We start from the raw sequence: 63,698 nt of genomic DNA, 5'->3' as shown, positions 1-63,698 counted from the left end.
GATGCATGGTGTTCGGTGTATACTGCAGATATATCAATCAAGTTTTTAACCAGAAAAATATTGATAGAGAGGTCACATTTTGTTTTCGAAAAGTGTTATTTTAAAGAGATATTCAGGTTTTTAATTGATCAATAATTCATCTTAATGTTTTGCTCAAACAAGAAGTCATTCTTAGATAAAACTCATGTAGAAGTCGCGAAAAAAGTGACAAGTCGTCAAATTAAAAATCGAACGATAAAGTTATGTGTATCTTAATTTACAGGGTTTCATAACTTACGAAAACTTCAAAAAAATACGTTGTATTTCATCTCAGACCTGGCAAAAGTAAGGCTAGGAGGCCTAGATAAATCTTATTCATGAACATAGGGTATAAATGTCAACTTTGTAAGATATGAAGTACTTATCTTTAATGTGGCTGCCTATGATATGAAAAGATAACGACTTGTTCATTAAGTTGAAATGTATCTGTCATGCTGCATTCACTTAATTAAAATAAATGGTAAGAGATAGATAGTTTGCAAAAATAAGTGATATGTCAGCTTAAATCAAACATTATTTTTCGTTATTTTCAGACTAAATCGCTTCTTGTATTAAGTGAAATGAAAGGTCTGCACTTATTTTTTGCAAGAATTAACGAAAACCACAAATCAAAACCTTTATACTTCGATATCTAATGAATATCCAAGAAGAAGCCAAGTTATGAGAACGCAGCCTAAAGGCAACTGGCATCAATCAACGCATATATGGTAGGGCAAACACGTACGCATACATGCACGTACACACACACAGTACGTAGACAAAACAAAAAAACATACAGAAAAAAATAAAAAATATAATCGAGCACATCGCAAAACGCCACTGAAAAGGTGTGTAGGAAGTTGGCTAGACAATCGACAATCGGCAATCGACATTCGCCGTTTATATAGGAAAAACCAATGTCGAGCTGGAATGTTCAGCCAGCTAGACATTCAGCCCGACATTCGTTTTAATATAGCGAAAACCAATGTCGACCTGGAATGTTTAGCAAGCTAGACATACAGCTCGACGTTTGCCATTTATATAGAAAAATCGAATGTCGAGTTGGAATGGTAATATTTTTCTGCTAACAAACTTGACTGATTCATTAAAACGTAGATTTTTCATAGTCAACTTTTGTTTTGGACACATTGTCTCGAATGTACGGGAATATAGTCACAATGCGACTCTTAAGGCATTTTTACGATAAAAAGACATATAAATAACTCAATAAAATGTGCATGTAACAAGCTGAAAACACTTACATCTCGTATTCGAGTATATTATGTGGCCTCTTGGTAATATGTTTCTGCTAACAAACTTGATTGATTCAACAAAATGTTAATGCAACTTAAAGCTCATTTAAACAGTATGTATATCAGCTTAAGCTCGAATGCGTCACATTTAATTGGCATGAATGCGCAGTTTTAGGCACATTCAAATAGTGTGTATAGTATATAACTGAAGTTCACAGAGACGCTACAACTTCTAACAAATTGGAATGTGTCCAAAACAAAAGCTGACTATGAAAAATATATAAAAAAAATGTTAGAATATCAGTTTATTCATAAAATTACAGTAGATCCATCATCCTTAATGTGCTCTTTTCCATTGACTTAATTAAAAATAATGAAGTAAGACCGATTCATTGCATAAACACATTAAATATGTGATAAATCTCCCTTTGCAAAAACTTCGAAATTTAAAGTCTTCAGCAACTTATGCGGTGGTCTAGGTGATAAGGTGTCGGTCGATAAGGTGTCGGTCGCTAAATCCAGGGGTCGTGGGTTCGAGCACCACTGGGTTACGACCGTGACTTCTCATATGACACCAGTACTGGTTTTTCCAGGAAGCGGACTTGAGAGTGGTTCCAATAAGATTGGAGCTTTCATCACAATCGAGCTAAAATAAATTAGTATAAACTAACTTATGCTCGTTTCTTAATGTTTATGTTTTGCCGTTGCTGTCTGCCTATTTCATTCCGTTTATTGTTTGTGTAACTCTCTATCTTGTACTCGTTGCTGTCTAGTCATTTGACTTCGTTTTTGTATTTTGAATAACTGTCTATCGGGAACTCGTTGCTGTCTATTCATTTGACTTCGTTTTTGTATTTTTGAATAACTGCCTATCGGGAACTCGTTGCTGTCTATTCATTTGACTTCGTTTTTGTATTTTTGAATAACTGCCTATAGGGAACTCGTTGCTGTCTATTCATTTGACTTCGTTTTCGTATTTTTGAATAACTGTATATCGGGAACTCGTTGCTGTCTATTCATTTAACTTCGTTTTTGTATTTTTGAATAACTGCCTATCGGGAACTCGTTGCTGTCTATTCATTTGACTTCGTGTCTGTATTTTTGAATAACTGCCTATAGGGAACTCGTTGCTATCTATTCATTTGACTTCGTTTTCGTATTTTTGAATAACTGCCTATAGGGAACTCGTTGCTGTCTATTTATTTGACTTCGTTTTTGTATTTTTAAATAACTGTATATCGGGAACGCGTTGCTGTCTATTCATTTGACTTCGTTTTCGTATTTTTTAATAACTGCCTATAGGGAACGCGTTGCTGTCTATTCATTTGACTTCGTTTTTGTATTTTTAAATAACTGTATATCGGGAACGCGTTGCTGTCTATTCATTTGACTTCGTTTTTGTATTTTTGAATAACTGTCAATCGGGAACTCGTTGCTGTCTATTCATTTGACTTCGTTTTTGTATTTTTGAATAACTGCCTATTGGGAACTCGTTGCTGTCTATTCATTCGACTTCGTTTTTGTATTTTTGAATAACTGCCTATCGGGAACTCGTTGCTGTCTATTCATTTGCCTTCGTTTTTGTATTTTTGAATAACTGCCTATCGGGAACTCGTTGATGTCTATTCATTTGACTTCGTTTTTGTCTTTTTGAATAACTGCCTATCGGGAACTCGTTGCGGTCTATTCATTTGACTTCGTTTTCGCATTTTTGAAGAACTGTCTATCGGGAACTCGTTGCTGTCTATTTATTTGACTTCGTTTTTGTATTTTTGAATAACTGTCTATCGGGAACTCGTTGCTGTCTATTTATTTGACTTCGTATTTGTATTTTTGAATAACTGTCTATAGGGAACTCGTTGCTGTCTATTCATTTGACTTCGTTTTTGTATTTTTGAATAACTGTCTATAGGGAACTCGTTGCTGTCTATTCATATGACTTCGTTTTTGTATTTTTGAATAACTGTCTATCGGGAACTCGTTGCTGTCTATTCATTTGACTTCGTTTTTGTATTTTTGAATAACTGCCTATAGGGAACTCGTTGCTGTACAATCATTTGACTTGGTTTTTGTATTTTTGAATAACTGCCTATAGGGAACTCGTTGCTGTCTATTCATTTGACTTGGTTTTAGTATTTTTAAATAACTGCCTATAGGGAACTCGTTGCTGTCTATTCATTTGACTTCGTTTTTGTATTTTTAAATAACTGCCTATCGGGAACTCGTTGCTGTCTATTCATTTGACTTCGTTTTTGTACTTTTGAATAACTGCCTATCGGGAACACGTTGCTGTCTATTCATTTGACTTCGTTTTTGTATTTTTGAAAAACTGCCTATAGGGAACTCGTTGCTGTCTATTCATTTGACTTCGTTTTTGTATTTTTGAAAAACTGCCTATCGGGAACACGTTGCTGTCTATTCATTTGACTTCGTTTTTGTATTTTTGAATAACTGTCTATAGGGAACACGTTGCTGTCTATTCATTTGACTTCGTTTTTGTATTTTTGAAAAACTGCCTATAGGGAACTCGTTCCTGTCTATTCATTTGACTTCGTTTTTGTATTTTTTAATAAATGCCTATCGGGAACACGTTGCTGTCTATTCATTTGACTTCGTTTTTGTATTTTTGAATAACTGTCTATCGGGAACTCGTTGCTGTCTAATCATTTGACTTCGTTTTTGTATTTTTGAAAAACTGCCTATAGGGAACTCGTTGCTGTCTATTCATTTGACTTCGTGTCTGTACTTTTGTATAACTGCCTATCGGGAACTCGTTGCTGTCTATTCATTTGACTTCGTGTCTGTATTTTTGAATAACTGTCTATAGGGAACTCGTTGCTGTCTATTCATTTGACTTCGTTTTTGTATTTTTGAATAACTGTCTATAGGGAACTCGTTGCGGTCTATTCATTTGACTTCCTTTTTGTATTTTTGAATAACTGTATATCGGGAACTCGTTGCTGTCTATTCATTTGACTTCGTTTTTGTATTTTTGAATAACTGTCTATCGGGAACTCGTTGCTGTCTATTCATTTGACTTCGTTTTTGTATTTTTGAATAACTGCCTATCGGGAACTCGTTGCTGTCTATTCATTTGACTTCGTTTTTGTATTTTTGAATAAATGTATATCAGGAACTCGTTGCTGTCTATTCATTTGACATGGTTTTTGTATTTTTGAATAACTGCCTATAGGGAACTCGTTGCTGTCTATTCATTTGACTTCGTTTTTGTATTTTTGAATAAATGTATATCGGGAACTCGTTGCTGTCTGTTCATTTGACTTCGTTTTTGTATTTTTGAATAAATGCCTATCGGGAACTCGTTGCTGTCTATTCATTTGACTTCGTTTTTGTATTTTTGAATAAATGCCTATCGGGAACACGTTGCGGTCTATTCATTCGACTTCGTTTTTGTATTTCTGAATAACTGTCTATCGGGAACTCGTTGCTGTCTATTCATTTGACTTCGTTTTTGTATTTTTGAATAACTGTCTATAGGGAACTCGGTGCGGTCTATTCATTTGGCTTCGTGTCTGTACTTTTGTATAACTGCCTATCGGGAACTCGTTGCTGTCCATTCATTTGACTTCGTGTCTATATTTTTGAATAACTGTCTATAGGGAACTCGTTGCTGTCTATTCATTTGACTTCGTTTTTGTATTTTTGAATAACTGCCTATCGGTAACTCGTTGCTGTCTAATCATTTGACTTCGTTTTTGTATTTTTGAATAAATGTATATCGGGAACTCGTTGCTGTCTATTCATTTGATTTCGTTTTTGTATTTTTGAATAAATGTATATCGGGAACTCGTTGCTGTCTATTCATTTGACTTCGTTTTTGTATTTTTAAATAAATGCCTATCGGGAACTCGTTGCGGTCTATTCATTTGACTTCGTTTTTGTATTTTTGAATAACTGTATATCGGGAACTCGTTGCGGTTTATTAAATTGACTTCGTTTTTGTATTTTTGAATAACTGCCTATCGGGAACTCGTTGTTGTCTATTCATTTGACTTCGTGTCTGTATTTTTGAATAACTGTCTATCGGGAACTCGTTGCTGTCTATTCATTTGACTTCGTTTTTGTATGTTTGAATAACTGTCTATTGGGAACACGTTGCTGTCAAATCATTTGACTTCGTTTTTGTATTTTTGTATAACTGCCTATCAGGAACTCGTTGCTGTCTATTCATTTGACTTCGTTTTTGTATTTTTGAATAACTGTCTATCGGGAACTCGTTGCTGTCTAATAATTTGACTTCGTTTTTGTATTTTTGAATAACTGCCTATCGGGAACTCGTTGCTGTCTATTCATTTGACTTTGTTTCTGTATTTTTGAATAACTGTCTATCGGGAACTCGTTGCTGTCTATTCATTTGACTTCGTTTCTGTATTTTTGAATAACTGTCTATCGGGAACTCGTTGCTGTCTATTCATTTGACTTCGTTTCTGTATTTTTGAATAACTGTCTATCGGGAACTCGTTGCTGTCTATTCATTTGACTTCCTTTTTGTATTTTTGAATAACTGTCTATAGGGAACTCGTTGCTGTCTATTCATTTGACTTCGTCTGTATATTTTTGAATAACTGTCTATAGGGAACTCGTTGCTGTCTATTCATTTGACTTCGTTTTTGTATTTTTGAATAACTGCCTATCGGTAACTCGTTGCTGTCTAATCATTTGACTTCGTTTTTGTATTTTTGAATACATGTATATCGGGAACTCGTTGCTGTCTATTCATTTGATTTCGTTTTTGTATTTTTGAATAAATGTATATCGGGAACTCGTTGCTGTCTATTCATTTGACTTCGTTTTTGTATTTTTGAATAAATGCCTATCGGGAACTCGTTGCGGTCTATTCATTTGACTTCGTTTTTGTATTTTTGAATAACTGTCTATCGGGAACTCGTTGCGGTTTATTAAATTGACTTCGTTTTTGTATTTTTGAATAACTGTCTATCGGGAACTCGTTGCTGTCTAATCATTTGACTTCGTTTTTGTATTTTTGAATAACTGCCTATCGGGAACTCGTTGCTGTCTATTCATTTGACTTCGTGTCTGTATTTTTGAATAACTGTCTATCGGGAACTCGTTGCTGTCTATTCATTTGACTTCGTTTTTGTATTTTTGAATAACTGTCTATCGGGAACACGTTGCTGTCTAATCATTTGACTTCGTTTTTGTATTTTTGTGTAACTGCCTATCGGGAACTCGTTGCTGTATATTCATTTGACTTCGTTTTTGTATTTTTGAATAACTGTCTATCGGGAACTCGTTGCTGTCTAATCATTTTACTTCGTTTTTGTATTTTTGAATAACTGCCTAACGGGAACTCGTTGCTGTCTATTCATTTGACTTTGTTTCTGTATTTTTGAAAAACTGTCTATCGGGAACTCGTTGCTGTCTATTCATTTGACTTCGTTTCTGTATTTTTGAATAACTGTCTATCGGGAACTCGTTGCTGTCTATTCATTTGACTTCGTTTTTGTATTTTTGAATAACTGTCTATCGGGAACTCGTTGCTGTCTATTCATTTGACTTCGTTTTTGTATTTTTGAATAACTGTTTATTTTTGAATAACTGTCTATAGGGAACTCGTTGCTGTCTATTCATTTGACTTCGTTTTGTATTTTTGAATAACTGCCTATCGGGAACACGTTGCTGTCTAATCATTTGACTTCGTTTTTGTATTTTTGAATAACTGCCTATCGGGAACTCGTTGCTGTCTTATCATTTGACTTCGTTTTTTGTATTTTTGAATAACTGCCTATCGGGAACTCGTTGCTGTCTATTCATTTGACTTCGTTTTTGTATTTTTGAATAACTGCCTATCGGGAACTCGTTGCTGTCTAATCATTTGACTTCGTTTTTGTATTTTTGAATAACTGCCTATCGGGAACTCGTTGCTGTCTATTCATTTGACTTCGTGTCTGTACTTTTGTATAACTGCCTATAGGGAACTCGTTGCTGTCTATTCATTTGACTTCGTTCTTGTATTTTTGAATAACTGTTTATCGGGAACACGTTGCTGTCTATTCATTTGACTTCGTTCCTGTACTTTTGAATAACTGTATATCGGGAACTCGTTGCTGTCTATTCATTTGACTTCGTGTCTGTACTTTTGTATAACTGCCTATCGGGAACTCGTTGCTGTCTATTCATTTGACTTCGTTTTGTATTTTTGAATAACTGTCTATCGGGAACTCGTAGCTGTCTCTTCATTTGACTTCGTTTTTGTATTTTTGAATAACTGTCTATAGGGAACTCGATGCTGTCTATTCATTTGACTTCGTGCCTGTACTTTTGTATAACTGCCTATCGGGAACTCGTTGCTGTCTATTCATTTAACTTCGTTTTTGTATTTTTGAATAACTGTCTATAGGGAACTCGTTGCTGTCTATTCATTTGACTTCGTTTTTGTATTTTTGAATAACTGTATATCGGAAACTCGTTGCTGTCTATTCATTTGACTTCGTTTTTGTATTTTTGAATAACTGTCTATAGGGAACTCGTTGCGGTCTATTCATTTGACTTCGTTTTTGTATTTTTGAATAACTGTCTATCGGGAACTCGTTGCTGTCTATTCATTTGACTTCGTTTTTGTATTTTTGAATAACTGCCTATCGGGAACTCGTTGCTGTCTATTCATTTGACTTCGTTTTTGTATTTTTGAATAACTGCCTATCGGGAACTCGTTGCTGTCTAATCATTTGACTTCGTTTTTGTATTTTTGAATAACTGCCTATCGGGAACACGTTGCTGTCTATTCATTTGACTTCGTTTCTGTACTTTTGTATAACTGCCTATAGGGAACTCGTTGCTGTCTATTCATTTGACTTCGTTTTTGTATTTTTGAATAACTGTCTATCGGGAACACGTTGCTGTCTATTCATTTGACTTCGTTCTTGTACTTTTGAATAACTGTATATCGGGAACTCGTTGCTGTCTATTCATTTGACTTCGTTTCTGTACTTTTGTATAACTGCCTATCGGGAACTCGTTGCTGTCTATTCATTTGACTTCGTTTTTGTATTTTTGAATAACTGTCTATCGGGAACTCGTTGCTGTCTAATCATTTGACTTCGTTTTTGTATTTTTGAATAACTGCCTATCGGGAACTCGTTGATGTCTATTCATTTGACTTCGTGTCTGTACTTTTGTATAACTGCCTATAGGGAACTCGTTGCTGTCTATTCATTTGACTTCGTTTTTGTATTTTTGAATAACTGTCTATCGGGAACACGTTGCTGTCTATTCATTTGACTTCGTTCTTGTACTTTTGAATAACTGTATATCGGGAACTCGTTGCTGTCTATTCATTTGACTTCGTTTCTGTACTTTTGTATAACTGCCTATCGGGAACTCGTTGCTGTCTATTCATTTGACTTCGTTTTTGTATTTTTGAATAACTGTCTATCGGGAACTCGTTGCTGTCTAATCATTTGACTTCGTTTTTGTATTTTTGAATAACTGCCTATCGGGAACTCGTTGATGTCTATTCATTTGACTTCGTGTCTGTACTTTTGTATAACTGCCTATAGGGAACTCGTTGCTGTCTATTCATTTGACTTCGTTTTTGTATTTTTGAATAACTGTCTATCGGGAACACGTTGCTGTCTATTCATTTGACTTCGTTCTTGTACTTTTGAATAACTGTATATCGGGAACTCGTTGCTGTCTATTCATTTGACTTCGTGTCTGTACTTTTGTATAACTGCCTATCGGGAACTCGTTGCTGTCTATTCATTTGACTTCGTTTTTGTATTTTTGAATAACTGTCTATCGGGAACTCGTAGCTGTCTCTTCATTTGACTTCGTTCTGTATTTTGAATAACTGTATACGGGAACTCGTTGCTGTGATTCATTGACTTCGTGTCTGTATTTTGTATAACTGTCCTATCGGGAACTCGTTGCTGTCTATTCATTTGACTTCGTTTTCTGTATTTTTGAATAACTGCTATCGGGAACTCGTTGCTGTCTATTCATTTGACTTCGTTTTTGTATTTTTGAATAACTGTCTATAGGGAACTCGTTGCTGTCTATTCATTTGACTTCGTTTTTGTATTTTTGAATAACTGTCTATCGGGAACTCGTTGCTGTCTATTCATTTGACTTCGTTTTTGTATTTTTGAATAACTGTCTATAGGGAACTCGTTGCTGTCTATTCATTTGACTTCGTTTTTGTATTTTTGAATAACTGTCTATCGGGAACTCGTTGCTGTCTATTCATTTGACTTCGTTTTTGTATTTTTGAATAACTGTCTATCGGGAACTCGTTGCTGTCTATTCATTTGACTTCGTTTTTGTATTTTGAATAACTGTCTATCGGGAACTCGTTGCTGTCTATTCATTTGACTTCGTTTTTGTATTTTTGAATAACTGCCTATCGGGAACTCGTTGCTGTCTATTCATTTGACTTCGTTTTTGTATTTTTGAATAACTGCCTATAGGGAACTCGTTGCTGTCTATTCATTTGACTTCGTTTTTGTATTTTTGAATAAATGTATATCGGGAACTCGTTGCTGTCTATTCATTTGACTTCGTTTTTGTTTTTGAATAATGCCTATCGGGAACTCGTTGCTGTCTATTCATTTGACTTCGTTTTGTATTTTTGTGAATAACTGTTATCGGGAACTCGTTGCTGTCTATTCATTTGACTTCGTTTTTGTATTTTTGAATAACTGTCTATGGGAACTCGTTGCTGTATATATCATTTGACTTGTTTATTGTATTTTTGAATATAACTGTCTATAGGGAACTGTTGCTGTCTATTCATTTGACTTCGTTTTGTATTTTGAATAACGTCTATCGGGAACTCGTTGCTGTGTATTCATTTGACTTCGTGTCTATATTTTTGAATAACTGTCTATAGGGAACTCGTTGCTGTCTATTCATTTGACTTCGTTTTTGTATTTTTGAATAACTGTCTATCGGGAACTCGTTGCTGTCTATTCATTTGACTTCGTTTTTGTATTTTTGAATAACTGTCTGTCGGGAACTCGTTGCTGTCTATTCATTTGACTTCGTTTTTGTATTTTTGAATAACTGTCTATCGGGAACTCGTTGCTGTCTATTCATTTGACTTCGTTTTTGTATTTTTGAATAACTGTCTGTCGGGAACTCGTTGCTGTCTATTCATTTGACTTCGTTTTTGTATTTTTGAATAACTGTCTATCGGGAACTCGTTGCTGTCTATTTATTTGACTTCGTTTTTGTATTTTTGAATAACTGCCTATCGGGAACTCGTTGCTGTCCATTCATTTTTCTTCGCTTCTGTATTTTTGAATAATCGTATATCGGGTACTCGTTGCTGTCTATTTTTTACTTCTTTTGTATTTGTATCTATCGACTCGTGTGTGCATTCATTTTCTTGTTCTGTATTTTTGTAAATGTCTATCGCGCTACTCGTTGCTGTCTTTTGTTCGTTGTTTTGATTCTTACTGTCTGTTTATTTAGTCTGTATTTTTGTGAAAATGTCAATCGTGTACTCGTTGTTGTCGTTGGTATCTATTCATTTTACTTCGTTTCTGTGTTTGTGTGTAACTATCTATCGCGCACTCGTCGCTGTGTATTCATTTTACTTCGTTTCTGTATTTTTGTGAAAATGTCTATCGTGTACTCGTTGTTGTCGTTGGTATCTATTCATTTTACTTCGTTTCTTTGTTTTTGTGTAACTGTGTATCGTGAACACGTTGCTGTCTATTTATTTTAATCCATGCATGAATTATTGTCTAAATGTCTATTGTGTTCTCGTTGCTGTCTATTTATTTTACGTATTTCATGAAAATGTCTATTGTGTTCTTATTGCTGTTATTATATTGCCTATATATAGATTTTATTATAGGATTTAACAAGAAACAGATTATTTTTTTTGTTCATTACAAAATATGTGGCAGCCGCACAACCGATATCCTACAAGTCATGTTTACATGACATATTGCATTATCAAAACAATTACGATTTGTAATAACTTCTGTTTGTTTGAAAAAATTTGCTGTATGCTACGAGTACGTGCGTAAACTACAAAAGTTGTTTTAAAATGAATTAAGATATATATACCGGCAAATTCGCATAACCTCGTCGCAGTATCACATAATTTGTTCAATTAGCGCACAATGTTGAGATATTTTTATTATTCATGTTGCGATGATTTTATTTAGTAAATAATTCCCGTGTTTACTAATAAACTTTGATAATGTTGCAGTTGACCTGAATACAATCGACACTGTTTATTGTCCAATACAGGTAAATCCAATAATTGCTTTGCAATAGATCTATGGCGGATTATCTTTGAACATCCCTGGACTAATTGGACTCAACTGCCACATTATCAAAGTTTATTAGTAGTTAACCCATAGCCTGCTGGCGGCAAAGTGATTCTGCCTTTGCGACCAGTGCAGACCAAGATCAGCCTGCACATCCGTGCAGTCTGATCATGGTCTGCACTGTTCGCTATTCAGTCAATAAATTTTCATTGAACACCCCTTTTAATATCAAATGGTATTGCCCAAATTGAATGATGGACCAGTCCATTTCAGAAATTTAGCAGTTAAAGGGTTAATGCCATCTGTAAAAGCGAGGTTTATGTTCAGAATATTGTAGTGAAACAATTTTGCTCCGACCACAAGTTGCACAAGAGGTTCAAGTCGAAATGTAGTTTGAGATTATGTGAAAATCTTGCGTCAGTTAACGTTTTACGGACAGACATTACAACCGAGCTGCGGTGACCTAATAGATAAGGCACCTGCCCCGCAATCGGGAGGTCAAAGGTCCGAGCCCGGTCAGAGGTAGGACTTGTTACTGAAGAGAGACCGGTTGGTGAGCCGCCAGCTATTTAAATAATGTTTACCGATTGTCTGCCTGCCTGGTGCCTGGCATTAAAAATAGGAATTGGGAAGTAATGCGGTTCAATGTATATAGGTGTCTCATAAGCTAACTTGGCTGACCCTTTCAGTAGGGGTGACACTATAATAAACAAACACTTTACTTATCTTTACTTTACTTTACTTTATACTAGCGCGTCGATCTAGACGTTTGTATCAAGTCTAACTGGTACTGTGACATTTTGTATTTCTCCCATCCCCAAGTCCCAAGGGGACTTTACTTTACTTTATACTAGCGCGTCGATCTAGACGTTTGTATCAAGTCTAACTGGTACTGTGACATTTTGTATTTCTCCCATCCCCAAGTCCGAAGGACGAGGATGATAAGAAAAGTAATAGAGCCAACGAAAGTAGTACATAAAACTGGTACATTTAGTGGAGGCACTAGGCTGGTGCGAGATCAGGAAACATCTTTTCGATGAGTGTACTAGTACTAACCTGTTCTCCGCAAGTAACTGCCAACTTCTCCGTATGTATATATAGTGAGTGGAGGACGAATGATTCAAGACGTAATGTTTTCTATCAAATCGTCACAGGGAATATACGCCTTGCCTGTGGAATCGAACTCTTAACCCTGCGATATGTACATCTGCTTTCTTCTTACTGGGCCGAGGGACAGACTTCCTTTGTTAACTTACATCGCAAAAACATAGAATTTGCAATCAGTTATAAACAATAATGCATAACATAATAACACTAATTCATAACTCATTCATTTTCATATAAACAATAATGCACTTTTAAAAAGATGAATAATTCATAACTGGATTCATATTTGAAATTAACTAAGCCTGGCCTACTGCACTGACTAAAATAGCAGAAATATAATATCTTCTGTGCCGTATTACATACGTTACGTTACAGTGTGTGTAGACTGTGAAAAACGTGCTTGCAATATCAAATTAGTAGGAAATGAATTAAGATACATACTAATTATAGGCATGTTAACATAAAAACATCTGTGATATTCTATGTTTATTCAGAACATTGTTTCCGAGTATACTGTAAAATCATTTAAATCTTTAGCCTGCTGGCGGCAAGTGTTTATGCCTTTTCGACCAGTGCAGACCAAGATCAGTCCGCACGTCCGTGCAAGCTGATCATGGTCTACACTGTTCGCTCTTCAATCAGTAAAATTTCAGTTAACACGTCTTTGATTAAGAAGAGGTACTGCCAAAATTAAATGATGGACCAGTCTGTTTAAAAAAAAAACACTAGCAAGGTAAAGGTTAATTTCGTGGGGACAAAGTTTCGTGGTTTTTGTCAAAACATAGATTTCTTTGGAATATGAATCTTGGATTCGTGGTTTTTGCAGATAAAATGAGAATTTGGATTTAATTTTTTCTATTGACGTAATCGCAAAAAGAAAACAAACAACGAAATTAGCCCCCCCCCCCCCCCCCCCGAAAACGTTATGACTTTATAGTATATTATATTAAGTGATTCAGCAAAGGTGTTGATAATGTTTTCATTTACATTCTTGTGGTTGTTAAAATATTACTAATTGGTAAACATGTTTAAAGTGATAGTATGGGTTAATAGAAATTATACTGTAACCGGAAATATATTTTATCAAGTTTGTTGATTTAAGAGAGTTATCTTTATTTGGTCGCATAATTATATCAACCTGTCAACCTGTCATCGATATAGTCATTGGAAAGATAGAAAATGTAAAGATGGTACCATAATGTTTGAAAGTCAGCAAGCTTGGAAAAATAAATGTCTTAGTCTTTCAACTTACCAAATATCTTTTCTATGTGAAAGTTCAAAATCGATTGTTATCGATTAAGGGCAGTTACAACCCTCTTGCAGTTCTGATTAACCATGTATTGGATTCATAAGAGATTTTTTCTTAAAAACATCTATTGACACCTAACACATACATACAGGTTGATATACTCGACTTCTACTGTCCCATGAAAACTTTACAGTACTGGGCAAATCTGTAGCTTTCCAACGTAAAAACAAACACAGTTTTCATATAAACTGTATCTTATTCAAAGTTGCCTTCGAACCTCGGACTTCTAAAAATCGTTTCGGTACAAATGAGAAAAATACTTTGTGACACTACTTGTACATAAATCGTTTGACAGAAATCTTTTTTTTTCGGACGAGTAATTTATCTTATACACGGCCTTTTTCGTATTGAAACTTTTGTAAAACAATATTTTTGCATCGTTAATGTGTTTGGTCGAGTAATTGCGTGAATTTTATTGATCAGATATGTACTCCAGGGTGACTGTGTATATATTTACTTTCTTTTTAAATCTCATTGTGTTTGGTGCATACTGTAGATATATCGATCAAGTTTTTAACCAGGAAAAAGATATTGATAGAGAGGTCACATTTTGTTTTCGAAAAGTGTTATTTAGAGAGATATTCGGGGTTTTAAATTGATCAATAGTTTATCTTAATGTCTTACTCAGAAAAGAAGTCATTTGTAAAAATATCTTGTAGAAGTTGCAAAACTATGTGACAAATCGTCTAATTAAAAACCTTACGATTTAGTTTTGTGTATGTAAGCTAAGAGGGTTTCATAACTTACGAAGACTTCAAATAGTAAATATGTACTTTGTATGCTGTAGAAATTTGCATTTTATATCAGACCTGGCCAACGTTAAGCAAGGAGGCCTTAATATAGCTTATTCATGAACATAAAGCATAAATGTCAACTTTGAAAAATAAGAACTTTTTATCTTTTATGTGGCTTCCCATGAAATAAAGAGATAACGACTTGTTCATTAAGTTATAATATATCTGTCATGCTGCACTCACTTAATTACAAGAAATTGAAAGAGATAGATAGTTTGCATAAATATATAAAATAAGTGATATTTCAGCTTAAATTAAACTTCATTTTTGTTGTTATTTTTATGCTAAATCGCTTCTTATATTTAAGTGCATCGAAGGGTCTGTACCTAATTTTTACAAGAATTAACGAAAACCACAAAACAAACCTATGTATTTCGGTATTTGATAAATATCCAAGAAGAAGCCTCGTTACGAGAATGTAGCCTGACATCAATCAACGCATGTATGGTAGTGCACACACGGAAGCACATATGCACAGTAAATAGACAAAGCAAAAACATTCAGCCGAAAACTTTCATTGTAAAGTAATTAATACTTTTCACTATTTTATGACATTTAAATGTGCCTAAAGTTGATATGTAGATATATACTATTTAAATGTGCCTAATACTGCATATACATATTGTTTAAATATGTCTAAAACTGCGTACATGCTTTTTAAATGTGCCTAAAGCTGACTTTACATACTACTTAAATGTGTCTTAAGTGCATATACATACTGTTTAAATGTATCTAAGGCTGGTATACATACTATCTAAATTTGCCTAAAGCCGCATTGTGACTATTTATCGCATACATTTGTGATTACGTGTCCAAAACAAAAGCCGACTATTAGAAATAATTACCTGTTACCAAGAGAACATTTTTCAAATGAGAATTTATTATTCTCAAGTACTTTGCGTTTTACAACCTGACCAGGAAAAGGTAAACCAAGACAGCATTAGGTTATCTGGGATCAAAAACTAGGTCACCAGATCAAATCAAAGGAAAATCTTGTTAACACTGTAGAGGCCACATTTATGACTGTATCTTCATGAAACTTAGTCAAAATGGTAATCATGATGATCTCAAAGCTCAGTTTGAATCTGGGTCATGTAGGGTCAAAACCTAGGTCACCAGATCAAATCAAAGGAAAAGCTTGTTAACACTGTAGAGGCCACATTTATGACTGTATCTTCATGAAACTTAGTCAAAATGGTAATCATGATGATCTCAAAGCTCAGTTTGAATCTGGGTCATGTAGGGTCAAAACCTAGGTCACCAGGTCAAATCAAAGGAAAAGCTAGTTAACACTCTAGAGGCCACATTTATGACCATATCTTAATGAAATGTCAGAATGTTAATCTTGATGATCTATAGGTCAAGTTCAAATCTGGGTCAGGGGGAGTGAAAAACTAGGTCACCAGGTCAAATCAAAGGAAAAGCTTGTTAACACTCTAGAGGCCACATTTATGACTGTATCTTCATGAAACTTAGTCAGAATGTTAATCTTGATGATCTTTAGGTCAAGTTCGAATCTGGGGCATGTGGGGTCAAAGACTAGGTAACTATTTCAAATCAAAGAAAAAGTTAGATAACACTTTAGAGGCCACATTTATGACCATATCGTAATGAAACTATCTTGATGATATTTAGGTCAATAGGTCAGGTGAGCGATACAGGGCCTTCATGGCCCTCCTGTTTTCTTAATGAAATTAGCTTTTTCAATTTAACCGTTGTTTTTTTCTTCGTATTTTTTTTGTACTGTGTTTCTTAATGTTTATGTTTGCCGTCGCGGTCTGCCTATTTTATTCCGTTTATTGTTTGTGTTACTGTCTATCGTGTTCTCGTTGCTGTCTATTTATTTTATATATTTTATGGAAATGTCTATTGTGTTCTCGTCGCCTTCTATTTATTTTACTTCGTTCATGTATTATTGTCTAAATGTCTATCGTGTTTTCGTTGCTGTCTATTTATTTTATATATTTTATGTAAATATCTATTGTGTTCTCGTCGCTTTCTATTTATTTTACTTCGTTCATGTACTTTTTGTAAATGTCTATCGTCTACTCATCGCTGTCTTTTTTTTTTTTTTTTACTTCGTTTCGGTATTTTTATGTAACTGTCTACAATATCGTGAACTCGTTCCTATCTATATATGAATTTTTTGTGTAACTGTCTATAGCGTACCAGTTGCTGTCTATTCGTTTTATTTCGTTTAAGTATTTTTGTGTTACTGTCTATAGTGTACTCGTTGCTTGTTATTTATTTTGCTTCGTTTAAGTATTTTTGTGTTACTGTCTATAGTGTACTCGTTGCTTGCCATTTATTTTGTTTCGTTTAAGTATTTTTTTGTTACTGTCTATAGTGTACTCGTTGCTTGCTATTTATTTTGCTTCGTTTAAATGTCTATTGCGTACTCGTTAATGTCTATTCATTTTACTTCGTTTATGAATTGTCGTGAAACTGTCTATAGTTTACTAATTGCTGTCTATTCATTTTACTTCCTTCATGTATTTTTGTGTTATTGTCTATAGTGTACTCTTTGTTGTCTATTTATTTTTACCTCGTTCATGTATTTTTGTAAGCGTCTATCGTGCACTCGTCGTTCTTTATCTTTTTTATTATATTGCCTATATATATTTTATCAACGCAGATTATTTTTGTTCATAAAAAAATATGTAACAGCCACATTCTGAGCCTTTAACAGTATTCTGATCACAACCGAACTCCTAGAAGTCATGTTTACATGACATGTTGCATTATCAAAACAATTACGATTTTTAACATCTTCTGTTTATTTTACAAAATTGCTGTATGCTGCGAATACGTGCGTGAACTACAAAGTTGTTCTAAAATGAATTAAGATAAATATACCGGCAAATGAGCATAATCGCGTTGCAGTATCACATAATTTTTCAATGAGCGCACAATGTTCAGATATGTTTATTATTCACGCTACGATGATTTTATCTGGTATATAAATCCTCTGTTTAGTTAATGTCATCCGTAAAAGCGACGTTTCTATTCATCATATTTTAGGTCAACGTTTTAGCCCCGACCACAAGTTGCACAAGAGATTCGCGGCGAACTGTAGTCTGAGATGATATGAAAATCTTGCGTCACTTAACGTTTTACGGATAAACAATGTACTAGCGCGTTGATCTAGACGTTTGTATCAAGTCTAACTGGTACTGTTAAACTTTCCCCACAAACAGGGCGAAACTGTAGGGTGCCTAGCAATGCAATGTAGCATTTCCATATTAATAATTTTAAATATAATACTATAGTGTGTTAATTTATTACCGTATCACAAGTTAATCCATTAATCAACACAATTGGATTAGCATGCCTAACACTGAAAATGCAGTCACAGTGGAATTTCACATTCTCCAATATGGCCGTCCTTATAAAGACGTTTGCACACCGGCGGCTTTTGCACACGTCACTACGAAAAGTAACAGAACCAACGAAAGTAAGACACAAAAGCGGTACATTTAGCGGACACACTAGGCTGTTACGAGATCAGAAAACACCACTAGTACTAACCTGTTCTTCGCAGGTAACTGTCAACTTCGCAATATGATATCATAAGTGGAGGACAAGTGATTTAAGTCGCAATGTTTTCTATCAAATTGTCACGGATTCAGTGCAATTTTTCTCAGTAAACTGTAAAGTCAGTTTATGTCGTGGAAACAAAGTTTCGTTATCTTTTTCTTTGGGGTTATGGATTCGTGGTTGTGGCTTTTGCGTATTGGATTTAACTTCATTTATTGACTTAACTCGCAAAAAACACGAAATTTATCCCCCACGAAAAAGTAATGATTTTATAGTATTTCAATACGTCTTAATAACATTAAGTGATTCAGGAAATGTGTTGATAATGTTTATATTTACATTCCTGTGGTTATAAAAAAATTACTGATTGGTTGAATCTGTCCAAAGTGATAGTATTTATACTGTAACCGGAAATACATCTAATCAAGGTTTGTTAAATTGAGAGAGTGATCTTTGATTTGTCGCATAATTATGTCAACCTGTCATCTAGACAGCAGTTGAAAAGATATAAAATGTTTAGATAGTACCATAAAAAGTTGAAAGCCAAAAATAGACGATATTAAATGAGTGTCTTTTCATATTGAATTTATCAAACGAATTGAATAAAATAATAAATTGTGAGGTTCTGCCAATCATTTTATCAATTTTATTCAACAAGTTTAATAAATTCAATGTGGAAAGATTCTATTTATCACATGCAAGCTTTTTCTGTTAAAACATTATTATTTTACTGCTAAGTAGTGAAATACCGAGAAATATCAGAGAGATATTTCTCTATATCACTCACAGTGCCGAACTTCCTTTTTTTCAGATAAAATTATCTCCCTTGAAATATATTCTTTAATCACCTGCCTTTGTTACATTTAAGATTACATTTAGGCGTGATCAAAGATTAAATATGTTTTCCCCTTACCTATGTGGATTTTAGTCTTGCTTGGGTCATCATGAAAAAACAAAACCAAAATAAAAAAAAAAACACATTCAGCTGAGATGACTAACAAGGCCGGTGGTTTTACCACGCTTCCCACCTTTGCCTCAAATAATACACGGCATAGCACCTTTGGGTGATCCTCCGTAATGAAAAATGGAAACATGTCGTCGTATGGCAATGCCGTTATCATAAAGACTTAAAAACCCAAACAAACAAATAAACAAACAACATTCATACCGGTAAAACATCAGGTACGTGAAAGAAAAGTATCAAAACCTATTCTCACATAACTTAGAGACCAGTTATGACGGCTTCGCGTGTTTGTGCAAGCTAAAGAACTAAAGAACCTGACCGTCTGTTAGGAAATAGCTAGGCTAAGTTAGCCGGACATGGCTGTATCTGAATAATTTCTCAAGTATCCCAATGTTATGGTGGATTTCTGTCGCTCTCTCCCTCTGGCCAGATCACTCTTCACTGGTAGAGGATAAATTTTTAGCTTGTAAAACACCATTGAACGTGTTTGCCATGCAAAGGGCGCTATTTCATTCGAGTATAATATGGTATAAGTAATGATTGGCGTCTAATAAAACTTAAATAATTCAAAGTTGTTGATGGGCATATTTAGACTTTAAACTCTTTGGATTAAATTGTCCAAGGCAGCGAACTGGCATATGAATTTTATTGAACGAAGCATTGGCCTTGTTCTACAGGACGTCCTAAGAAATTTCAATGTCAGCTCGGAGACATTTTCGAGCGTAAGTGCTGACATGTCATTTAACAGTAAAAGAACTAAAAATTTACATATGTTTACTGTAATTTAATTTCTTGATGTGACATAAAAATTAAACCCACTGACTATTAATGATTTTATAATAATAGAGGGCAGAAAATATTTTCTTTTTGTTCTTTTGAACAATTAAACCATTGCCTTTTTTAATGTTTTATTTCTTATGGGATCATTTCTTGGAACAAAGACTGACTGGATGTGAACCTGTGGATCGTGCCTGTCGGGTTAATGTATTGGATTATTTCAGCACAGTCTAGCTATTTATTATTCATGTAAAACTTTATTTTTTTTGGCTCAAAGATTGACTGGATGTGAACCTGTGGATCGTGCCTGTCGGGTTAATGTATTGGATTATTTCAGCACAGTCTAGCTATTTATGATTCATGTAAAACTTTATTTTTTTTTGGCACAAAGACTGACTGGATGTGAACATGTGGATCGTGCCTTTCGGGTTAATGTATTGGATTATTTCAGCACAGTCTAGCTATTTATGATTCATGTAAAACTTTTAATTTTTTGTGTTTATACAATTCTACCACAGTAAAACGAACATAAGATTTAAGACAATATTTTTATTCAGATAAAAGGGGAAAGATAAAAAGAAAGACAACAGCAACTGTGGACGGACTTTTTAACTGTCTTCCGTAAATCACATCTCTCATCGAATATGCACACAGTCATTTTGGGACTCAACAATATTATACAGAATACTGAAATAAATCGAATAAACATATGCGATACGTCTTATTTACTTTTGAATTCCATGTACATAGTTCATATTCATTGTTATTAAGTTCATGTAATTTTATAATGTCCGTAACGACAAAATCAAAGCTATGTTAAGTTTAAAGTGTCTAAAACATTAAATGTTACGTTTTATTAAATTAAAAGCGCTAGATATTTTCGTAAGAATGGAAATTAGAAAAAAATGATGCTGACATATTTAGCCAAAGGCAGGCAGCCGACTTGACAATCAATAGTAAGTCTTTACCAAAATACGTATCATGTTATCATAACATGGACTAAGGAAATGATCCTGACATTCCAGCCGGATTTGTCTATATATTACACAAGCAATAATCAGTTTCGCAATAACCCCTGGCACAGCTATCTCGACACCACCCGTCCCAGTAATCACCGCCCACTTTTGACGAACACTTTCCTTGTGACTGCACATCCGGTTTCTTTGTTGTTGTTGTTGTTGTAGTTGTTGTTGAAGTTACTGGTTGTTCTGCGGATTCCGTACATTCACAGGTATCTGCTGGACAGTCACCATTATCCTTATTGCAGTTCTCGTTACACCTATGGAACAAAACAGAGGCATATTTTGTTTACTGCAGAACTAGTACTGATGTAATTAATGTTCATAAGTAGAAACATTTAAATGTAGACTAAAATGTCTTGCCGTTTCGTAGCATTAAATATAAATTTGTTTTTCCTTTCGCGCACAATATATAACGAGAATAAACAAAATTGGTTGCGCTATAAAGTAAATGCACTCTTATTATATGGGAATACGTGTACTGATTCAAATTACTGTAATGGTAATGCTGGTTTGCTTTAGCGAGACAGTATTACGACAGCATTAACTATGATAACTAAAAAATCCGAGTATTTCCAAAATCAGGAATTGCATGGCTTCCAGTTTCTCCTTTCATTACAGATATGAAGCCGGCGACGGAACACAACGGAACAAAAAAGGCGATTGGCTGTTTGAAAAGTGACCAATAGAAACGTGTCTTTCAAAGCTGATGAATGATTGGTGTATACTCGTCCAAGCTCATGTGCAGAAAAACTGTCAACAGAATGACTGATGATTGCAGAGAGGACTAAAATATTAAAACTGCGTACGTATTACGTAATTCTTTTGTCTGAAATTTTAAACAGTAAAAAATACAATTATTTTGCTCCTTTTTGGTGAAAGAAATTATTCTAACAATACATTCCAACTGAACAAATATGAAGATTACTGTAATGGTGTCAAAAGGCAGTGCCCTTCATCGAATACAACGCGCCCTAGGTATGTTAAATTTCAGTACTGGGACATTATTGCAAATGTATCAAAACGAAGATATGTAACCATCAAATGATTAGACAGCAACGAGTTCCCGATAGGCAGTTATTCAAAAATACATAAACGAAGTCAAATGATTAGACAGCAACGAGTATATCGGGAACTCGTTGCTGTCTATTCATTCGACTTCGTTTTTGTATTTTTGATTAACTGCCTATCGGGAACTCGTTGCTGTCTATTCATTCGACTTCGTTTTCGTATTTTTGAATAACTGCCTATCGGGAACTCGTTGCTGTCTAATCATTTGACTTCGTTTTTGAATTTTTGAATAACTGTATATCGGGAACAAGTTGCTGTCTATTCATTTGACTTCGTTTTTGTATTTTTGAATAACTGCCTATCGGGAACACGTTGCTGTCTATTCATTTGACTTCGTTTTTGTATTTTTGAATAACTGGATATCGGGAACTCGTTGCTGTCTAATCATTTGACTTCGTTTTTGTATTTTTGAATAACTGTATATCGGGAACTCGTTGCTGTCTAATCATTTGACTTCGTTTTTGTATTTTTGAATAACTGTATATCGGGAACTCGTTGCTGTCTAATCATTTGACTTCGTTTTCGTATTTTTGAATAACTGTATATCGGGAACTCGTTGCGGTCTAATCATTTGACTTCGTTTTCGTATTTTTGAATAACTGTATATCGGGAACTCGTTGCGGTCTAATCATTTGACTTCGTTTTGGTATTTTTGAATAACTGTCTATCGGGAACTCGTTGCTGTCTATTCATTTGACTCCGTTTTTGTATTTTTGAATAACTGCCTATCGGGAACTCGTTGCTGTCTAATCATTTGACTTCGTTTTTGTATTTTGAATAACTGCCTATCGGGAACTCGTTGCTGTCTAATCATTTGACTTCGTTTTTGTATTTTTGAATAACTGCCTATCGGGAACTCGTTGCTGTCTATTCATTTGACTCCGTTTTCGTATTTTTGAATAACTGTATATCGGGAACACGTTGCTGTCTATTTATTTGACTTCGTTTTGGTATTTTTGAATAACTGCCTATCGGGAACTCGTTGCTGTCTATTTATTTGACTTCGTTTTGGTATTTTTGAATAACTGTATATCGGGAACTCGTTGCGGTCTATTTATTTTTATCCTGTCACTTGCAGTATTTTCGACCCGATATCAGGGTGACTTATATCTGTCTTGATATACCGTCAGTTGATCATGTGACCAGTGATATACGGTCAGTTGATCATGTGACCTTATGATCGATATTGTTGTCATAAGAAATTTTGCAACGAAACCATCATCATTGTGTTGGAAATGTCCGAACTAAGAAAATGAGTGGTCAAATAATGAGTTTTTATTCAAAAACGAAGAAGTTATTGCGATTTTGCCGGTAATCACGTCATTATATAAGTGACGTCATTACGAATATGACGTCATTAAAGCGGTTGTCGCACACTTATTTTTGTAAAATAAATTGCCAAATATCGGAAAATGAAGTAATGACAAGATAAATAGAATAATAGGTTAGTGCCTAAGATTGAGAAAGTTTATCTGGCTCGGCTCCGGACGTTATCAGGTTCGCCTTCGGCTCACCCGATAACCTCCTCCACCTCGCCAGATAAACTTTCTCATCTACGGCACTAACCTATTATTCTCTATGACTTCGTTTATGTATTTTTGAATAACTGCCTATCGGGAACTCGTTGCTGTCTATTTATTTGACTTCGTTTTTGAATTTTTGAATAACTGCCTATCGGGAACTCAATGCTGTGTATTTATTTTGCTTCGGTCCTGTAATTTTGTGTTATCATCTATCGCGCACTCGTCGCTTTGTATTCATTTTACTTCGTTTCTGTATTTTTGTGAAACTGTCTATCAGGAACTTGTTGCTGTCTATTTATTTTGCATCGTTTCTGTATTTTTGTGTAACTGTCTATCGCGCACTCGTCGCTGTGTACTCATTTTACTTCGTTTCTGTATTTTTGTGTAACTGTCTATCGCGCACTCGTCGCTGTCTATTCATTTGACTTCGTGTCTGTACGTTTGTGTAACTGTCTATCGCGCACTCGTCGCTGTCTATTCATTTGACTTCGTGTCTGTACGTTTGTGTAACTGTCTATCGCGCACTCGTCGCTGTCTATTCATTTGACTTCGTGTCTGTACGTTTGTGTAACTGTCTATCGCGCACTCGTCGCTGTCTATTCATTTGACTTCGTGTCTGTACGTTTGTGTAACTGTCTATCGCGCACTCGTCGCTGTCTATTCATTTGACTTCGTGTCTGTACGTTTGTGTAACTGTCTATCGCGCACTCGTCGCTGTCTATTCATTTGACTTCGTGTCTGTACGTTTGTGTAACTGTCTATCGGGAACTCGTTGCTGTCTAATCATTTGACTTCGTTTTTGTATTTTTGAATAACTGCCTATCGGGAACTCGTTGCTGTCCATTCATTTTACTTCGTTTTTGTATTTTTGAATAACTGTCTATCGTGTACTCGTTGCTGTCTAATCATTCGACTTCGTTTTTGTATTTTTGAATAACTGCCTATCGGGAACTCGTTGCTGTCCATTCATTTTACTTCGTTTTTGTATTTTTGAATAACTGTCTATCGTGTACTCGTTGCTGTCTAATCATTTGACTTCGTTTTTGTATTTTTGAATAACTGCCTATCGGGAACTCGTTGCTGTCCATTCATTTTACTTCGTTTTTGTATTTTTGAATAACTGTCTATCGGGAACTCGTTGCTGTCTAATCATTTGACTTCGTTTTTGTATTTTTGAATAACTGCCTATCGGGAACTCGTTGCTGTCCATTCATTTTACTTCGTTTTTGTATTTTTGAATAACTGTCTATCGTGTACTCGTTGCTGTCTAATCATTTGACTTCGTTTTTGTATTTTTGAATAACTGTCTATCGTGTACTCGTTGCTGTCTAATCATTTGACTTCGTTTTTGTATTTTTGAATAACTGCCTATCGGGAACTCGTTGCTGTCCATTCATTTTACTTCGTTTTTGTATTTTTGAATAACTGTCTATCGTGTACTCGTTGCTGTCTAATCATTTGACTTCGTTTTTGTATTTTTGAATAACTGCCTATCGGGAACTCGTTGCTGTCCATTCATTTTACTTCGTTTTTGTATTTTTGAATAACTGCCTATCGGGAACTCGTTGCTGTCTATTTATTTGACTTCGTTTTTGTATTTTTGAATAACTGCCTATCAGGAACTCGTTGCTGTCCATTCATTTTACTTCGCTTCTGTATTTTTGAATAATCGTATATCGGGTACTCGTTGCTGTCTTTTTTGCTTCGTTTCTGTATTTTTGTCTAACTGTCTATCGCACACTCGTCGCTGTGTATTCATTTTGCTTCGTTTCTGTATTTTTGTGTAACTGTCTATCGCGCACTCGTCGCTGTCTATTCATTTTGCTTCGTTTCTGTATTTTTGTCTAACTGTCTATCGCACACTCGTTGTTGTCTATTTATTTTACTTCGTTTCTGTATTTTTGCGTTACTGTCTATCGCGCACTCGTCGCTGTCTATTCATTTTACTTCGTTTCTGTATTTTTGCGTTACTGTCTACAGTGTACTCGCTGTTGTATATTTATTTTACTTCGTTCATGTATTTTTATCTAAATGTCTATCCTGTTCTCGTTGCTGTCTATTTATATTACGTATTTCATGAAAATGTCTATTGTGTTCTTATTGCTGTTATTATATTGCCTATATATAGATTTTATTATAGGATTTAACAAGAAACAGATTATTTTTTTGTTCATTACAAAATATGTGGCAGCCGCACAACCGATATCCTACAAGTCATGTTTACATGACATATTGCATTATCAAAACAATTACGATTTGTAATAACTTCTGTTTGTTTGAAAAAATTTGCTGTATGCTACGAATACGTGCGTGAACTACAAAGTTGTTTTAAAATGAATTAAGATATATATACCGGCAAATTCGCATAACCTCGTCGCAGTATCACATGATTTGTTCAATTAGCGCACAATTTTGAGATATTTTTATTATTCATGTTGCGATGATTTTATTTAGTAAATAATTCCCGTGTTTACTAATAAACTTTGATAATGTTGCAGTTGACCTGAATACAATCGACACTGTTTATTGTCCAATACAGGTAAATCCAATAATTGCTTTGCAATAGATCTATCATGGCGGATTATCTTTGAACATCCCTGGACTAATTGGACTCAACTGCCACATTATCAAAGTTTATTAGTAGTTAACCCATAGCCTGCTGGCGGCAAAGTGATTCTGCCTTTGCGACCAGTGCAGACCAAGATCAGCCTGCACATCCGTGCAGTCTGATCATGGTCTGCACTGTTCGCTATTCAGTCAATAAATTTTCATTGAACACCCCTTTTAATATCAAATGGTATTGCCCAAATTGAATGATGGACCAGTCCATTTCAGAAATTTAGCAGTTTAAGGGTTAATGCCATCTGTAAAAGCGACGTTTATGTTCATAATATTGTACTGAAACAATTTTGCTCCGACCACAAGTTGCACAAGAGGTTCAAGTCGAAATGTAGTTTGAGATTATGTGAAAATCTTGCGTCAATTAACGTTTTACGGACAGACATTACAACCGAGCTGCGGTGACCTAATAGATAAGGCACCTGCCCCGCAATCGGGAGGTCAAAGGTCCGAGCCCGGTCAGAGGTAGGACTTGTTACTGAAGAGAGACCGGTTGGTGAGCCGCCAGCTATTTAAATAATGTTTACCGATTGTCTGCCTGCCTGGTGCCTGGCATTAAAAATAGGAATTGGGAAGTAATGCGGTTCAATGTATATAGGTGTCTCATAAGCTAACTTGGCTGACCCTTTCAGTAGGGTGACACTATAATAAACAAACACTTTACTTATCTTTACTTTACTTTACTTTATACTAGCGCGTCGATCTAGACGTTTGTATCAAGTCTAACTGGTACTGTGACATTTTGTATTTCTCCCATCCCCAAGTCCCAAGGACGAGGATGATAAGAAAAGTAATAGAGCCAACGAAAGTAGTACATAAAACTGGTACATTTAGTGGAGGCACTAGGCTGGTGCGAGATCAGGAAACATCTTTTCGATGAGTGTACTAGTACTAACCTGTTCTCCGCAAGTAACTGCCAACTTCTCCGTATGTATATATAGTGAGTGGAGGACGAATGATTCAAGACGTAATGTTTTGTATCAAATCGTCACAGGGAATATACGCCTTGCCTGTGGAATCGAACTCTTAACCCTCCGATATGTACATCTGCTTTCTTCTTACTGGGCCGAGGGACAGACTTCCTTTGTTAACTTACATCGCAAAAACATAGAATTTGCAATCAGTTATAAACAATAATGCATAACATAATAACACTAATTCATAACTCATTCATTTTCATATAAACAATAATGCACTTTTAAAAAGATGAATAATTCATAACTGGATTCATATTTGAAATTAACTAAGCCTGGCCTACTGCACTGACTAAAATAGCAGAAATATAATATCTTCTGTGCCGTATTACATACGTTACGTTACAGTGTGTGTGTAGACTGTGAAAAACGTGCTTGCAATATCAAATTAGTAGGAAATGAATTAAGATACATACTAATTATAGCATGTTAACATAAAAACATCTGTGATATTCTATGTTTATTCAGAACATTGTTTCCGAGTATACTGTAAAATCATTTAAATCTTTAGCCTGCTGGCGGCAAGTGTTTATGCCTTTTCGACCAGTGCAGACCAAGATCAGTCCGCACGTCCGTGCAAGCTGATCATGGTCTACACTGTTCGCTCTTCAATCAGTAAAATTTCAGTTAACACGTCTTTGATTAAGAAGAGGTACTGCCAAAATTAAATGATGGACCAGTCTGTTTAAAAAAAAACACTAGCAAGGTAAAGGTTAATTTCGTGGGGACAAAGTTTCGTGGTTTTTGTCAAAACATAGATTTCTTTGGAATATGAATCTTGGATTCGTGGTTTTTGCAGATAAAATGAGAATTTGGATTTAATTTTTTTTATTGACGTAATCGCAAAAAGAAAACAAACAACGAAATTAGCCCCCCCCCCCCCTCCCCCTCCCCCGCCACGAAAACGTTATGACTTTATAGTATATTATATTAAGTGATTCAGCAAAGGTGTTGATAATGTTTTCATTTACATTCTTGTGGTTGTTAAAATATTACTAATTGGTAAACATGTTTAAAGTGATAGTATGGGTTAATAGAAATTATAATGTAACCGGAAATATATTTTATCAAGTTTGTTGATTTAAGAGAGTTATCTTTATTTGGTCGCATAATTATATCAACCTGTCAACCTGTCATCGATATAGTCATTGGAAAGATAGAAAATGTAAAGATGGTACCATAATGTTTGAAAGTCAGCAAGCTTGGAAAAATAAATGTCTTAGTCTTTCAACTTACCAAATATCTTTTCTATGTGAAAGTTCAAAATCGATTGTTATCGATTAAGGGCAGTTACAACCCTCTTGCAGTTCTGATTCACCATGTATTGGATTCATAAGAGATTTTTTCTCAAAAACATCTATTGACACCTAACACATACATACAGGTTGATATACTCGACTTCTACCGTCCCATGAAAACTTTACAGTACTGGGCAAATCTGTAGCTTTCCAACGTAAAAACAAACACAGTTTTCATATAAACTGTATCTTATTCAAAGTTGCCTTCGAACCTCGGACTTCTAAAAATCGTTTCGGTACAAATGAGAAAAATACTTTGTGACACTACTTGTACATAAATCGTTTGACAGAAATTTTTTTTTTTCGGACGAGTAATTTATCTTATACACGGCCTTTTTCGTGTTGAAACTTTTGTAAAACAATATTTTTTTGCATCGTTAATGTGTTTGGTCGAGTAATTGCGTGAATTTTATTGATCAGATATGTACTCCAGGGTGACTGTGTATATATTTACTTTCTTTTTAAATCTCATTGTGTTTGGTGCATACTGTAGATATATCGATCAAGTTTTTAACCATAAAAAGATATTGATAGAGAGGTCACATTTTGTTTTCGAAAAGTGTTATTTAGAGAGATATTCGGGGTTTTAAATTGATCAATAGTTTATCTTAATGTCTTACTCAGAAAAGAAGTCATTTGTAAAAAAATCTTGTAGAAGTTGCAAAACTATGTGACAAATCGTCTAATTAAAAACCTTACGATTTAGTTTTGTGTATGTAAGCTAAGAGGGTTTCATAACTTACGAAGACTTCAAATAGTAAATATGTACTTTGTATGCTGAAGAAATTTGCATTTTATATCAGACCTGGCCAACGTTAAGCAAGGAGGCGTAAATATAGCTTATTCATGAACATAAAGCATAAATGTCAACTCTGAAAAATAAGAACTTTTTATCTTTTATGTGGCTTCCCATGAAATAAAGAGATAACGACTTGTTCATTAAGTTATAATATATCTGTCATGCTGCACTCACTTAATTACAAGAAATTGAAAGAGATAGATAGTTTGCATAAATATATAAAATAAGTGATATTTCAGCTTAAATTAAACTTCATTTTTGTTGTTATTTTTATGCTAAATCGCTTCTTATATTTAAGTGCATCGAAGGGTCTGTACCTAATTTTTACAAGAATAACGAAAACCACAAAACAACCTATGTATTTCGGTATTTGATAAATATCCAAGAAGAAGCCTCGTTACGAGAATGTAGCCTGACATCAATCAACGCATGTATGGTAGTGCACACACGGAAGCACATATGCACAGTAAATAGACAAAGCAAAAACATTCAGCCGAAAACTTTCATTGTAAAGTAATTAATACTTTTCACTATTTTATGACATTTAAATGTGCCTAAAGTTGATATGTAGATATATACTATTTAAATGTGCCTAATACTGCATATACATATTGTTTAAATATGTCTAAAACTGCGTACATGCTTTTTAAATATGCCTAAAGCTGACTTTACATACTACTTAAATGTGTCTTAAGTGCATATACATACTGTTTAAATGTATCTAAGGCTGGTATACATACTATCTAAATTTGCCTAAAGCCGCATTGTGACTATTTATCGCATACATTTGTGATTACGTGTCCAAAACAAAAGCCGACTATTAGAAATAATTACCTGTTACCAAGAGAACATTTTTCAAATGAGAATTTATTATTCTCAAGTACTTTGCGTTTTACAACCTGACCAGGAAAAGGTAAACCAAGACAGCATTAGGTTATCTGGGATCAAAAACTAGGTCACCAGATCAAATCAAAGGAAAAGCTTGTTAACACTGTAGAGGCCACATTTATGACTGTATCTTCATGAAACTTAGTCAAAATAGTAATCATGATGATCTCAAAGCTCAGTTTGAATCTGGGTCATGTAGGGTCAAAACCTAGGTCACCAGGTCAAATCAAAGGAAAAGCTAGTTAACACTCTAGAGGCCACATTTATGACCATATCTTAATGAAATGTCAGAATGATGATCTATAGGTCAAGTTCAAATCTGGGTCAGGGGGAGTGAAAAACTAGGTCACCAGGTCAAATCAAAGGAAAAGCTTGTTAACACTAGAGGCCACATTTATGACTGTATCTTCATGAAACTTAGTCAGAATGTTAATCTTGATGATCTTTAGGTCAAGTTCGAATCTGGGGCATGTGGGGTCAAATACTAGGTAACTATTTCAAATCAAAGAAAAAGTTAGATAACACTTTAGAGGCCACATTTATGACCATATCGTAATGAAACTATCTTGATGATATTTAGGTCAATAGGTCAGGTGAGCGATACAGGGCCTTCATGGCCCTCTTGTTTTCTTAATGAAATTAGCTTTTTCAACTTAACCGTTGTTTTTTTCTTCGTATTTTTTTGCACTGTGTTTCTTAATGTTTATGTTTGCCGTCGAGGTCTGCCTATTTTATTCCGTTTATTGTTTGTGTTACTGTCTATATTGTACTCGTTGCTGTCTATTTACTTTACTTCGTTCATGTATTATTGTCTAAATGTCTATCGTGTTCTAGTCGCTTTCTATTTACTTTACTTCGTTCATGTATTATTGTCTAAATGTCTATCGTGTTCTCGTTGCTGTCTATTTACTTTACTTCGTTCATGTATTATTGTCTAAATGTCTATCGTGTTCTCGTTGCTGTCTATTTATTTTATATATTTTATGTAAATGTCTATTGTGTTCTCGTCGCTTTCTATTTATTTTACTTCGTTCATTTACTTTTTGTAAATGTCTATCGTCTACTCATCGCTGTCTTTTTTTACTTCGTTTCTGTATTTTTATGTAACTGTCTACAATATCGTGAACTCGTTGCTATCTATATATGAATTTTTTGTGTAACTGTCTATAGCGTACCAGTTGCTGTCTATTCGTTTTACTTCGTTTAAGTATTTTTGTGTTACTGTTTATAGTGTACTCGTTGCTTGCTATTTATTTTGCTTCGTTTAAATGTCTATTGCGTACTCGTTAATGTCTATTCATTTTACTTCGTTTATGAGTTGTCGTGAAACTGTCTATAGTTTACTAGTTGCTGTCTATTCATTTTACTTCCTTCATGTATTTTTGTGTTACTGTCTATAGTGTACTCGTTGCTTGCTATTTATTTTGCTTCGTTTAAATGTCTATTGCGTACTCGTTAATGTCTATTCATTTTACTTCGTTTATGAGTTGTCGTGAAACTGTCTATAGTTTACTAGTTGCTGTCTATTCATTTTACTTCCTTCATGTATTTTTGTGTTACTGTCTATAGTGTACTCGTTGCTTGCTATTTATTTTGCTTCGTTTAAATGTCTATTGCGTACTCGTTAATGTCTATTCATTTTACTTCGTTTATGAATTGTCGTGAAACTGTCTATAGTTTACTAATTGCTGTCTATTCATTTTACTTCCTTCATGTATTTTTGTGCTATTGTCTATAGTGTACTCTTTGTTGTCTATTTATTTTACCTCGTTCATGTATTTTTGTAAGCTTCCATCGTGCACTCGTTGTTCTTTATCTTTTTTATTATATTGCCTATATATATTTTATCAACACAGATTATTTTTGTTCATAACAAAATATGTGTCAGCCGCATTTTGTGCCTTTAACAGTATTATGATCACAACCGAACTCCTAGAATTCATGTTTACATGATATATTGCATTATCAAAACAATTACGATTTTTAACATCTTCTGTTTGTTTTATATTATTACGAAATTGCTGTATGCTGCGAATACGTGCGTGAACTACAAAGTTGTTCTAAAATGAATTAAGATAAATATACCGGCAAATGATCATAATCGCGTTGCAGTATCACATAATTTTTCAATGAGCGCACAATGTTCAGATATGTTTATTATTCACGCTACGATGATTTTATCTAGTAAATAAATCCTCTGTTTAGTTAATGTCATCCGTAAAAGCGACGTTTCTGTTCATCATATTTTAGGTCAACGTTTTTGCTCCGACCACAAGTTGCACAAGAGATTCGCGGCGAACTGTAGTTTGAGATGATATGAAAATCTTGCGTCACTTAAGGTCGATCCACACCTTAGGACCGGAATGTAGAAGTTTGACGAAAAAGAATGAAATTTGGCTCAGATATAGATCAAACTCTATATTTTCAGAATGTATGTTTCTTTTTCGATTTTACGTTTGTGCATTTACGTTAAAAGCGCCACCTGGTGGCGCACGATTTTTCACGTCAATTGCTCGTTTTTCTGTCATAATTTCAATAATGTTTTGGCGACTAACTTTTTTTTTTCGATTGCGCATTTAGTTGTCTGTTCCAATGTATTTGACGACATCTAAATGTATTTATTGCATTATAAGACCGTCAGTTTTCTGAAAACAAATTGGCTGACGCCGAAATCGTTATAAAATTTGTACGTGCAAATTTACGCATTTTGTCCTATAACTTTTTTTCCGTGCGGTCAAAGTGTTTCATTTTTTGAAATAGTCTGCTGCTGCGTCCGCTCTTTAAAATAAACAAATAAAAAAGGCATGTGTTCTCGTTGGATTTTTTGCTAAAAAACTTTGAAATTCATGGATAAATGCCGAAAAGCCCGACGCGTAAGACTGTAGAAACCATGACGTTACCGTGCTAAATATGTTCCGTTAATACAATGTAACAGAATACTGTAAATTTCCTACAGTACTGTAATATTCTTATAATAGTTCTAAACGGTGTGGCAGAAAAAATGATTTCAGATGTTTGAAGTATATATTTTAGTGACCACACAGTTTATTAAAAACGAGAAGCTTCACATATATTTGCAACATGTATATGTAATACTGCACATGTGCAAAACAGACAGTAACACACGGAAGGCCGGAAAAAAAGACATTGTAATTTACAGGAACATTGTTTCCGAATAACGACAGTTGATTGAGACGCTCCTATCAAATTATACAAACCACTATTTTTACTTGATGAAATTGTTGTGTTTTTGTTTCTTTTTTTCTTTTCTTTTTTTTTTTTTTTTTTTTTTCGAAATTAAATCTGTCTGCCTCACGTTGTAATGCATACATGCTCGCCAGCACTGTTATATATATACTATTAATATAGGAAAAATGTTTAATTCTCGATTTGTTTAGTGCCTGATTTTCAACAGTATTTTAGTTATGTACCTGCGGGCAGTTAACCTAAACAATATTCCTGGATTCTGTACCAGTACTAACCTGTTCTCCGCAAGTAACTATCAACTTCTTCACATGAATCTTAGGGATCAGCAGTGGGGGACGGATGATCTTAGACATACAGTCTTCAATCAAATCGACACGGAGAGGGAATGTTTATCTCTTAAAGTAGTAACTGACCTTAAAATAAATATCAAAACTTTTGTTAAGGGTATACTTAGTATTCAACTTTATTTCAGAAAGAATTATAAATCAATTGCTATCTTTCTACTTAATGCTGACATAAAATACTAGGCCCGTCAGAAATGCTTAGCAAGGTTCTGAGAACTCTTCTCGTATGCATGTGCGAAAATGATTGTATAAAATAGCGAATGCGTTCGTGCGTGCTGTAGTTAGTAGTGTGGCTACGTATGCGTGCGCACGCACATGACTCCAGATCGGAAATGAGTTGCTATACAATTAAGATAGTATCCAAGATATATCCATTACTGTATTTATATAACCTATACTGTGTTGGTGCGCCGTAAAACCCAAATAAATAAATAAGAAATATGGTGAATGATCGCCAGTATGGGTAGAACAGCGTAACAGAATTTCATGTGACACATTTCTGATCCCCACCTCATGCGCACGTCAACATTTTTTCAGGTATTAGGTTTGAAATGAGCATTCTCGCCCGCAACGGTAAAAATGTGTAACAGATTTTCCATAAGACACAATTTTTATGCGCATCCCATTCCTGTCATTACGCTATTGGGTTGGCAGAGGGTTTTTGTTTTTTGTTTTTTTTGTTACCTTAGGTGATTTTATAGTTTCAATTTACCATCGCCCAGAAGATGAATACTTCGTTTCAGTTTCGTAAAGTCAAACGTTTAACCCATTGGAATCAAGGTCAAACTTCAAGGTCGGTCATGTGAATTTTGCTGCTTGGTATAGTAGTCGCAACTTGACCGCGATGGTTGACCTTAGGCAGATTATTCATATCGATTATTTCATTGTAGAAATATGGGGTGCTTAGTGTAGCCGTCAATTTTAAATTTATGAATGCAAATAGCTGAAGCGTTTAAGTACACCCCTTTTCAATAATAGGTTGTATCTAATTATGTATTATAATACAAAGGTCAACCATCGGGGTCAAGTTGCGTCTACTATAATGTCTTTCATTTATATCTGAACAGTTGTGTAACTGTTCTAACACTGTCAAATTGTACAGCCATGCGTGCAAACAGATCGTCGTCACAAAAACAGAGAAAGTATGGTAACAGCAAAGTTGCGGCTAAGACATGTTGTTTTGTACAAAATAATTCACATATATGTATCTATTTATTTTCGTGTTAAAAAAGTTTTGAAAGGCGGATGAAATTAAAAGACAGTTCGCGTGCTGATTAAATCAACAGAAAGTTCACGTGCTGTTAAGCTTTACGCCATAATAGAAAACATAATTTTATATATTTCTTTGACATCTTTCAACTCAATCTGGTCCATTGAAATATATAATATACGCTTACTTTTTTACCTGAGTCTCTTACATACTGTGCCGCGTGCTGAAATAATCTAAATTACAATATCCAGTTACATGTATTTTCTTGTGTATTTAATATGTGAAAGTTGAAATACATTAAATAGAGCACCGTGTACTGTGAACTGTAGTTATGTCCTTGATTAGAAACATAGAAATAACTTGTTATAGATAATCTTCCCTGAAAACATAAATTTTGTTAAAAGTTGTTATAAATTGTCGAAAACGTCCAATGATGTATCACGGTGATTATGTTTCATGTCTAAATAGGTGCTTGCATAAAAATAAATTGAACATAAAACTTTATTGCTTCAGTCATAATAATCTTTTTTCAAAAATGTCCTGTTCATAACGAAATTTGGGAAAACAGGGGTTTACCTTTTCAACAGGAAAGAAATTTACTCGCGTTAATAAATGACGCAATACAACAAAGCCCAGTGTCGGCGTATCAAAAATAACTAGAGATGCTTTTGAGAAAAGCGCATGTCTCCCACAACTGCCCCTATGAAAAATGTCTAGTTTCTCTAGATGGTCTAGACGAGTGGATCCAATTAGATGGTCTGGACGAGTGGATCCAATAAGTAATTCAAGGGCCATAATTCAAAAGTGTCTAGGCGGATTTGGCTAGTTATCGAACTTGTCTGAGGTCTTATGGTCAAAGACATTTTGTTTAAGTTTGGTGAAGATCGGATGAGAAATGCTCGACTTAGAGAGCGGACAAGAGTAAAAAGAATGATTTTTCTTTAAATCAAGGGCCGTAACTCCAAAATGCCTGGACCGATTTGGCTAGTTATCGAAGTTGGCTGAGGCCTCATTGTAAAACACATTTTGTTCAAGTTTGGTGAATATCGGATGAGAAATGTTTTACTTAGAGTGCGAACAAGAGTAAAATGTCCGATTGTTTGGTAACTCAAGGGCCGTAACTCCAAATTGCCTGGACCGATTTTTTGTCAAACACATTTTGTTCAAGTTTGGTGAAGATCGGATGAGAAATGTTTGGCTTAGAGTGCGGACAAGAGTAAAAAGGCCGATTTTTGGTAATTCAAGGGCCATAACTCCAATACGCCTGGACCGATTTGGCTAGTTATCGAACTTGGCCGAGGTCTTTTTGTCAGAAACATTTTGTTTAAGTTTGGTGAAAATCGGATGAGAAATGTTTGACTTAACAAGCTTTGTGACAGACACACAGACAGACAGACACACTGGAATAAATAAATATGTCTCCCACACCACTGTGTGGTGGGAGACATAATATCAGTTTGAAAAGTCTGTGATAAAAATAGACTGGTGTACAGTTGAAAAACATAAAAACGGTTTTATCTAAAGCCGTAGTTACCTCGTTTATTGATACAGTCTTGACTTGCTAAATATCTTGTAATGCCGTGTCTTGTAACGGCCTGTCCTGTAACGACGTGATATAATGTCCTTAAAAACGTCGCGCTTTTCGACATTTAACTACGACTTTCAACGTATTTTAGCAAAAAATCCAACGAGAACACATGCCTTTTTTATTTGATAATTTTAAAGGGTGAACATTACCACAGACTATTTCAAAAAATGAAACACTTTGACCGCATGGAAAAAAAGTTATAGGACAAAATGTATAAATTTGCACGTACAAATTTTATAACGATTTCGGCGTCAGCCAATTTGTTTTCAGAAAAATGACGGTCTTATAATGCACTAAATATATTTAAATTTTGACAAATACATTGGAACAGACAATTAAATGCACAAACGAAAAAAATAATGAAATTGCCAAAATATTATTGAAATTATGACAGAAAAACGAGCAATTGACGTGAAAAATCGGGGGCCACCAGGTGGCGCTTTTAACGTAAACGCACAAACGTAAAATCGAAAAAGAAACATATCGTCATGTCAGTGCAATAACTCAATAAGTGCATATATATTATATAAGCACTTATTGAGTTATTGCGCTGACATGACGATATATTCTGAAAATATAGAGTTTGATCTATATTTGAGCCAAATTTCATACTTTTCCGTCAAACTTCTACATTCCGGTCCTAAGGTGTGGATCGACCTTAACGTTTTACGGATAAACAATGTACTAGCGCGTTGATCTAGACGTTTGTATCAAGTCTAACTGGTACTGTTACACTTTGTATCCCCATAAGGATGATGCGAAAAGTAACAGAACCAACGAAAGTAACACATACAAGCGGTACATCTAGCGGATGCACTAGGCTGATACGAGATCAGAAAACACCACTAATACTGACCTATTCTTCGCAGGAAACTGCCAACTTCGCCACTTGATATCATAAGTGGAGGACGAGTGATTTAAGTCGCAATGTTTTCTATCAAATTGTCACGGATTCAGTGCATTTTTTCTCAGTAAACTGTAAAGTCAGTTTATGTCGTGGAAACAAAGTTTCGTTATCTTTTTCTTTGGGGTTATGGATTCGTGGTTGTGGCTTTTGCGTATTGGATTTAACTTCGTTTATTGACTTAACCCGCAAAAAACACGAAATTTATCCCCCACGAAAAAGTAATGATTTTATAGTATTTCAATACGTCTTAATAACATTAAGTGATTCAGGAAATGTGTTGATAAAGTTTATATTTACATTCCTGTGGTTATAAAAAAAATACTGATTGGTTGAATCTTTCCAAAGTGATAGTATTATACTGTAACCGGAAATACATTTAATCAAGGTTTGTTAAATTGAGAGAGTGATCTTTGATTTGTCGCATAATTATGTCAACCTGTCATCTAGATAGCCGTTGAAAAGATATAAAATAGTTTAGATAGTACCATAAAAAGTTGAAAGCCAAAAATAGACGATATTAAATGAGTGTCTTTTCATATTGAATTTATCAAACGAATTGAATAAAATAATAAATTGTGAGGTTCTGCCAATCATTTTATCAATTTTATTCAACAAGTTTAATAAATTCAATGTGGAAAGATTCTATTTATCACATGTAAGCTTTTTCTGTTAAAACATTATTATTTTATGCTAAGTAGTGAAATACGGAGAAATATCAGAGAGATATTTCTCTATATCACTCACAATGCCGAACTTCCTTTTTTTCAGATAAAATTATCTCCCTTGAAATATATTCTTTAATCACCTCCCTTTGTTACATTTAAGATTACATTTAGGCGTGATCAAAGATTTAATATGTATTCCCCTTACTTATGTGGATTTTAGTCTTGCTTGGGTCATCATGAAAAAACAAAAACAAAATAAGAAAAAAAACACATTCAGCTGAAATGACTAACAAGGCTGGTGATTTTACCAAAGTTCCCACATTTGCCTCGAATAATACACGGCATAGCACCTTTGGGTGATCCTCCGTAATGAAAAATGGAAACATGTCGTCGTATGGCAATGCCGTTATCATAAAGACTTAAATACCTAACAAACAAACAAACAAACAACATTCATACCGGTAAAACATCAGGTACGTGAAAGAAAAGTATCAAAACCTATTCTCACATAACTTAGAGACCAGTAATTACGGCTTCGCGTTTTTGTGCAAGCTAAAGAACTAAAGAACCTGACCGTCTGTTAGCAAATAGCTAGGCTAAGTTAGCCGGACATGGCTGTATCGGAATAATTTCTCAAGTATCCCAATGTTATGGTGGATTTCTGTCGCTCTCTCCCTCTGGCCAGATCACTCTTCACTGGTAGAGGATAAATTTGTAGCTTGTAAAACACCATTGAACGTGTTTGCCATGCAAAGGGCGCTATTTAATTCGAGTATAATATGGTATAAGTAATGATTGGCGTCTTATAAAACTTAAATAATTCAAAGTTGTTGATGGGCATATTTAGACTTTAAACTCTTCGGATTAAATTATCCAAGGCAGCGGACTGGCATATGAATTTTATTGAACGAAGCATTGGCCTTGTTCTACAGGACGTCCTAAGAAATTTCAATGTCAGCTCGGAGACATTTTCAAGCGTAAGTGCTGTCATGTCATTTAACAGTAAAAGAACTAAAAATTTATATATGTTTACAGTATACAGTAATTTCTTGATGTGACATAAAAATTAGACCCTCTGACTATTAATGATTTTATAGTAATAGAGGGCAGAAAATATCTTCTTTTTGTTCTTTTGAACAATTAAACCATTGCCTTTTTTAATGTTTTATTTCTTATGGGATCATTCACAAAGACTGACTGGATGTGAACCTGTGGGTCGTGCCTGTCGGGTTAATGTTTTGGATTATTTCAGCACAGTCTAGCTATTTATGATTCATGTAAAACTTTAATTTTTTTGGCACAAAGACTGACTGGATGTGAACCTGTGGATTGTGCCTGTCGAGTTAATGTATTGGATTATTTCAGCACAGTTGTTTATGATTCATGTAAAACTTTAATTTTTAGTGTTTATACAATTCTACCACAGTAAAACGAACATAAGATTTAAGACAATAATTTTATTCAGATAAAAGGGGAAAGATAAAAAGAAAGACATCAGCAATTGCGGACGGACTTTTTAACTGTCTTCTGTAAATCACATCTCTCATCGAATATGCACACAGTCATTTTGGGACTCAACAATATTATACAGAATACTGAAATAAATCGAATAAACATATGCGATACGTCTTATTTACTTTTGAATTCCATGTACATAATTCATATTCATTGTTATTAAGTTCATGTAATTTCATAATGTCCGTAACGACAAAATCAAAGCTATGTTAAGTTTAAAGTGTCTAAAACATTAAATGTTACGTTTTATTAAATTAAAAGCGCTAGATATTTTCCGTAAGAATGGAAATTAGAAAAAAAATGATACTGACACATTTAGCCAAAGGCAGGCAGCCGACTTGACAATCAATAGTAAGTCTATACCAAAATACGTATCATGTTATCATAACATGGACTAAGGAAATGATCCTGACATTCCAGCCGGATTTTTCTATATATTACACAAGCAATAATCAGTTTCGCAATAACCCCTGGCACAGCTATCTCGACACCACCCGTCCCAGTAATCACCGCCCACTTTTGACGAACACTTTCCTTGTGACTGCACATCCGGTTTCTTTGTTCTTGTTGCTGTAGTTGTTGTTGAAGTTACTGGTTGTTCTGTGGATTCCGTACATTCACAGGTATCTGCTGGACAGTCACCATTATCCTTATTGCAGTTCTCGTTACACCTATGGAACAAAACAGAGGCATATTTTGTTTACTGCAGAACTAGTACTGATGTAATTAATGTTCATAAGTAGAAACATTTAAATGTGTACTAAAATGTCTTGCCGTTTCGTAGCATTAAATATAAATTTGCCTTTCCTTTCGCGCACAATATATAACGAGAATAAACAAAATTGGTTGCGCTATAAAGTAAATGCACTCTTATTATATGGGAATACGTGTACTGATTCAAATTACTGTAATGGTAATGCTGGTTTGCTTTAGCGAGGCGGTATTACGACAACATTAACTATGATAACTAAAAAATCCGAGTTTTTCCAAAATCAGGAATTGCATGGCTTCCAGTTTCTCCTTTCATTACAGATATGTAGCCGGCGACGGAACACAACGGAACAAAAAAGGCGATTGGCTGAAAAATGACCAATAGAAACGTGTCTTTCAAAGCTGATGAATGATTGATGTATACTCGTTCAAGCTCATGTGCAGAAAAACTGTCAACAGAATGACTGATGATTGCAGAGAGGACTAAAATATTAAAACTGCGTACGTATTACGTAATTCTTTTGTCTGAAATTTTAAACAGTGAAAAATACAATTATTTTGCTCCTTTTTTGTGAAAGAAATTATTCTAACAATACATTCCAACTGAACAAATATGAAGATTACTGTAATGGTGTCAAAAGGCAGTGCCCTTCATCGAATACAACGCGCCCTAGGTATGTTAAATTTCAGTACTGGGACATTATTGCAAATGTATCAAAACGAAGATATGTAACCATTACTTCAAAAATTGTGTGTTTTCAAAGGTGTTGAACTGGCCGGAAGTGTGGCCCCTTCGTGCAGTCCTTTTCCTGAATTCAAAGTATATATTAGCCAATTGTGTGATAGAGTAATACACGTTTTTTATACGCTGTACAATTTTGATACAAAACAACCCTTTCTTTCTATGATTTGGTGTTGTTTGATTTTTTTTCCTCAAAATATAGGGGCTAACCGTTAACCATATTACTGAATATTATGTCAACAGTTTCAAGCCTTTCAAAGCGGGAACATACCAGATATCAAAAACTCAATCCTTTCAAAATGGGAACATACGAAATATATTACTTAATATTATGTCTACAGTTTCAATCCTTTCAAAGCGGGACCATACAAGATATATTACTTAATATCATGGGAACATACCAGATATATCAATTAAAGATATGTCTACAGTCTACCAGATATCAAAAATTCAATCCTATCAAAGCGGGGAACATACCAGATATCAAAAATTCAATCCTATCAAAGCGGGGAACATACCAGATATTAAAAATTCAATCCCGTATCAAAGCGGGAACATACCAGATATGAAAAGTTCAATCCTATCAAAGCGGGAACATACCAGATATCAAAAACTAAATCCTTTCAAAGCGGGAACATACCATATATCAAAAACTTGGATTCCTTTCCAGAAACTTATAGCATGGCAGACTTTTCTGGTATGGATCGCTGGTTGAGTGACCTCTGGTAGAAGTGTGGTTGTTGTGGATTGAGTAACAACTTTCTGTATCACAGTACACATGCACGAATCTGCTGGACAATTTCCACGTGCGCATGAGTCTGCGCACACTCTGAAAACAATGTCAGTATTTTTAGTTTTAAAGATGTCCAATGCCTATTTTTCACTCACAAATTTTATTTTTAGATAATTACATCACATTTAGAAAATCCTCATCAAATTAATTTAGCGTAACAACACGGGCACAGAGGTCAAGCGCCGCTTACTTGTCAAGTTTTTGTGAGGTGTGTATTAAGCTTTATGTTTGACAATTGGAAAACTTGTTCGAGTTCAATCTAGAGAAGCGGTGATTTTTTTCTAATATAAAAATCTCGGTTTCTAAAAGCATTATACTTGGAAACTTCCAAGTGTGTTTGGTTACCATCAAGAGAATCGATTGAATTCAATAAAAATAATGGAGTTCCATAACTTGCATAAGCCATACAATTTGCAAGTGCCAAACGTGTTTGATTTCCATGAAGAGAATTGATAAAATCCTTAAAAACTGGATTTCCATAGGTCTTATGTTCGTGACGTGCCAAATATGTATACTTTCCATGTAGAAAAGTGGTAAAAAATGTGAAACAAGAGTTGTCTCCATAGGATGACACATGCCCCCGATGGCACTTTGAATGAATAGTTATGGCCGATGTTAGAGTTTAGGACCTTTGACCTACGGACCTGGGTCTTGCGCGCGACACGTCGTCTTACTGTGGTACACATTTATGCCCAATAATTTTAAAATCCATGCATGAATGACAAAGATATGGACCGGACCCGCCCATCAATGCACTATCATGAAATATGACCTTTAACGTCTAAGTGTGACCTTGACCTTTGAGCTACGGACCTGGGTCTTGCGCATGACACGTCGTCTTACTGTGGTACACATTCATGCCAAGTTATTTGAAAATCCATCCATGGATGACAAAGATATGGACCGGACACGAATGCACTATCATGAAAAATGACCTTTAACGTCTAAGTGTGACCTTGACCTTTGAGCTACGGACCTGGGTCTTGCGCGCGACACGTCGTCTTACTGTGGTACACATTCATGGCAAGTTATTTGAAAATCCATCCATCGATGACAAAGATATGGACCGGACACGAAAATTGCGGACAGACTGACATACCGACAGACTGACAGACGGACAGACGGTTCAAAAACTATATGCCTCCCTTCGGGGGCATAAAAATGGTGGAATTCTATAATAATTTGGATTCCCACCCCAACCCCCCATCTCTGAGCCTCAACGACTACAGAATACTTCTAGGTAAAATGGTTTTAAAGTAGTTCATTCGAAGAAACTGTTTGAAGAAACATATTTATACATAAAATACATTTTTAGACTCTTAACGTATAGTGGTAAAAAGTACATTTTTAAAAAATTGTTCCACAAGAGATGGATTCTTATCAAATTTGGTTGAAATATATTCGGTAGTTTCAAAGAAGTCTTTGACATTCCACACTTTCGGTGGCCTGTCCTGCTTGACTGCCAGAGAAGATGAAGACAATTTTGACGTATTGACGATCGGACGGCAAACGTCACAGGATCCAAGTAGATTGAACAATTTTGATCTATTTACCTGTCGAGATATGCATTATTAGCCCAGTTATTTATTCCCTTGCATTCTGTACGACTTATCAACTGTGTTACTGGCTGATTTGGCTGAAACAAGAAACAGCATAGTATAATTAACCCTTACCATGCTAAATTTCTGTAATGAACAAGTCCATCTTTCAGTTTGGACAGTACCATTAACTGTTTAAAGGGGTGCTTACCAGAAAGATAATAACTGAATAGCGAAAATTGCAGATCATGATCAGGCTGCACGGATGTGCAGGCTGATCATGATTAGTCGCAAAGGCAAAATCATTTGCCGTCAGCCGGCTAAAGGCTAAGATATGATAATACTTTTACATTGCCTTCTCAGAACGTATTTTGTTCAATTTATATTTTTACTTTATATATTTTACTTTTATATGTTGCTATGGCTATGTATGTTCATCTGTAAATATATTTTGATATACTGTGCGTATTATAATAACTAATACATAGTCTTTTAATGTTTTTAACGAATGCATATTTCAAAACAAGCACTTCTACCTTTGCCGTAGTGCTGGTGCTGGTAGTCGTGGGTTTCTGTGTAGTCGTGGCCGTAGCCGAGCTCGTCGTTGGTTTTGGTGTGGTCGTTGTTGCCTTTGTCGTTGTTGCCTTTGTCGTAGTCGTAGGCCTCTGAGTTGTTGGTGGGGCGGTTGCCTTCTGTGTGACAATCTGAGCACCACCAGAGCAGTCGCATCCGTATGCTGGACAGTTGCCGATAGCACAGTTATCTGTACACCACTTATCCATGACCGGATCGTTAGCCCAGTTGTTTGTCCCTTTACATGGAAGCTTCATCCCAATAAATTCCTGGAAATGTGTCAAGCGAATATTCGAATATTCGTTCGGAAGGTTGACCGAATATTAAGCAATATAGTATAAATAATTTTGCTTTTCAGTCAAAATAAATGCGTATAGTTAGTGTAATTATTGAGTCAAATGATAAATGCATCCATCTTTGATTATAGAACGAACCCCAGTCAAGTCCCTCGTTTTCGCACTATTTGTTATGCATCTAATTTCGACCTTCAAAATAGGTGTCCCTGTCATCTGACAACTTATAGCCTTTTTCACATTTACATTTACATTTTTGTCATTAAATTGACACCTAAAATATAATTCATGTATATATGTACAGCAAGACGCGAAAAAAAGTTAAATATGTCCATTCTGTTACATGTATTTAAAATATTTCTCAGACCAAGTTTTTCAAATTGGGAAAAGCATAGTATATTTGAGCCGCTCCATGAGAAAAAACCAAGATAGTGCTTTTGCGACCGCATTTGCGTCCGCGCAATCTGGTCAGGATCCATGCTGTTCGCTTTCAAAGCCTATTACAATTAGAGAAACTGTTAAGCGAACAACATTGATCCTGACCAGGCTACGTGGATGCGCAGGCTGGTCTGGATCCATGCCGGTCTCAGATGCACTATGCTGGTTTTCTCATTGCGCGGCTCATTTGTAGTATCATAGTTATCGCAGTTATGCGGGGTTTGAACATTGGACTACGATGTCTTTGGTTTGAATTTCTAATTGAGAAGACAGTATTTTATTATGATAATTGAACATACTCCAGGTGTTTGGGCCGGTGGTTGGTTGGTCTGCACCTTGGGACCCAGTGGTAATATGGGTGGCCCTTGTGTGAAAACCACTGGAGGCTGTGTAACTCTCTCTGTAACCCTCTCTGTAACTCTCTCTGTTGGTGCTTGTGTCGGTCGTGGAGTCGGTTGTGGAGTCGGTGTTTGTGTGACTTGTTGAGGCGCTACGCCGTTACCTTCTATAGCAACATCTGCACATCCATAAAACTCCTCCTGATCACCACAGCCAATACAAGCCCTGCCCGTGTCTTTATCGACGCCCCAACTGTTGCCTGTATAAAATGAGCCGCGCCATAAGAAAAGCAACATAGTGCGCTTGCGACCAGCATGGATTCAGACCAGCCTGCGCATCCGCGCAGTCTGGTCCGGATCCATGATATTCGCTTTCAAAGACTATTGCAATTAGCGAACAGCATGGATCCTGACCAGACTGTGCGGTTGCGCAGGCTGGTCTGGATCCATGCTATTCGCAAACGCACTATGTTGGTTTCCTCATGGCGCGGCTCAAATGATGTTTTTTTTTTCAGAAAACACTGACCACTATTCCCAGCTTTTGTCTGAATGATATGACAAACTGTTGAAAACAGTATCCACAATAACCAAGCTACTGCATGAATAATGTTGCAGTTATTTTAGAAAATGTTTTAACACAATAACCCACATTATTGCCTTGATAGTACAATACATTTGTAATTCTAAAGCTTTTGTCTAATGATAAAACCTACTGTGTAATACTATGTCCATCTTTCTCCAGCTTTTCCCAATATAATACACACAAGAAATGTCGAGCATTTGAAAAAAAGACTTAATTCAAACAAAGACGAATGAAAATGTCCAGAAAAATATAGAAGTAAATATAAATATTGATGATATATCGCCCCATTAATGCAAAAAGGAACCAAGCGCTGATAATTAAAGAAGCTTATGGTAGCTTTATATATTCCACTTTTGACTGTGCCATGCAATATACTGTACAAAAACACTTTAAGCGATACATACATGTATATCCTAAGATATTACATGATTATTATCATACTGCACAAAAATTAAAAAAACGACGTGTTAATTTGGTATATGCCATTTGTAGCTGTTGCCTAAAACATGCAAGATATATGCCCTCTTTTGTTATTAGCTGAATAAAACAGTCGCATATAATTGTCACTGGAAGAATGTAATATAATAATTTAACATGTATGCCTTTCTACATAAATCCGTCCGGCAATGGTGTAATACTTCAGCTGAACCTGCCTTAGCGGCCATCTGTATTAAATGGCCACCTGTATTAACCGGTCACCTGTATTAAACGACCACCTGTATTAACCGGTCACCTGTATTAACCGGCCACTTGCCTTAAGCGAACTTCCTAAATTGATTTTTGTTCTAATATTAACTTGTCTTAAGCAGCCACCTGCATAAAGCAACCATGCTTCATTGCTTGGCTGCTTAATACAGGTTTGACTGTGTAATCAAACGTATATCTTAACTAGATACCTGCATGATATTTCCATTGTATAACTATATCTTAGCTAGATACCCGCATAATATTTCCATTGTATAATATTTCCATTGTATGACTATATTTTAGCTAGATACCCGCATGATATTTCCCTTGTATAACTATATCTAAGCTAGATACCCGCATGGCATTTCCATTGTATAACTATATCTTAGCTGGATACCCGCATGATATTTCCATTGTATAACTATATCTAAGCTAGATACCTGCATGATATTTCCATTGTATAATATTTCCATTGTATGACTATATTTTAGCTAGATACCCGCATGGTATTTCCTTCTATAACTATATCTTAGCTAGATACCCGCATAATATTTCCATTGTATAACTATAACTTAGCTAGATACCCGCATGATATTTCAATTGTATAACTATATCTTAGCTAGATACCCGCATGATTTTTCCATTGTATAACTATATCTTAGCTAGATACCCGCATGATATTTCCATTGTATAACTATATCTTAGCTAGATACCCGCATGATCTTTCCATTGTATAACTATATCTTAACTACATACCTGCATGATATTTCCACTGAATGACACATTGAGTGCACGTCATTCCATCGGGTAACTTGTAGGCCATGTTCCATATGCCCGTGCGCCTGCTCTTGATATAAGTTCTGAAAGTTTAGTTTATACTAATATATTTTAGGTTGATTGTAAGGTAATTTCTACACCTTATATTAGTCACTCTCGACACCTCGTTCCTGATGGAATCCATCGCCACGAGGGTATGAGAGAAGAGAAGCCATTTTCCCTTTTAATGCTGAGCGCCAAGCAAGGAAGCTACTGGTATCATTATTACGTTTTTGGTATGACGCGGCCGTGGATCGAACCCACGAACACCCGCACTCGAAGAGGACGCTCTACCTCTAGGCTAACGAGGCGGTAAATTCAATGTTATCTAGCCATTTTGTAAAATTTCCAATTATTTTCAACAGTTTAGTTATAATTCTGTTTTATCAATTAGATAAAAAAAACACCAAAAAAAAAAAAAAAAAAAAAACTAGCGGAAACAGTAGTAAATATGATGTTGTTTGTGTGAAATAAAAAGTTCGCCATTAACACACAGTTTAAACATCAAGACTATACCAATTCCAATTAAGCTGGGCATGATTTATGCTAATGAGGTCAAGGGTTTTATTTTCAGTTTGACATATGATTTTTGAAACTTTCATACGACCTGACAGAAAAAAAAACGCTTTGCTGAAACAGAACCATCCAAGTATGCAAAAAATGAATACACAATTATTATGTCGTAATACCAATGTACAATGTATTGTTACAAATTGCCAAAAAAAGTGCACTTTACCTTTATCAAGGTGGTAAAGTCAATGTAATCTAGCTATCATTTTTTTTGTAAAACTTCTAATTACTTAAAAAAAAGAACTAGTGTAAACAATAGTAAATTTACGCTAACGTTCCCATGTAAAGTAAAAAGTACGTCATGATTACAAATTTAAAAATACATCAAGATCATATGAATGCCTATAAATAACTTAAATAAGGTCAAAAGAATTATTTGAGTTTGGTATATAATCTTTGAAACTTCGATAAATTCTACAAAACATTGATTATGATCAACGAAATCGTGTAAAACTATGCAGAAAAGGGAAAACAAAATTCTTATATATTACTTCTAAGCATTGTTTCCAATTGGGCGTAGTTATACAGAACTAGTTTTTGTGGCGTAATAATAATTCGTCTTGCCAGTACGCAAGGACTTTTTGTAAATCAAAAAGTGCGGTTTACTTTGTTCCAGTTCCGTCTGCTCTCTGCAACACGTGCTTGTTCAGACATTCGTGTGTGACAGCTTTGTGGACGTCATTGTTTGGACAAATTCTATACTCCATCCAGCCGAAGTGATTGGCGGTGACGTCGATTTTTATATTGATGGTTTGTCCCATCTATATCGAAAAAACAAAAACATATTAGTGATGTATAATATATGATAACATAAGTAACTTTAATAACTTTGTCAGTTTTTACAATAATCTATATTGTAATATATATTACATTTACATAAAGATGTAAGTTTTTTCTACACATAAACATCATTTGCATATGTCACTTTCTTCAGTTACAATAGATGTTCAAAATGTCCCCCTCGATTTTGCAAGACGTCGAAAGTTCCTGGCGATGTTTTCGCAAGTTTCACAACTGATATTGCGCATTTCACGGCGAACAGAATCCTTCAAATCCAGTAATTTGTCTGGCTTGGGAGAATAGACTCTTTCTTTTAAACATCCCCATAAAGAGAAATCTAATAGGTTTAAGTTTGATGAGTGAGGGGCATTCAAAGTTAGTCTTCAGGGAAATAATCTGACCTCCAAATTTCTGTTTAAAATTTTCAGAAACACTAAAAACATATGACGTCATTGGCGTCACTTTAACGTCGCATGCAATCACTCTACCTGTTTAATAAAAACTTGGGCAAATTAGCTTTCTAACAAGTGCTGAACCATTTCTCTTTCCAAAAGCCGACAAAGTTATTAAACTTATTTATGTTATCATATATTATGGATCACCCTGTATTTGAATGCATGACAGACAATAATGTAGTGGATAAAAAGCAAACACGCAGTTAATTTACAATATACTTATATTCCAACGTTTCGGCTACATGCCTTTTTCAGGGAATAATAATAATAAACAACGGAAATAACGTCATATATTACGTTACGTGAAAATTGCGGGAAATGAATGACCGACAAAATACTTTTATTTAAGAAATAATCTATAGCAAAAGAGTGTTTTAACACTATCTATGCACGATGGGTGGTTATACGTCGGGCGTAATAATTTCACGAGGGCGCAGCAAAATTATTTGTAAGACGTATTATCGCCCGAGTGAATAAATAGTGATAAAACACGGTTTTGGTGTAAATTATTTTGATTCTAATATGCCCTTAATCTAAAGCAGTAGATAAAATATAGTAGCGCTCTTTCTTGGTCGCAACAAAAACGTTGACGTCACCGAACGTTAACGTGACGTCATTCTAGCGCAAGTGTGTTTTAACAGAGAAAAGCATATTAGAATACATGGTAAAAGAATATTGTTAAATGTATACAAATTGGTTAAATCATATAAAGGTCAATTGTAATAGACGGTTAAAAAAGCATGACCACTAACTGGTACCATTTTGAGACAACAAAGTTCATTGTTGAAACATGCACTTATATACTATACCTTATCTAGTACGAATCCAATATTAGACTGGTGGCCAGTATTGGCTGTCCTTAGACAGTTAGTCATAAATGATCTGAAAAAGGATTCAAGTCTTCGTCATCCATTTGAGCTTACATTATAAGTGAAAAGTAAACTTATGTTCACATGTTGTTTAAAGCACATTGTGAAGTGCTTTCTTTAAAAATGCAAAGAAGTCTTTGTTTCTAGGGACGCACTTACCTTATACTTTTTGACTATAACTCCCTTGGCGTACATTCCGCCAGCCTCGTTTGCACGCTGTGCACCTTCTCTGACCCAGGGGTCGCCACACACTCCACATTTTCCGCCATTGGCTTGCTTCGTCTACAATTATGATAGACTCAAATATAAAGCAATTAAGGACGTTCTGCACCCTCGATTGGCTTGACATCATTTACCCGAAAGTGTAGAATTAAGTCTATTGTCTTGGGATACGGAAATTAATAAATGGTAACCTGTGAGTAACTTTATCACAAAGGCTTAATGGTAAAATGTGGTTTTTAAAATTTCGGCTAATAATGTCTTAAAATCAATTTGAAATATGCGGATCCCTTTAATCACAAATATTGCAAAAACAAGTACAAGGTCCTCTACATTTTATTTTACCATATTATTGACCTTGTCTTTATTTAGGATTATGAGCAGTACCATTAAAATCTACATTGACGAAAAATGTCTGTCAGCGAAAATGTCTTCAAAATTGTGATTCTACTATAGACTCTAATTACGAAAACTTTGGCGGGGTCCAAATCTTTCAAATTAATGTGGCAAAAGAACACACAAAAATATATAAAGCTAACAAGCCTATTTGTTAAGTTTGCTGAATTTTCTGAGTATGTTCAGAAGCCTTGAAATATCAGGGTTTTATCGAATTCTAGATTGTAGAAAATATTTTAAACCAAACGTGTAAAATAACCTAAACCAAGATTCGGTTTCGTTAAATTTACTTTCATACATCTTATACTGGTATCATTTAAAACGACCATCCGAAATGCGCGACCATCTGAAATGCGTCGAACGCATAATTCGCTTTTTCGTGTTTCTTTTGTTTAACTTCTTATGTATAAAATTTGGCATATCTTTCAGTATTTGAGACTATGTTATTTTTCCATCTTTACACATTTTGAGTGATAAAATGTCACAAAAAACTGAAGAACGGTACATAATATAGTAATGATAAAATCTGTAAGAAGATCCTAACGCGACTTAGCGAAATAATAGCAGACTCGGTTTGAGTGGGTCCATTCATGAGATGTAACGGAATTTGCAACACCCCCATGCTTAGCTGGAACTCTTTTACAGTAAAATGTGTCGTGCTCAATGATCCAAAAGGACCAGAACATATAAAAACAATAGACCAAGTACGAGGACACTTTGAACCTTTAAAATGATTAGTCGGCATGCGGTTCTTTTTCTTTTTTTTCAATTTAAGTGTAATTTTGTGTCAGAATCATGTTTTTTTTGTACTTTACTAATTCTGTTTAATAATATCTTATTTGTTATTTACATGGGATGTTCCTTAAATATTAAATGACTATTCAAATCTCCTAGGGCGTGCCTTCATTATCAATTTCTCCCTACTTAACCGACAAGACAGTATTCAAATGTAAACACTGTGAATAGTGATTGACATTTAAGTTAAACAAAAATAATCATGTTAAGCTAACATAATCTAAGATAGATAATATAAATATTTGACGGATTATCCTGTCATTTGTAATGAAATTATTATGCGATTATCTTCATTCATGGTGTCGCTTAAAAACGTCTTTCACCCGTATACTGTCTAATCCTGCGCACGAAACATTCTTTTGCGCGTGGGTTGTGCTATTTAACCCCACACGTGGTTTTATTGGTGGTAAAAATATGCCCGTCATTTTCGTGTCTTGATGTTCTTAGTGGTTTAAACATTATATAAAATGACGTTAATAAGATAACAGAGTATTAACCTTTTATCTTTTTTTCCTGTTGTCGTGTGCGTAATTTCAGCATCATTCGAAATATATTTATTTTTATTGTACTTGGACGATTTTACAAATTACAGAAAATGACATCAGAATTGAAATAAAATGAAGATAGAACAGATCAAACCTTAAGACTTTTACCAATGTGTCAAGTTTTAAAATTTACCACCCCCACATTTTTGTTGTTTGTGGTAATTTAGCTACAATTTAATCAAAAGTCAAAATGTTATAAAAAAGAATTATATCGATGACCTAGCAGTATATTTTATATATATATATATAATTCAAAAGATTTGTTAGCAATCTAGGAAATTATTTTTTAAAAATTTCAATAAAAAAGTTTATTTTAATATTTTTTTTTACATGGAATGGGACTTTTTTCACCACAAGGGTGGGACAATGTAATTTTTATCTACAAAAACAAATTTCATCAGAAGTGAAAAAATTCTATTAGCAATTGTAATATAAACAAACGGAATTTAAAAACTCTTTGAAAATATTCGAAAGACAGTTTGCGTATTTCAAAGACATTTTTAATAATTTGGAACTTTTGCCTTTTAAGAGATACAGAAAAAAGCCCCAATAAATTTAGAAAAAACCCTCAAAACAAACAAACAAAACAACAACAACAACAACAACAAAGTAAACAAAACGGATGACTGCCGTATGAATATATCTGCGGATGTCTCTAAATTATATTCTGGTACTTTTAACATGTGTAAATTTTGCGTTCTGCTCAACCCGGGGCTAGAAGACGTGGACGATAGCTTGCATTTATACTACCGTGCATGAACAGGCTCAATCAAACCGAGCCTGCAGAATTTTCGTTTATGTCGTGTTTGGCGACCTTTGGTTTTCCACTTTTTCTATTTTACACTTTTTTTGGTTATTTTGAATAAGTTTATAAGGTTTATAAAAAAAATAACAAAAAATTAAGAAAATTCATTAAAGGATTAAACTGTAGAAATTGTCTTTAACAGTATTATATAATATGATTATGATATTCAATATTATCCATTAATTTCTTCTATTATTATAGCACTTTTCTTTCAGAATTTTGCTCAGATACACATAGGCAGACTTTAGTTTTTTGGAGTTTCAGGTTTTATTTAAAGAGTCCCAAGAGAAGAGAAAATGTCCCAAGAGAAGAAAGAAAGTTCCGAAACTGTTCTATGAATTTGACAGAGGACGAATACCATTTTTTATTAATATGTCCAAAATATTATCAGTTGCGTCGAAAATTCTTCAACCTGTATTTTTTAGGTGGCCTACGCTACAGAAATTTGAAACCCTCATGTCCGCTACAAATAATAAAGTATTGATCAATCTAGCAAAATATTTGTACTATGCACTAAAAGAAAGATTGTGATTTTACATTTTCATTGCGAACCCATTTTATATATTTTATGCAATTACCATTTTTGAATAAGCATGACATTGTTTTGCCTATTCATTCATTTACTTATTGTTCAAAACAACTTCTATACAATGTACGTTTTTTCAACATTGTCACCACATTTAGTAACTAGTAGCACTGTATTCGGGGTACATGTGTCTCAAATTGTGATATTCATTCATTTATTTTCTTGTTAAATTCTATTTTCGATAATTGTTTTCTAATGTATTTCACCAAGATCTGAATATTTGATTAACGCAGCAGAAAGTACCGCTGAATCTATTGTTCCTTCTAAGTTCATGATTGTGTAATATATTGAAAGTAGTTGTTTTCTGATTGAAAGTTTCTAAATAATGAAGAGTTTTATTGTACCATTTTTTTTATCAGTCGTTCCAGGAATACCCAGTAAATTCAAGTTTTCAAAAAGTAATATGAGCCGCGTCATGAGAGAACTAACATAGTGGGTTTGCGACCAGCATAGATCCAGACCAGCATGTACATCCGCGCAGTCTGGTCAGAATCCATGCTGTTCGCTTTCGAAGCCTATTGCAAGTAGAGAAACCATTAGCGAACAGCATGGATCCTGACCAGACTGCGCGGATGCGCAGGCTGGTCTGGATCAATGCTGGTCGCAAACCCATTATGTTGATTTTCTCATGGCACGGCTCATATAGTTTATTATATACTTTCTACTGGAATATTAAAACAGATTTATGAAATGTAAGGCATATATACATTGTATTTATTTTTTCACTGCAGTGAGACATATTTTCCATATTTTGCCTGTTTTTATTGACCTGCTTTCGTTTTCTTAGATAGTAAATTCAGAATCTTTAGAAGGGAAAAATACAAAGAGATACTGAAGTAAATTATTTCAAGTCAAAATATTAAATGAATGCACCCGAATATGATACGTTCATGCGGTACGGCATTTAATCTTCAGCAGAGGGACATTACTCGGGAAACCGTTTTACTTGCGATTTGAGACGCCGGAAAGTAAAACAGCAACTCTTTTAGCTAAACTTTCATGTTTAATATGAATTAAGGCACCGCCTAGCATTGGGGATTTATCTTTTATATATCCGCTTAGAAAGAAATATTCAACGCTCAAGAAAGTGAAACTTTGCTCTAAACTGTAGTTTACATTTAGTGTCATCATACCTCTTACAGCGAATATCATACTTTGCAAAATTTACGGAAGCCATGCCGGTGACGTCATTCAGCGTTCTCGCACTAGTTTTTAGAATTTTGTTTTGTTTGTTTGCACTCCATGCTGAAACTTGACGGTCTTTACACTTCCTTACTGTTTTAAAAGTGTTTTTCAGTTGCATGTTCAGTTTTCATTACGAAAAAGAAGTAAAATAATCATGTTAGCGCGGTTTACGAGTTTCTATGACTGATTTGGGGTGCTCGGATGTTCATAAAGACAACCAGTCAGCGGATGTTACATAAACCGGAACTGGAAAACATCGAAAAAATTGCCTCAGTATATGCAAACAGCAAAGTCGAATATCTATATACGGACGTTACCGTCTCGGGGATTTTCATCCCCTAATATTTTCGCTAATATTGCATTTAAGGTGAAATTTTTCATTTACATTTATTTGGAATATCAGACTTTAAATTCGGCTGTGCGGAAGTATATAGTTGTAGTTGTCGCTAGTTTGAAATGTAAATACACGATATTTTCAATCATTTTTTTTATAAAATAAATAGAAAATTCTGCTTTTTAATCATGAGTGAGATTTTTATTTTCATCTCATGGTATGAAATCATATATCACTCTTGTCTCCGCTACATGTGAAATATTTTATTTTCATGCCGTTCTATGAAAATAAAAGTATATTCAATGATGTAAAACGCCATTCATAAAAAAACGGCATGTGGCAATCACTCGCTGAAACAAATTCCAACTATACACTGAAACAAACAAATATTTTCAAAGCAATGGAAGCATGCACTTGACTCAAGAACTTGAAGAGCTCCTTACCTTTTAAAGGGGGTAGGTATACTGAAACATTCAGTGATAAGATAACACAAAGGGTGGCTTTCTTACAGCTATTCTTTTCTAATTGTATTCAAGACATTTACCAAAAGTCTTCCATATAATCAAGCAAAATTAAACATAACCATGCTTTAACTTTGAAATCCTAAAATTTTTAAGGTTCACTCCAAATTTTAAGGTGATACCAAGGCATTATGTACAACAATACTAGACACACTGAAATTTTGCCTTTTGTATCAATACACTGACTACGCTATGTCAGTGGCAATTCGAGTGTGCACTTGCGGCGTTCAGTTTTATATGCATATTGGCCATATTATTTTAATTTCTATGAAGCGTGTTCTAAAATGTTGGAATAGTCTTTTTAATGTATGTCAAAGGAATAAAATTGTACCCATTTCTACTCTGGTACCGATCCCTATCGAGATGATCCATTATAGAAGCGTTTCCATGGCGCATATATTTTTCACGAGACTGTTCTGCACAAGATTTTAATCAGCTCAGAACAGAACACTTGGCTTTTCTTTGCTTCTTTGACTTAGAATATGTGCAGAATGTTCGGATCTGTCAAAAAAAAATACGGCTTTTTTTATATCTAACAACTAAATATCTAAAAACTTACCGAAAATCCACCGCAGAATAGAGCGTTGTCGTCGTAGTTTTTGGGTGTTGGAAATCCGAGTCGCCAGGCGCTTGACCGACTGACAGGATCCATCATCATTCCATGCCCAGACGCTTTGTGAATTATTGCACACACCACGATAATTGGTAACAACATTTTATTTCTTATTGTTTATTTCGATGAATTTTTAATAATTGTAAATAATAAAAGGCAAGAGCCTTAAAATGAATGAAATATCCGTATTAATAATACATATATAAGTATAAATGATTCAGATATTTTTTTCGTTAAACACGATAAAGTTAAATATTCAAATGGCAAAAATGTCCAGAAAGCAGTTCTTTATTGTCTATAATCTTAAAAATCCGGCCAATTTATACCCCATGTCAAAGTCTGCAAAATACCCGTCTGATGATTAGGCGCGTTCTACCCACTTGAACAGAACAGGGAATTTCATTGCAAATTAGCCAATGCGAGATAAGTGAAGTTTGGTTTAAACTGCCGACGTAGCAACTCATGTTATCTTTGGAATTTTTCAAACATTGAATTGTTTTCAACATATTTGAACAAATTCATTTTTTTACGTTTAAAGTTGTGTAAAATCATTAAGGTACATAAATGACGTAAATGTGCCTAGCGAGAGAAGTGTTTTCTTAAATGCCAAAACAAGAAATATGCAAAGGTATGGCCATTTTCCAGTTACCGTATTATAAGCAAATAAACGTAAGTAGAAACGCATGTTTCCCTGTCAGATTGCCTCACAGTCTTATATTCTAAAAATGCCTGCTATGATTACATATCTGCGCAATGGAAAAACATATCTAAAGGATTAAAATGTTTAAACAAAAACACTCTATTTCCCGCTATTTAAAATGGCATTTTTGGAACGCAGCAAAGGTATTTTAAAGACTACAATAAGAATTAGACTGTACAGACATTGCGATTATTTCATGACTATTCGAAAACATGCTTTGTTTATGCACTGTACAACATCCTCTGTTACAATCGGTCGCAGTGTCTAGTCTCATTTAATTCAAAGCTCTTAAATACAAGAAGATATATTGAAATAAATCTGAGACATTCATTTGGAAACATAATAATAGGAAACTCGAATAATCAAATTTTTCATGAGAGGTTATCAAAAGAGCATTACCCGTCATTCAAAAGGCGTGGTCATTTTTGTTGCCTTTCGTATTTTTAGTTATGCTTGATAAACAGGTAACCGTAAGTAGAAATGATTGTTCCTAGTCAAAATTTCCTACATCTCATATTCTAAAAAATATAATGCGGTCTGTCTGAGAAGACAAGCAAGACATGTTTTGTTAAAATCTATGATTATTTAGATACATTTAACGCCACCCGTGAAAAACCGTTTTTTATACCCCTTTGCAAAACCCATTAAGGATTTCATATAGGTCATGTTGTTTCTTTACACAAACTATTATTATAGAAAAAAGTTTATTCACTAAGAAGGGGTTGTCTTAATTCATAAAACTTCTCATAAGAATCTAATAATTGATGGTATAATATTTCTTGCATTCCGGACAGGATTTTTCCGATGACTTATGCAATATATGAACGTTTGCGTAATTTCATGATGCTGTAAAATGAAATAGTTGTCTTATTTTATTTCTTTATAGATAATTAAACAAAATGCAACAGGGTAGTGTACAAGGGTGCACTTACTTCATTGCTATTGATCTAGCTTTTATAGCGACATAGTAGAGTGTCCGCCTTAGGTGTGAGAGGTCCCGAGATAGATTTCCCGTCAGGGCTGAAGCTTTTTCGGTCTGTTACAAAAATAACTTTGGAAGCATAGGACGCAATTAAGCAAATTTTTACAAATAAGGCCTGCCTTTTATTCGACGCCGCCAGGAGGCGGTGTCGAGTATATGGGATACACTTTTATTTTGGACCCTGTAAAGATGGTTATGAATAGATTCGGAACGATAAACTGAACACAGTGAATAGTTTGTAAAAGGACCACAATAGATTTTAGTGAATAAACTAAAAAATGGCAAAAAGAAAACATAAAAATGTATGTAATGCAACTTATTATGTGATATAAAACAATGTTATCTGTCTTTCCTCTCCTAATTTGTCGAGCAGATAATATTTGTTTTATTTACAATTTCGTCAAAATGTTGATCCGATTTATTGATAAGAGAGGTTACTCTGTAAGTCAAGTTTTCTATTTCTGACCTTAGTATGACCTACTTACCTATAGTATAGCGCTCTCTCGTATTCTATAAATAGAACACACCGCAGATATACTATACTGCAACGCGTGAATTGCGGACAAGGGAGCGTTCAAGTATTTTACTATAACCTTTAAGTTAACTTCGAAGAGAATATTAAGAAATAAAAGTACGGAGAATTACACTTTGCCTGCATAAAATTCCTTGAAAAAGAAACGGATTAACAAATTAAATAAAGGAACCAATAAGCATATATATATTGAAATGAACGTAGGATGTGCCACTGTTAACTTATTTTTAACCTTTTGTCTTATTTTTTTTTGTTGACAAGTACAGTGATGTAATTTTAGAATGCGCATATTTTTGCAGATTCCTTGAACAGTTGTATATTTATATAATTGTTATGGTTACCATAACTTTGAAGCATAGAGTTTCCCATTTGTCACCACATGTTCAACTGGTCAGAATATTTCTAAATATTTTATAAACTCATCTTGATCAGTCTAGCCTTTGACTTTCATTTCTATTTTTTTTGCTTATGTGTCATATACATGTACTCATTGTTTACAGACATTCACTGTCAACTGAGGTGTGTCTACTTTAAAAAAGATTTTCATTAAAAGTTTACCGTTCGTCCGAAAAAAAAAATGAATTCTGTGATATTCCAAAAGTATATAGGAAAGATTCATGTTATTTGCTTTGTGAATAGGGGCAATACAGAGATTATGCATGTTATATAATTCTTTTCTTGGACAATTTGTTGTTGTTGTTTTGGCAACGGAAACAGTAAAATGCTTTGTTTAATCTGCATTCTGAAATCTATAATGTAGGTGACTAAGGTCCATGAAACTTCATCAGTGAATAGAAAACACTCATTACATTATGATAATAAAAATATTGGTTTCTGTGAACCACAACTTGGAAATAATTATCTTTCAACATTTCCCAACAAACTGCATTTCTGTGAAACTTCATACACATGCTCCTGCATATAAAAACTTTTCACTGGTGCTGACCTTAGTTGGTGAAATAATTACTTTAATTTTGTATGTAAAGAGATCACCTACTCGCAATGTCAATGTCATTGCAGGTAGAGGATTTGTATTGTTAGTTTATAACATATATTGCATTATGTGCTAATGTTCATAATTTGTAACCAGTCAGTCTAATAAAGTAATGATTAGGTGATTTTTCATATTGCAATAAATGTACTTCAGACACAACACGTGGCGGCGTCTTTGATGCTTGCATCAATGAATTTCCTTATGAGAGGTTATGAATGCAATACATCATACGTCCTAGCTCCAGCTAGTACGAGGGGGTGTTCAATAAAAACCTGATAAGGTGCTCTCATTTCTTCATCAGTGAAACTCTTATATAATGTAGATATGGTAATACCTCCCGTTTAACTGGTTAAGTTAGCGAGGTGGAAATATTAGCGAATTTCGCGAATTGACAGAACTCGCTAATTTTAAATATAACCTGGCGTAACATATGTACCATAACACCGGCTGTAAACGGGAGAAATTTATACTCTTTCTGTACTATTTACAAGTTTAACCTACTAGTATACTTCACATTCCGAATTTACTAAAAGCAGACTGAAGCATTTCAGCATTTTGTGGAAATGGCCTCTTGTATTTTCATTAGCAGAATTGCCAAAGTCAGTATCAGTGACGTTTCCATTATTTTTTTCAAGAACACTGCCAGAATAATATGCCTGGAAACAATTTTTAAGTTCATCTTTAAACAGTTAATTTGGGATAGCTTCTAGTGCATGGTTCTTTGATATAGGAACGTCCGCGAATAATTTATAGCTACAGTCATGTGTAATATATTATTTTTTTTATTATTTTTTTGAATGTATATAAATATTAAAATAATAATTTTCGCTAACTTTTCGACCCGCGGAAATATCCACATAATTATACAGTAGCTGATATGTCTAAATGATATTTTCATTGAACAAATAATAAATAAATGCTAGCCCCCATGTCGTGTGATGTCATCTGGCCTAATTTTTTCTGTTTCTACGTGTATTTTGCATCCGCTAAAACATAACTTGCCACTAACCTATTGTTCAAGCTGCCTTTCTTAAATTGGGAGAATATAAGTGTGAAATGTAGGCATTTGGTATATACTTATCCGTCATATTTTCACATTTTAGCTTATTAGGACTACATTTAAAGATATTAGGGCACTTTTCGGGTATTTCTTTTTAAATATACCATAAATGTGTGCTGTTTGAAAGTACTTAATAGATTGTAATATTTTCTAGTCATTTGGGACAATGGAGTCCATTCAATATGTGTGTATGTAAGTTACAGTTACGCCTAAGCTGGTGCTAAGAAGCATACTGTATGCTTCACATTTTGTTACCTCACGTGAGCAGACTACGTCAAACCGAGTCGTCTGCTATGACTTTAAGCAGACAACAGTCTTAGCTGCATCCAAATACCCGAGTTTATTTAGAAGAGTGGTGGTATAGTTTGCATGTCGAGAAAAATAAGATGATTACATGAACGAGTATATTTTGGAGGATCCTGCAACATCTAAGAATGTTGTTTAGAACTTTTGTGAGTGGCGTTTGAGACTGTGTTTGCGGAACTAGGTTTGACACGTAGTAGACCTGCTGTAAACAACTATAACGGTAATTTCACGGAGCTTTTCATATACGTTAAAATTACGTCTATGGCCTGGCGTGATAAGCATTACCAAAATAATTATCAGACAGTCTTGAATTTTGTTATCCCTAAATATATTGATAGTCTTTCTGTGAAAACATGCATGCGTGCGTGCGTGTGTACATGCGTGCTTGCGTGTATGTATTCTATTCTTACTTTGTATTATTTCATCAAGTTTGTTTTGTTAGGTTTAACGCCACACTGACAGACACAATTATAGGTAATACTGCGACTTTCCAGCTCTGGTGGTGGAGGAAGTCCCCGGGGTGCCCCTCCGTGCATTATTTCATCACGGGCGGACACCTAGGTAGAACCACCGACCTTCCGTAAGCCAGTTTGATGTATTTAAGAAATAGTTCAAATTAGTTCGGGTTCATAGCGGACACTAAAATTGACTTCTCACAATGTTTTCCTCATTTAAGAGTAACTATTTAATCTAGTTTGTGGTTTTAAACAGTTTTATGTATAGATATACGTAAATACAATGATTCATTTTCTTGTTAAGGAAGTACAATTTCGTTAAATAAAAGATAGGAAACGAAACGAATTCACAGAAATTTAATATCCTAAAACTGATACAACTTTCCCATCTTGTTTATTGTTTACATAGAACAGATATGCATTGATAAATTTGCTTATATTATAAATTCTTTCTCTTTTTTTTGATATCTGGCACATACTTCTTTCAAAGGCAACTGAGGTTTTTAAAGATATCAAACAAGATAAAAATTGAAGCCCCATTAACTTATCACACCCTTATAGAAAAGCAAACATGTGCATTTTTCGTAATACGAATGTTGATATGATCTAAAACATTTCATATGTTTGTTTATCATTCTCCCCTTCGAAAATACAGATTGATGAGCTTTGCTTAATTAGGATGTTTTTCAATAAAATGTAAGATGTTTTGCAGTAAAATATCTTACAATGGATACGAATACGTAAATGATAGATTTGTTGAGTAATATGAACGCAATTTGTTGCCAACGTTTCAAAACAAACAGAATATGGTATGAGTTGCGTTATCGTACTCAAAATCAAAACGAATTTTGATCAGATATATTTGTAAGTGGTTATCATAATACCTTATTGTAATAAATGCTTTATTAAATATAAAATAGCAGTTATGTTGTAATTTTCAATATTTCAAGTTTGTTTGCAATTTCTCTTTGCAAATGGATATCGTTTAACATTGTTATGATGAAAACTTCACTTATCTATTTATTATCAATATGATAATCCAATGTTTTTCATGTTTTAAAGGACACAAAAGAGGTTAATAGGTACTCATATTTTTAGATATCTTGAGACAATTTTTAAGGTTGTTGTGAAAATACTGCAATTTCGGATTATATCAATTTCATATTTGTTTATGTTTCTGAAATATTGTTTGAAAACTGCAGAAGTTTATTTAAGTGAAACATGTCTGACAAGACTGTTTTTTTTTCTTCTTTTTTGATTAACTTGATTATGAGGTATATTTATTCGAACTGAATAGTGCCATTTCTGTTCTGACATGAATCGACCAAAATTTCTGGCGGTTTATCTTAAACGGTGCCAAATACATTATCTAAATATGAACTTAATCATTTTGTAAATTCAAACTTGGGTATCTTCCATGAGATAAGTACAATTTTAAACATACATTTCCGGAATAAACGTAAGCTACAGTTAACAATTGTTTTCTCGGGAAATACTATTAGGTTAGCTGTTCATATTGTAACAGGTTCTGCTTGCACTGTAATACTATGATACAAAGTGGTAATGGAACTTGGGAAAATATCATTTTACGAAAAAATGATTTTTTTTGTAACATTCTGACAGAAGAAGATTTTTTTATTAAATCGACAAGTACTGTCATCCGTTGCTAATGTACTCACAAAGTCAGGCTTATCACTTATTTTTAAATGAATCAACAAAATTTTGATGTTTGTTTATGTCGACCAGTAAAAACAGTGTTTGTTTACATTTTAATGACTTGTGACAAAGGTTGTTCACATATAATTTTATTAGAGATTGATATATATTTAACTATAGATAGACCGTAGGATTACAGGATTAGTCGTTTTACTGATACACACAAAGGAGCATCATGCACTCGTAAGTTTTGTTTACTAACAGGTAAATGATCTTTGAGGGAAAATTCAGTTTTTGGGTAAAGGAATAAGGTCAGTAATTCGGTCGAAAACGTGCCTCCGTGGTGTATCGGAAGAAGTCCATAATAAATAGATCCTAATTTTCCTAATTTTTTTGCGCAAAATCGTGTAGAACGAGTGCTTTAATCACACTTTTTCACTGGTAGAATACATTCTGCATGAAATGAGACATTTTTCATGTTCATACACCCCGCATGGCAAGTTTTGCAGCTCGAAACCGGAAGTAGGTGTTTATTGCGCGGACGAGAGCAAATATACGCCATTTTTAGGGTAGCAGGCCACAACTGACTGACATTTCTCTAGGAACTATTCAACCCCTCTTTTTCTTTTCATTTTTTCGTTTATTTTTGATAAAACTTTGAAAAATAGGTGTAGGAAAAAGTGATGTTCTCTAAAGATACATACAGACGACCTGAAGTTGTCGTCTTTATATGAAACAAAGAAGGATTTGATTTACTGACCTTTAACCTAAACATCAGACAGTAATTTGACATACTAGTAAGTACATTCTAATTAATCGTCGTCGGCCATGTTTGTTTACATTTGCTAATATATAAGCGTATCAGTTATGATTATATTTTGAAAAAGTATAGTTGTTTGGTTTTTATAACCTCAATAAATTATATGTCATAATGATATTATATATTAATAAAGGGATATATTTTGTTTCAGTTTAGTCACTGAACATCCCCAGTCCCCAGATAGTAAATCACTCTACCGCTGAGACGAATCAGCTCCCTATACAAGCAAGTTAAGAGGGACGAAAGGCGCCTCGGCGACATATCCACATCTTAAATGTCTTAACTCATTACACCTACGCGCAATGATTATTAAAACTATCGACATATATGTATATGTATTGACAACGTTTATAATGG

The 63,698-nt window shown here is 34.5% G+C and overlaps 1 protein-coding gene across 2 annotated transcripts; it reads right to left on the bottom strand.

Annotated features, from left to right (window-relative positions):
• Window positions 1-20,734: 20,734 nt before the first annotated feature.
• LOC123543110 (uncharacterized) lies at window positions 20,735-56,213 on the bottom strand. Of its 2 annotated transcripts, none has more exons than XM_053531478.1 (9): window positions 55,783-56,213; window positions 49,997-50,119; window positions 48,340-48,494; window positions 47,104-47,207; window positions 45,039-45,337; window positions 43,972-44,277; window positions 43,451-43,533; window positions 41,745-41,933; window positions 20,735-21,303 (listed from the first exon to the last, which is right to left on the bottom strand). In XM_053531478.1, exons 1-9 carry the CDS (start codon window positions 55,936-55,938, stop codon window positions 21,060-21,062), a joined length of 1,659 nt encoding a protein of 552 aa, XP_053387453.1. In that variant the 5' UTR covers window positions 55,939-56,213; the 3' UTR covers window positions 20,735-21,059. The 2 variants fall into 2 exon arrangements, with proteins under 2 accessions (XP_053387453.1, XP_045185110.2); XM_045329175.2 differs by lacking the exon at window positions 20,735-21,303 and adding an exon at window positions 39,574-40,322 and having other exon boundaries at window positions 55,783-56,209.
• Window positions 56,214-63,698: the final 7,485 nt, after the last annotated feature.

Source organism: Mercenaria mercenaria, chromosome 19, assembly GCF_021730395.1.
Source record: "Mercenaria mercenaria strain notata chromosome 19, MADL_Memer_1, whole genome shotgun sequence".
Classification (NCBI taxonomy): Eukaryota; Metazoa; Mollusca; class Bivalvia; order Venerida; family Veneridae; genus Mercenaria; species Mercenaria mercenaria.
Note: the sequence above shows the minus strand (reverse complement) of the source record. Positions and strands in the feature narration are given on the sequence as shown.

Bases quoted from the DNA above. Each gene is read 5' to 3' on its own strand.
- LOC123543110 (XM_053531478.1), bottom strand. From the start codon at position 55,938: ATGTTGTTACCAATTATCGTGGTGTGTGCAATAATTCACAAAGCGTCT. The intron at 47,208-48,339 runs GTAAACCGCACT...CTAAACTTTCAG, and splicing joins GCAGACGGAACTGGAACAAA to AACTTATATCAAGAGCAGGC. The intron at 43,534-43,971 runs GTAGAAGTGCTT...TTCTTGTTTCAG, and splicing joins GCACCAGCACTACGGCAAAG to CCAAATCAGCCAGTAACACA.